The 59,911-nt window shown below is 34.4% G+C and overlaps 5 protein-coding genes across 6 annotated transcripts; 3 read left to right on the top strand and 2 right to left on the bottom strand.

Annotated features, from left to right (window-relative positions):
* The first annotated feature begins 2,266 nt into the window (after positions 1–2,266).
* On the top strand, positions 2,267–11,173 carry LOC106129413 (protein obstructor-E). Its single transcript, XM_013327970.2, has 7 exons — positions 2,267–2,388; positions 5,588–5,674; positions 7,726–7,839; positions 8,385–8,449; positions 9,808–9,946; positions 10,431–10,644; positions 11,080–11,173. The coding sequence occupies exons 1-7, from the start codon at positions 2,319–2,321 to the stop codon at positions 11,135–11,137; spliced, it is 747 nt and encodes a 248-aa protein (XP_013183424.2). The 5' UTR covers positions 2,267–2,318; the 3' UTR covers positions 11,138–11,173.
* A 2,166-nt stretch (positions 11,174–13,339) lies between these two features.
* LOC106129415 (protein obstructor-E) lies at positions 13,340–25,280 on the top strand. Its single transcript, XM_013327972.2, has 5 exons — positions 13,340–13,465; positions 22,931–22,989; positions 23,293–23,455; positions 23,966–24,160; positions 24,536–25,280. Exons 1-5 carry the CDS (start codon positions 13,423–13,425, stop codon positions 24,754–24,756), a joined length of 681 nt encoding a protein of 226 aa, XP_013183426.1. The 5' UTR covers positions 13,340–13,422; the 3' UTR covers positions 24,757–25,280.
* A 482-nt stretch (positions 25,281–25,762) lies between these two features.
* LOC106129412 (protein obstructor-E) lies at positions 25,763–32,463 on the bottom strand. Its single transcript, XM_013327969.2, has 6 exons — positions 32,322–32,463; positions 29,639–29,801; positions 29,075–29,193; positions 26,940–27,140; positions 26,276–26,471; positions 25,763–25,959 (listed from the first exon to the last, which is right to left on the bottom strand). Exons 1-6 carry the CDS (start codon positions 32,362–32,364, stop codon positions 25,800–25,802), a joined length of 882 nt encoding a protein of 293 aa, XP_013183423.2. The 5' UTR covers positions 32,365–32,463; the 3' UTR covers positions 25,763–25,799.
* Positions 32,464–38,011: 5,548 nt separating this feature from the next.
* Positions 38,012–45,208, top strand: LOC106129314 (uncharacterized). The gene is made up of 6 exons (XM_060954705.1): positions 38,012–38,108; positions 41,828–41,952; positions 42,233–42,542; positions 43,370–43,497; positions 43,944–44,211; positions 45,044–45,208. The coding sequence occupies exons 1-6, from the start codon at positions 38,012–38,014 to the stop codon at positions 45,115–45,117; spliced, it is 1,002 nt and encodes a 333-aa protein (XP_060810688.1). The 3' UTR covers positions 45,118–45,208.
* Positions 45,209–46,091: 883 nt separating this feature from the next.
* On the bottom strand, positions 46,092–59,489 carry LOC106129334 (protein obstructor-E). Of its 2 annotated transcripts, none has more exons than XM_013327865.2 (5): positions 59,372–59,464; positions 50,819–51,028; positions 49,668–49,856; positions 49,034–49,244; positions 46,092–46,703 (listed from the first exon to the last, which is right to left on the bottom strand). In XM_013327865.2, the coding sequence occupies exons 1-5, from the start codon at positions 59,415–59,417 to the stop codon at positions 46,649–46,651; spliced, it is 711 nt and encodes a 236-aa protein (XP_013183319.1). In that variant the 5' UTR covers positions 59,418–59,464; the 3' UTR covers positions 46,092–46,648. The 2 variants fall into 2 exon arrangements, with proteins under 2 accessions (XP_013183319.1, XP_013183318.1); XM_013327864.2 differs by lacking the exon at positions 46,092–46,703 and adding an exon at positions 47,186–47,903 and having other exon boundaries at positions 59,372–59,489.
* Between the last annotated feature and the right edge of the window lie 422 nt (positions 59,490–59,911).

The following is a 59,911-nucleotide window of genomic DNA, read 5'->3' as shown; positions in this document are numbered from 1 at the left end:
ATCGTTATTGAATTTTATTATATTGGCCTTCAAATGCATTCACCTTGCGAACTATAAGACCTCTTGTTGAAGCCATTTTTTTTTTGTTAATTTAAGAAAGTATAGATAATGTCTTAACTATTAGAATGTCTTATAGGTTTTTATTACAAAATGTCTTCCAAAAATAGTGCTCGCAAATTCGTCCACGAAGAGTCCAGAAAGCAGGTAACGTTCGTCCGAATTCTTCGAGTTATTATCTCTATGTTAAAACTTAATAAAATCCACTCAGGTGTTAAATAAAATATATATACCTTCTTACTATACTGAACTGAATTTTGAAAATAAAGTTTTTCAACTTAAGTTCCATCATACAAAGTTGCAACATAGGTTAGGTTGGTGAAAGGATGTCTTTAATCTTTGAAAATAAATAATTCAACCATTACTGCTCTCTGTGCAAGATGAGTACTAAATTACTATCCAAGCTAAGATGAAAATTTAAATATATATTTATTTAAAATAAGTTGTAAAGATTAAGTGAATGAAAGAAATGAAAAAATGTTTTACACTGAAGAGAAATAAAAATTGTGTCTAAGAACAACGCTAAAATGCAAATAATATGTTAAATAATAATAACCCTAAAGTTTAGCATTTTATGCTTATTATATTTTTTTGATTATACAATTCGCAAAATTTAAATCCGTGTTCCTCTACCAAAAATGTGTACTTGTATCTATTGAAACTATTTATATGCTTATATACTATATTGTAATGAATTATTTCTATTAAGATTATTAGTTGTATATTATTTATTAAAATTATGTATATATAATAAATCGAATTATTAAAATTTGTAAATATTCTGAATCAAATTCCGCCTCTAAACGTGGCATTCGATGTTTTCTTGACTGTTTTCTCTGTCTTCTCCATAAAGGATAAAATGTCATATATGTATGTACCTATGTTAAACCTCCATAGATTACGTCAATATGTCTTAAGGAGAACAATCTTGAAGTCTCCGAAAGGTCACGTTCAGCTGGCTCGCATTATGTACAGTCTAAATAATATTGTTTAGGACCTTACACAAAGACTTTACTACCTTCTCATAATACTTTGCAAATTTTTCAGATGTAGATAGTTCAGAATCGTACAAACAACACGAACTGGTAGTGTGCGACCAGTTTGGGTAGGCTTTCAGTTACACAACCTTATCTATCATGATACAGTTGCTTAATTTATACCAGTGGTCTCAAAACTTTAATTATATCATATATATATATTTAATGGGAATGTAGTCTAGCTAATTAGTGTTCTAGCAATACTCATTTAGTTCTATACTTTTGTCTGTTTGGTTATATGTAAATACTAAAACTCTGAAACTAATAAACGTCTTGAAATTTTTGTAATCTGCTATCCCTATAGTTGCGTTCTGACAATCATAAAGAAGTTTTTGTTCGCTCTGCAGGAAAATCAGGGCGTGGCATATAAAGCAAAAGAGATGATGAGTTTGACAAACGCTGCTTTAAATACATTGTAATGTTCCTAACTAGTTCCTTAGAGCTTATAGTGTCATGACACTTCTATTGTTGTAATGTCTCAATGTAATGGCGACAATGAAATACTATGATCGAACTTATGTGTCATAGTACGTAATACAATTGACTGACTATCTGACTCAACTAGAAACCGAGACAGGAAAATATTTGAAGATATTTTAACAGATATGATTTTCGTACTAAGTACCTATAAGTTTGAATATTGTACAGCGGCTTGATTCTCATGAAATAGAATTATTTATAGAATATAATCTTTATTTGCTTTTAATAAATAATAAAAAGAAATAATTAATTGTTTTAATCGTCAAAATTGGTCAATGTTTTTATTTTTATTAATTGATTAAGGAATCGACTAAAATTTTAATCTTGTAATGAAACATATTACAACTTCACTAAATAATTTATTTCTAACTTACATATATTCAAGTTTTAAGCTGTAAGTTTAGTGAATTTGTAAATAAAGAAGTAAAATAGCTATGACAGAAACTTCCAATTTGAAATGATGACGAAATCTATATGCCACAATCAAGTATTAAATGATCATTCGACAAAAACTTTTTAAAACTTCTAATTGAGTTTCCTGCGTAACAAATTACCCTTAGTTAAATTACCTAAACCTGATGAAAAAATTATAATTAAGAAATGGCCTGACCATTAGCGCACCAACTTTCTTCGCGCGTCCTTTACTAAGCTGCGGCGCAAGCGCAATGCATTGCGCGCTCTAAAGGCAATACCAAGCGACCTTTGAAAGGAGCCGCACGCGCACTCAGAATTTCCTGTAGTTTTATGTTTCATATTAAGTTTAATATCAAAATGTATAGTTTAGTATTCTTCGGATTAGCACTTTGTGCTGTGGGTGAGTACTTTCATATTATTTAGTTAATTGCACTTAAGTTGTGTTTTATCTATTATAGTTTAGTGATTTTCGATTAGCATAAAGTTTTTTGTAGACAGTTCAGGAATTTTGTGCCTCATCACATCGTTCATCGCATTGTATGCATGGTACCTCGTATATCTATGGCGTTTTTACATAAACTACTAAACTTGTTTTTTTACGTTTCTGATAATTATTAAAATATAAGAAAAAATGATGATGAACGCTTTCATTGTGTGTGCTATCTAGTTATGGTATTTCCTTAGTACCTAATTTACATTTTGATTCTCGCTCCGGAACACCATTTTTGGTGTATGGTTTGTCGGTTGTAAATGACATTTTGAATTAAAGTCTTATTTAATTTATTTTATTATCCACTCATACAACATACGGCCGGAACTGTGTAACTATTTCGCCAAGTGAAGAAGAAAATTGATAAAAAATATCTTAACCTAAAAATATTTTGTAAATATCAAAATTAAATGCAAAGAAAACTTTTCAAATTAAAGTAACTTATAAAATAGGCAATTGCGCTTATGAATTAAAATCTTCTCACAACAACTTGTAAAATCTCTTGAATGCCAAATTTTGAAGGATTTTTAAAAATAAAACATTCATCTCAGTTCGGTATAAAGGTTCTATTGGCAGATAATGTTTGTGGCATTATATCCAGCTTTTATACAGTTTACGAGCATACATTTTAAATTAATCAAATTAATAAATAAAGCAGCAGGACGTATAATAATTTTCAAGTCGAATTCCATAAAGGCGGAAGTTAGTATAAAGCGCATATAACCAGCTTAAAAGTCGTATAATGAAAGTGGACCGAAAGGTTGTTGTCACTGGGTGGCACAGACTTCGGGGTCCTGCCTACCCCGCGAGGCTAACCACTATGGTTTCACTCACGTTTGACTTTTGAATTTATTACACCAAAAAAAAAATAGTAGCAATTATGGTTAGTACAGTAAAATGAGAATGTATGGTACTTCGTAGAACCTACGCCTGACAAGGCGTGAAAAGGCATTTTTATTTAAAGAAAGTTAAAGACAACATAAGTAAAAGTATTATGTTTTAGTATAAAAAATTATTCACGGCGTTTCTATCGAAAAAAATATTATGTTGAAACAATGTTTATAGACACAATTTTAAATTTATTAAGTATGTTACTTTATTATTCTCTTTCTTTGCCGCTTTTCTATTCAAAACTCAGTGGGCTTTGAAAACTCATTGCATTGGTAACAAAAAAAGCCACTAAGAAGTCTAGTTAAATCAGCTTAATTCTAAAGGTATATTTTACATCGGCACACGAGAATTAATCTGAGACAGCGATTAGACCAAGTAATAATTAACATTAATTTGAATAATATCTACGTTCCGTATTATTGTCGCGGGGAAAGTGTGAAATTTCTACTATTGTTCAGAGACAATTTGACATTCTGAAATTGGTTCCACATTGGTTGGGTGGTGTAACAGGGGGACTGTGACACAATCTGAGGACACAATAAGCTGTGGGTGTTTAAGATGTGTCACTGGTTTTTATGAAAGAAGAATATGAATGACCTATTATGCTGAACAGCGGTCTGTCTTGCGGGCTAGACAGAGCCAACATAAGTTTAAGCTATAAATATTTCAATGACCTTAGGTATATTTAAAATATTTCATGCATAAGTATAGAACCTTTATGCCAGAACAAAACTATCATGAGATAAAAGTTCAGTCTTTACAATGAGTCGATTAGTTAATAAATGAGTGATTGATTGATAGATTTATCAGACAAACCCCGTCAAAGCTCCGTCCTCCTTTCACTCACGCGTCCCAACATTCAGTGCTCCAGTAAATTTGCCTAATACATGTGATGCAAGGGCAATTTGCTTGGTGTATTGTCACGAAAACTTATCGCTTTTTCGAAACGCTAAATCGTAAATTTACTAGAATGTTACAAATTTTGGCAATTACTGGACCAATATTAATTTACTTCATGATCTGTGGTATATCAGTTCTCACGATAATATAAACGCGAGATTTAAGTGTAATTACGCTTAAACAATAATTGCAAAAGCATTAAATTAATTGATTGTGTCACTTTAATCTGAATGAATATATTTTACTGATATCTAAAAAGTACAATAATCATGTCTCGTGAGAAAGCAAAAATAATTACTTCAAGTTTTCTACTTTACTTGATTTTATGTTGTGCCGCGTGGTAGAAAACGACGACTCCATCTCTGTCTCATGGATGTCGTAAAAGGCGACTAAGGAATAGGCTTATAAACTTAGGATTCTTCTTTAGCCGATGGGCTAGCAAACTGTAACTATGTGAATGTCAATTTTACGATTAAATTTAATCTACAGACCGTATTAAATAATATTATACTACTTCTACTATATAATATTCTACTTTGGTATTTTATTCGCTGTATGTGGTCTTATATTTCTCGGTATTGGGCTTGGTAAATGTCACTGCATACAATACTCATGTAGGTCAATGATCGTGGTTCAAGCATGATAAGTTTATGAATTGCATACAGTTCATGTGTTATCCACTTTTTTATCATGTAGAAAAGTTATTGGTAAGTTACAAAAGGCTTTCGAGTTTTATGGACAGACAACTGGTTCTGCCTACTCTATCTTATATATTATATGCAATATGATTAGAAAATCTGCCAGGCTGTTTGTTGATACCCTTTTTTTAATATCTGATCGCAATTTTTCAGAGTTCATGAAGTTTTAGATACATGGTGATACTCTTATGTCTGCCAGCTTTGAATCTTTAAAGAAACGTACTAAGGACAATTTGAGCATGAATCGTTACTCACGACAATCGTGATCATTTGAGATGACGTGTGTTAAGTCTGTGGTATAGATCTGTCCTTATTTGGAAAGCTCTTAAACCATACATCAAAAAGATTGAACATATTTTTATATGTATTTATTGTAATTTTACTAATTCTAAAGCTTCTTTGTTGGTCTAGCATGTAGCTAGCCAAAAGAAAACGTATTGTGCGCCATATTTATTTTGTAATTATTAACAGAGATACTATTCAGTACTAATGTACTACTATAATATATTTATTTAAATTTATGAAACTGGCTTTAGAATAACATTTAAAGCAAAATACACCAGATAATATCAATTTGCATTTTCGCAATTACATATTCATATGAATTTTTTTTATTACAGTTTCAGGTCAAGAATTCGACTGTCCAGAAAAGAGCGGCTTCTACCCAGACCCTTACCAGTGTGACCTCTATTACAAATGCAGTAAAGGTCAGTACAGACTGTCAGAGGTCATCCTGTAACTCGGTATCCTTGCATTACTCAACGCAGGAAATGTTACTTTTTCTACCACTGCGAAATTAGTAGACATTAATAACGCATGCTGTTTTGTAGTTAGTGAAAAAAATGTTGTTTCAAAGTTGATTAATAACAGACAAAGACATATATCCTTTCGTGTAATTAGCAATACAAGTGAACTTAGATATGATTAGGTAAGTATGTCGGTTGATGATAACTTAAAAAGAATACACTTAATTAAATTTTATATCACTTTATTTACCTAATCTTTATTTTGCTCTGAGATTGCAGTGCATGTGATATGAAACATATCATTTGTGTTCATTACATTTTTCGCTTAACTCATAGGTATGTCATACAACTTGTTACAACTTTAATAATTTTCGTGTGTAAATTCCGATGATCGTTATAATTCCTTGAAAAAATATCAGTTGCTGCGCTCAGACAGTTACTACGGCAAATAGAGTGTGAAGCTTTCCAAATCCCTGCGTTGTACTATGACTACTTTCATTAAATAGTTAGTGCTTTAATGAGGTTGATTTTTTCTGTACTACGTAAAAAATCATATGGAAACCTGCTTGTTAAGGATGGTCCCAGGTTCCTTCCCATGCAAAACGGAAACGGGATTTATAGGATATATTTGTCATTTATGACCTTTTATGCAGATTTATACGGAATATCTAACTAGATATGGGTCGCAATTATAATAACTTAGCGGTGGATGTGATAACGTTAAAATAAGTTCATAAATTGGTAAATAAATATACTCGTTATACGTTAGTTCTAATTATTGAATTGCACAACACCTCCATAATGTAACCTTCTTAATAATAATAGTGCATGAAATATTTTTTATTACCTTCATTAACATAATAAGTACTTACTTAGTTGGAATTAATTTTTATGTCGTAGGTAAATATAAAACCAAAAATGTAAATGACACGCACCGGTTTTGATTGCAGTTTTAATGATTTTAAAATAATATATTTAAATGTAGTATATTATTTTTAAATCATTAAATTATGTTAAATTTTCTACAAAAAAAAATCGTCACCCTAAGCTATAATTAAGCATGCATGAAAAAAGAATACACCATATCCCACCGCAAAAATGTCCACTCATTTTAAGTAATTCTCATTTTAGTCCAACTTGGTAACATTAATTTGCAATAAATCGCACTTTATTGCTGTTGCTGTGAGAATTTCAGAACATACTCTCTTAGTGCACCCTAAGACCTTAAAGTCGGTATATTAATTAACAGAATCTTGTAAATATGTGCACGCGATAAAGGCCACTCGTGAGAATATTATTTTCTTACTAGCCAACTTAATTCATTCTAGTGAAATGATCAATTTCTGATGACGACATTCTCGTAGCGAGCTTCATTAAGTGGCTCTTTATTGAATGCTAGTTTCAAAATACAGTCATAAACAACAAGTTTGGTTAGTGCACTTTGCACTAATGATCAAGACGAGTTACATTTTAAATGTTTCATAGTTATAAAATTGATAAACTAGAAATACTCGTATATTTTAGTTATAACCAGATAATTAATATAGTTATTTTATTACAAAACGTATCCATCGCTTAAAAATAATAAAGGGAAAAAATGTTGTTCTTATTACTTTATGGTCTTTTCTCGTCGCTGAAAAACAACAAAATATTTCCCTCATCCTGGCGTAAGCCCTGGTTACACCCTCATCTTTCTGAAGACCAGCCAGTTAGCAACCAGGAGTAAGTTAGGATTTTACACGAAGCGACTCCCATCTGATCTCCACTGTCTTTGCAGAGAAACCTTATCTATATTCAATTATAATTAAATTTACACAAGTCCCGATTGCCATTGTCATATTTCATTGACATCAATGGGCAAGAGACGAAATTGTCCATATAAACTATACTGATATTGAACTAATATTATACAGATTTCTATGGAGTAGTCCGATTCATAAGTACCGGGCATATTTCTCTTAATTCTATTAGTATGGGTTTATGGATTGAAAATAAAAAACTTTACTATACAGGTCAATCAGAAGCGAAGCTGTGTCCCGACGGGCTGGTTTTCTCCGATGAGAACCCCAACAAGGAGCGATGCGACATCCCCTCTAACGTCGACTGCGGCGATAGGAAGGAACTTCGTACGTATTTTTTTACACACACATACATGTTATGTTTTCATTTCTTAAGACCGAGCCAGTCAATACTCGAAGGCCATGTTAAGCTGTGTGGCTTAGAGATGGTTATTGATGGATATATGGTAGATGTGGTGGCTAGCCGGAATTACAACTAAAGTCAGACATAATTAGACTCTTGGTATGGCATCAACTTAGAGCTAACATTGACAATATATACTTAATTTCCGTTTTTCCAACCCTGGTGGTAGTAAAGCCTTATCTTCCGACCGGGGTGGACGTAAGTGGGACCAAAAGCCAAGAGGATGACGAGAGTTGACACACAATGTAACAGAAATAAATGGTGCTTATAGTGGAAAATGGTCCTTTTAACTCTGCCGAAAAGGGTTAACTAGAAACTATATATTGTGCAGAAAGATAATTTACTGATTGTCTCCATCGATTTTAATTTAAAACGTTTAAAATTAATACCACTTGTAAATTAAATGTTTGTTTCATCTGAAAAACGTAAATGTGTGTGCTCGCAATCACTGTTACTATAATTTTTTCAGAGGAACCTAAGCCATCAAAGGGATGTCCCCGTCAGAACGGTTACTTCAAGCACCCCGACCCGCAGGTAACATTAATTTCTTCTTTTGATCACTGTTTGATTAGTGGTATTACCTATTCAGGTATTTGTGAAAATTTGCTTACATTGCTAAATATACATACACAATAAATATATTAGATTTTTACACCTTTTTTTATGAATAATTATTAACTATACATTTAAAAATGATCCTCTTTAAAGCAATTTAAAAAATCTTTCACGTTCACACAATCTTGACTCGATTACAATTTTAATGATGATACAGTAATACCCCGACTTACGCTACCTCGACTTACGCGAATTCGGAGTTACGCGATTTAATTTTCTCGTCTATTTGTTACCGCTTCTTCTGCACTGACGCCTTGGAAGCGGCAGTAAACTTAGTTTTTAAGTAATTTATTTGACGTCAACCAAGTTGTAAACCATACGACAATTATTAAGCGATATGGAGGTATCCTATAATAATGAATAAAAATTTTTGAATTTTGAATTTTTTTTAATTTATTCGTTTTCTGTTTGAACGTCGCGTAGTCAAGGTAAAGCGTCGGCGTTTGTTTCCGACTCCTCCCGCCTGCATTATTATTCGTTCAGTTAACAACAGGCACAGACGAGTAGTGCGGAATCGGCGCGTAGGTACATAAGTTACGATTTTGTGTTTTTTTGTGCGTTGTGCGACGACCTGAGATATTTACTAAGTACTATGGCATCCAAACGAAGTAGAACCGACTCTTTTCACTTGGTAGAAAAATAAATTTAGAAGTGGATAGTGATGATGTTCAAGAGCTGTTGAATTCATACAATGAGGAGCTTACAATTGATGAGCTCATGACAATGCGTGAACAAGAGGAAGAAATTGATAAACATGATTCTTTGGATCCAGTTCAATTAGAAGATCAAATGACAGTTGGAAACTTGACAGAAGCCCTCAGTTCGATTGAAAAAGGGTTAACAATTTTGGAAAACATAGACTCCAATGAAGAGCGCATTTTTGTTACAAAACATAGAATAAAAAAATTACTAGGATGCTACGAGGAGATATTACGGGAGAAGAAAAAATCATTGACTCGTCAGACGACTTTGTTACAATTTATGAAACCTTCTACATCAAAATAACTTCGGATTGTGTTTATACACTCTATTAATATAGTTTGTCATATTATCTAAAATTAGATACTAATTATTTCCTAAATTATTGTTTTATTTAGTCTCCAGTCCCAATTAAATATACTTTGTATGTCTTTATATGCAAAATTGTACCCCGACTTACGCGAATTCGACTTACGCGGATAGCGCTCAGTCCCACCTATCGCGTAAGTCCGAGGTATTACTGTATATGAAAACCTATGAAAAAAAATGGGTTATTATATTAAAAATGTCTCCTCCAGGCTTGTGACAAGTTCTACTACTGCTCAGACGGGGTGCCCAACGAGCACCCGTGCCCGCCCGGGCTGTACTTCAACGAAGACACTTCCAACTGCGACTGGAAGGACGCCGTCAACCGCCGCTGCGACCAGATCACTAAGGGTAACTTCGATTTTTATTCCATAATCCAATGGTTAGGCAAAATTCCCTATACTCTAAATACAGTGCCCTGCGGTGCCGTGTGGTTCCCGGTACTTTTAAATAGGACTGCTCCTTCTCTTTCTCATGGATGCCGTAAATAGCGATTAAGAGATAGGCTATTGGGATTCTTCTCTTAGGCGATGGGCTAGCAACCTATCACTATGTGAATCTCAACAGAACGTGGCCTATTAGTCTTTTCAAGACTGTTACTCCGTAGATATAAAGACGTGATCACATGTATGTATGTAAATGTATGTGCTCTAAATACAGTGGGTGAGTCAGGTTTTCTATACGAAGCAACTCCCGTCTGACCTCCGCAAGCTTTGCAGGGGATCAAACTCCATATGAACTTTTCAGCTCTAAAAAACAGCCGAATCATCGCTTCCGTTACAAATTATTAAATAAAAAAAGTTATACTCTTACTCATAAACAAATTTTCTTTCAGACGTTCTAGACGACGGCTTCTCCTGCCCGGACGGTGAAGTTCAAGGTCCCAATGGCCGTGCACTGCCACACCCCACTTTCCCGCACCCAGAAGACTGCCAGAAGTTCTACATCTGCCGCAACGGAGTACAGCCTCAGAAGGGCAGCTGTCCCTCGGGCAAGGTGTACAATGAAGACACCTTCATGTGTGACGAACCTGAAAAGGTGCCCGGATGGTAAGAACACAATATGTACATACATACATATAATGACGTCTATATCCCTTGCGGGGTAGACAGGGAACACAATATGTTTTTATTTATATTATCTGTTTACCTATACGGGTAAACGTCAATCAACTAAATTATAAAACTAGCTTTTTCCCGCGACTCTGCCTCTCTATGTCTGCAAAATTTCATGTTGATCGGATCGGTGGTGTTGACGCGAAAGACGGACAAACAAACACAATTTACAATTTTAGTATGGATAAAAAAACCTACTTTCCCAGAACGGGATTTAAACAAGATTTTTATTTTTACGCGGGCAAAGTATATAGCAGGCATAATTACATTTTAAATCATCATAATCTTAAATACAAAAATAAAATCACGTTAAATTTAAACGAAAATAATAATACAAAGAAGAATAATATAACCTTTTATTTATTTCAGTGAGAATTACTACGAGGGCCAGTCATTGGACAAGAACAAGCTGCCGAAGAAAGCGTGAAGTGTCATAATTAGATAAACTGTAATTAGTATTGTACTGTCTGATAATTAAGATTAAACTTTTATAGTAAAAGTGAGTTTATTAATTTATCAACCTAAAACCGTAAATAGACTTTGACCTTGAATGACTAGTGAAAAATATTGGAATGCGGACAACGGAGTAAGAAGCTAAGCGAATGACGGTGCTATTGAGCTATTTGATAATATTATAAACGTAGGGATAAGATAATATCAATAAATATTAGAAAAACCCCTAATTTCCCTGTCTGCATGTAAATGCTAATCTTGGAAAGTAGTTTACCAAATTTGATCGTATTTGACATGTTGAAAAGAGTTTTCTGAGTAAGGTTTATATCTTTAAATGCTACCCTTGCGAAGCCGGGGCGGGTCGTTGGTTATAAGATAAGACGTGATCATACATAATCATAGTATATATCCAACATCTTGAGGATTTGTTAGAGGCTCTACAGTCTATTGATGTGTGTATAAAAAAAAATTGTTTGTCTCAATGTTTACACGAAAACTATTGCTCTCGAATTTGAATGCGGTTTTCCCAGATAATTTTAGCTTGTACGAAATTAAAAACTGGTGTATAAAATTTTTCACTTCCCACCTTGCCAAGAGGCAACACGGATGGTCAAATTTTTAAAGTGAACTAAGTCACACCGATTTCGTATTGTTGCGGACAACAGCCAGTATACTTTATAGTGAAAAAGAACAATTTCATCAGCCTCGCCACTTCAAGAAACAACCTATGCTACATATATTTATGTATTACTTTTAAAAGTTACAGTTTGAACTTTTGCTACTCAATACATACGTAGCACCTATACATATACACAATATCACCATAATATTTACTTAGCTGTCACTCATAACTTAATTTACATAAATAATATCACTTTTTGATTGAAGTCACGCCATTCTTATGTAATAAAATGCAAAATAGCTCATTTTATGTAAAAGTATAGTTCAAAAGGTTGTGAAAAATATGTCAAAATATAATTGAATTTTTTTTTTGGAACATTGTCATAACTTTAAATAGAGTTATAGAAAGGTTATTCCCATGACAGGCAACAATTTTTATTTATCATTTAAATTACAAGGGAACTCATGAACAACCAAATTCGGAGCCCAGGGTGCGCCTTGAAACATGATCCTGGATAAGTCTATTCAATGACTTCCACAATGTCGGCCATGGTTAAGTGAGAAGGCAAGTTTTGTGATAAAGTATCAAATAAGTTATTCAGATCCTACTGGGGTTCGATGTATATATTTTTTTTCTTGCTATGATGAGTTTAGAATGTTAACTAGTAGACTACCACACGGCCAGTTTTTTTTCTGATTTTCTTTGGGTGCACTAAAGAGTTTATCTATCTATCTCTCTAGTTTGTATGTTATTTGAAAATGTGTCAGCGATTCTTTTGAGTGCTAGACTTATATGTAACATATTGTGCTTACTAAACACGCCGTACTGGACTGTATGACCGTTTTCGTAATAGTCGACTTGAACTCGATCTGATACGCACTTATTCATAGTGCAGTTTTCCTACTATCCCTCAAAATATGAATTAAGTTTATACTTACAGCGTGCACCTCTCACAATCGCTACAACTGTAGGTATAGTTTGATTTCATTACTGACCTAATTTTTTGTTATCTATTTTATTTTCTTCGGAGAACATACAGTCACCAACAACAAAAAGTTAACTAATTAACTTACTTGTCGTATCGTAATTTAAAAAATAAGTCATTAACAAACCCATTATTGAGAGTTCATCAGTCAAAATTTTGACAGTAGTGATGAGATGACCTCTTACTTACATGAGAGATGTATCTGCTCTTACTACATTAAAAATTTACTTACACACATACATACATAACATCACGCCTCTTTCCCGGAGGGGTAGGCAGAGACTACCTCTTTCCACTTGCCACGATCGCTGCATATTTCCTTCGCTTCATCCACATTCATAACTCTCTTCATGCAAGCTCGGCGGTTTCGGGTACTTTTGACCTGACCCTTTATCAGGACGTCCTTAATTTGATCAAGATACGTTCGTCTAGGTCTTCCCACTCCGACCTTTCCCTCCACACTCTCCTTGTATATCTGCTTAAATTAAAAATTTACTTAATTAAAAAATAAGCAGTTTAGAATAACCTTAAGTCACTCAATCAAGTGTCGCTGTCCCACCTATAGATAGGACCGCGACGGCCGCCGGTCGGTCGCCGCGTGTCTTGCGCCAGTGTTGCCGCTCCCACCTCGCAGTTAGCACGTCGCGACAACATGAGTGCTCTATACGCGTTCCTCTTCACCTCGCTCGCTTTTGGTAAGACGAATTTTATAGTTTTCAATATTTTTGTGTTAAGGTTGTTATCTGTCAAACGTAAGAGGGATTTGGAATATCTATAAGGACACGCATACGTGAGAGAATGAGATATGTTGAGCTTGCGGTTCGGGATTTGCTTATTTTTTTTCTCACCTTCTTTTGTGTTTTATACATACATATGATCACGTCTATATCCCTTGCGGGGTAGACAGAGCCAACAGTCTTGAAAAGACTGAATGGCCACGTTCAGCTATTTGGCTTAATGATAGAACCGAGATTCAAATAGTGACAGGTTGCTAGCCCATCGCCTAAAAGAGGAATCCTAAGTTTATAAGCCTATCCCTTAGTCGCCTTTTACGACATCCATGGGAAAGAGATGGAGTGGTCCTATTCTTTTTTGTAATAGTGCCGGGAACCACACGGCACTATTACTTTATGTAGCCTGATGTTGGAATGCCTCCGAATCAAATATCTTAAATGAAAATAATTCAATATCGTTGACATAAAATTTGTCATAAGCACCAACATTTTCTATTTCATACTTCAGTATTTTGGCCAGAAATATTGTTAACCCCGCCACAAATATTACGCCAATTCGCAAACTTCAATTAAGTAGGTACAATTATACAATATCGTGTGGTTCCCAGCACCAATTCAAGTGCCGTGTGGTTCCCGGCACCATTACAAAAAAGAATAGGACCACTCCATCTCTTTCCCATGGATGTCGTAAAAGGCGACTAAGGGATAGGCTTATAAACTTAGGATTCCTCTTTTAGGCGATGGGCTAGCAACCTGTCACTATTTGAATCTCAGTTCTATCATTAAGCCAAATAGCTGAACGTGGCCATTCAGTCTTTTCAAGACTGTTGGCTCTGTCTACCCCGCAAGGGATATAGACGTGACCATATGAATGTATGTATGTATGTAATACAATACCTACATTAAATCAAATTCATCTGATTAAACTTCTTGTAAGAAAGTGAAAGTTACTTACAAAGTGTCCTTTACTATAACGTCGCAACGAATAGTATTATCGCGTATTTTGCAACCCTTACGACATTAACTGGTCCCAGCTGTATTATGTCTATATAAGTAATTATCTTTCACATAATAACGGGTTAGTCGACAACGTGCGAAAACCCGATTTCAATTTTCTTGATCCTGGAACTTGTCCGATTTTCAGATAGCGATAATCTTTTTACATAACGTCTTTTAAGTATATACTTCTCGATAATAACGAACAAGCATAGAAACAAATAAGCTTAAAAACGGACAAGTTCTAGGTCGCAAACATTTTCATACCATCTGCACACGTAACCATCTTTGAAAAGGAGATGGCCCAAAACTGCCCTAGAAACGTATACATAAATGTTATTTACCTATAATACTGAAATATTAATTTATTAATTATCACGTATTAATTTTTTTCCTAGAACTTGTCAAAATGATTTTCTATAATAAAAGATTCTTAATCTTATTTCACTTCCTTTCATGGCCTCCTTTACAACAACGAGTTAAGTGTTGCCATTCAAAAGGTTTTTATTAACTTCCCGTACGATTACTGATTTCGATTTAATCGATATTTATGAACATGTACAGTATATACGCTTAGTAGGAAGCGTTATTTTGGGACCGCTTCAATATGTTTAGGTATATTTAATAACAATCTATATATTTTACTTTAAAAATGATTTGTTTGCTTTAAAAATGATTTGGAATTGATTGTGTTACTTAAATCGATAAAAATATATATTTATTAAAAATCGATTTCGAAATAGTGATGGATTGCTTATCGCATCGCCTGTCATAAATCCACGGTGACTCATTCTCTAGACCAGCTTTTACAAATAAATGTCCAAATAAATGAATCGCACTTTGAAACAATGTTTTTTATTTGAGTACTTTTTTCTCCTGAAAATATTAGTAAATCATATTTTTTTTTGTTTTCATTTTCTTTATCATATCTTTTGCAACTAGTTATACATTTAGTTCTGCATAAATATTTAGAAAAAAATCTACTATATGTTCAGTTCAGAGCGTATTTGAATACATGCTGTTTGTGTTGATAGAATTCTCACATACATTACAAATAAATATATATTTCTTTAATATAAAGAATAACCACGCGGGCGAAGCCTCGGGGCAACAACTAGTACCACTTACATACCACAAATAAATACAAACTGAAATGGTACGTTGATTCATGTTCGCACCAGACTAGTTAAGTATGCGACAGTAAAAACTCCTGAATAAAAACTTACAGCAAAAGCATTTTATAAGAAGTTTGTTGATTAATTGAGCCAGTAAATGAGGAAGTTTATTTTTAAGATTGTATACATTTGACAAGTTCCTGAAACTTTTTTCATACAAAATATGAATATACAGTGATTCAAGATTATATAAGAATAGTTGTTATGTGTATACATTCCAGGGCAGTCGTCCATACTTCAACTGGGCCATCTCCTTTTCTTACTCAGGTATCTGAAGGCGTGAAATATGTACTTCTTAAATAAAATGCTTAAATATTTGGCCACAGCCATCAATCCAAATATTTAAAATCCCTACATTAATTTATTTACTGACATACAAATAACAGAAGCTTTGGGTGAATGAAACTAAAATTTCAAATTTGGAGTTTGTGAGTACTACGGTATATCCGAAAATTCTGCTAGAACGGGAAATAAACTAGATTCTTTAATTTAACGCGGGCCAAGTAACAGGCATAATCTAAAATAATGCAAAATACTAACTTATAAATCACTTGAAACTGAATCAGTTAGGTACCTTGTTCTGCTGTAGGTTACCTTATACCTTTCTTTTGTGATAATTTTGTGACACGCAAAAGGTGACGAAAACTATTATAAACTTAAATATAATCTGTATTATTTTATGTTTAATATGTTTAATATGCAATCAGTCATCTTATCAAACATTTATTTATTTCCTTACAATAAAAGCCTTTTCTTTTACTACCTAAAACCGTACATGCAACGTCACCAAAATGTAGGTAACTTAGTCTATGATTATGAATTAATCGATATTAAAATCCAAAAATTGAGGTAATACTCGTAGACGGCCTTTGGTCTATAATTGTTATCGTTTCCGCTGATTGGTTGATTACTCAACGTTTGGAAAGGAGCCGGAATGCGTTGGTTTGTGTTCGAAACTCAAGGCCCACACCTGCGCTTGCGCTGAACCGCGGCATTAAAAATATCATTTGGAACATTTATGGATCTAATTAATGTCTTTCGAAAATTATGAAGAGGTCATAAAGCAATAATGTGACATCCACAAAATGAATTGATATACCTCTAAAATTATTCTTCTACATTAGACCTTTGGAACAATTACGATTTTTACAAAATTGTAAAAGTCTTAAAAACTATTGAACCGATTTTTAAGCTCCAGGTATTTTTAATTTTATCAAAATCTGACTAACGGTTCAAAAGATAGCGCGTATGTCTGTTGTAACGCAATAACTTTAAGATTTGAATTTTCCCCATTACGTTTCCCCAATGGCATTTTATCGAACAGAAGTATCGTTTTCCAAACTTGTACTCCGAAGTATAATGTCGGCTTAAAATATTATAGAAGCGAAAATTATATAATACAAATCTCTTAAAAATAAAAATAGCATTGGGACATGAATCGCGAGTTTTTTACAATCTGTTGACTTATGTTATATAATTTATTGTCAGTCGTCAATATTAAATCAGTACCTACGAGAAAAGTAACTTTTCACACTTCATTGACTATCATACAATGTATTATGTGAGTAAAAAATCTGACCTAAATCTTTATAAAATACTAGATTACGCCTGCGGCCCACGTATTACAGTGTATCCAGTGGATTTTCAGAAATTCTCTCTTATTAGCCCTAGACCAATTATGAATCATAGATGACAAATTTAAATGTATAGCTTTTTTACCATATCATTTCATTGTGTATAGTCTTTTATCGCAAATCATCATCATCGGTCCCCGGCGAATCCCCGGTCTGCAACAGAGTTTCTTTAAACCACTACCTTAACGAGATGATTTAATGGGATTACAGACTGTTGTCCGACAATCTCTAGGCTACACCACAACCAAGCCTAGGATTGGCTTATTTGACTTTTTTTTGGCCTATATTTTTAAGATGCATCCTAATCTTCTGATATCGGCTTCCATATACGTACTAAATTGTATATATGTAGGATATTAAAACTGAGAGGCACTATGAGCGACCGATTGTCACAGAATTTGCACTTGACATGAATTTTAATGATGTATCATATCATATAAATGTACTGACTCACCTTCCGCCTTATTAATTAAAGGCCAAACTTTTGTTATTTCAATGAAATCATTAAATTAAATTATCACGGGAATTATTTTAACCGGATAGAAAACGTATCTATTTTTTTGTATCTGTAACTTAATTAATTTATTGAGCTTTTAATTAAGAAGAATCACATGCAGCTAAATTTGTTGAAGTTTTTATCATTAAATTTGCATTTTTGCTTGAAAAACATTTTATCTTTAAAGTATTAATTATATCAACAACAACGCTGTTCCAGCTACTTAATTAACAATTAATTAACATACTTATGAAAAATAAAAATCACACATCAAAATTAATTATTTTTTATCAATGAGTTTTTGTGTTTCTTGTCATAGATCTTGTAATATTAAAAATTCTTCAGTCGATACAAATCAATACAATTAGTGATGATTTATACCTACTTGTACTGTGAGAAAATGTTAGCTGATAACCTGCTTCTACTGTAATTAAGAATTAGATTTTGTTGACTTTGTCTTGTTATTTCCTTTCATTAGAACTATTTCTAATCTTTCGCAATTCCTACTTATGATCTATCAAAGATTTTGATTTGTTTGTTTAATTACATATCAGCAGGGACTATGAAAAAAATAGCAGTTAACGTTCGGTCCAAATTGATTTATGCTTAGTAATAAAGTGCATAGTAAATTCACCGTAATTTATATTCACAAGTGAAAAGGGAAGTTAAGTCGTCACGCTAAAAGAACATTATGAATAGAGATGTGTCTAAATTGTAGTACAAATATGCCTTTGCTTACACTTGGTGTCATCGTTACGCAACGATCGCCGGCACGTCGAATATCGTGCGTTACGTTCACCCCATCTCATTGTTGATATGATACGTCAATTTTTGGAGACTTTATTGCCAGTAAGGTACGTATATCGGTAGATGATAAATATGTACATATTCTTTAAATATATATATTTTTTTAAAATCTACACTTGTCAATGTACGTACATTTGTCTATGGTATAGATTAAGTAAGAATTGGGAATTGACGTCAATTCTTCCGTCGCTTTTTCTACTCTTTAATAGCGGTAATAACTATAAAATGTTTTCATGAAGTTTAAGTGATACCATGACTTCATTTCCAATATAAAAGATTACGCCATTAACTATATATCTTTCCACTTGCCATGATCTCTACATCCGCAATCCCTACATTTAGGATTGCCGGTCCTGGGTACTTTTGACCAGGCCTTCAACTATTGGACCCTGATTTGATCAAGGGGCATTCATTTTGGCCTCCCCCTTTCCCATTCAAATAGATTTTTACAAAAAAATATTTTGCAACAATCAATAATATAAACTAACGCAAAGTAGGCTCATTTAATTGTTTTTTATCTTCATCACAGTGCAATTAGAACATTTAACATGCGATATTATTATCTACGAAGAATCATAATTTGATGATGGTGCATTAATTGTATCCTATCGGAAATGCTACATTAAGATATTGTTTGCGATTTAATTACATAGTAATCAACTGGGAAGTGGAACTGAAACGCAAGGCTATCTGTGAGCGTAAAAGTATCTTATTTTATTTTCAGTTACATTTTATTTGATACTAGATTATGCCCGCGGTTCCGCTTCGTTTCGTTTTATTATTCGTTTATAGAAAACGCAAATCTCACGTAAACAGTACTACGTTCTGGGATACACGGTGCGCAGTGTTCTGTGAAAAAAGAAAAATATCTGGTGAAATTTTTTATTTATTAAAATTTAATTTCTACAAAATTATTATTTGTATCACATTATCTAGGTTAGGTTAATCATCTTACAATTATCGTTTCACAGACTTAATAAATAAATTCATGGTCTCAATTTGAAATATAACAAGTCTCCTTTCTTCTGCAAACTCATATTGTACACAGATATCAGTAAACATTAGCATCTGCTAAGTAATTCCTATTACATTGACCACAAAAGTACACGTTATTATGTAAAGCGAAATTGTCATTGTTTATTTACCGATTTGCTCAATAGCGGAGTGCCTTGTGACGTAAACTTCACTCGAATGAGAGATTTTACTCACTGGTGTAGATTTGGCCGTGAATCGGATCAGTTGTTGTGCGTTTTATTAACCAGTCGTCATCAATCAATCAATCAATAGATATATAAAATGCTTTTGCGTTTCCAAATGATTGATAGCAACGTTCATCTAAAACGACTGGGTATAGAAAGCTGGAGTTTTGCGTACGTTCGATGATGCTACGACAAGATATCCCGAAATTCCCACAAAACGGAAATAAATAAGATTGATTTATTATCCATATTACGGAGTTGCTGGTATAATCAATTTATAAAGACAAATATTTTAATTTGCTTAACATGTGTATTAAAAATGTGTTATCACTATTATATTGGGTCCTTCAACAAGCGATAGGTGTGCAAATATAAATGGATGAGGCTCAAAAAAGTATTTAAAACTAAACGATAAAAATATGATAATCAGTCCTTTACCTGCAGATGCTTCACGCTAAGAGATTTCCTGTTTATTCGATAATGCAATTGCAAAACGGCGGAAGGCGATCTTGCCATCTATTATGTAACGCTGTCTCAATCGAGGAAATCTTCGGAAACTGTTTGTTGATCGAATACAAACCAATAAGGAAAAATTATATGCAACTTTGTCTTATATAGGCAGTTTTAAGTAAATTCAAAATACCTAGTTAGACGGCAACATATTTTTAATCTAAAATGGATGGTCAAAATCTGGGCCACATTCATTTGCCTTATATTTTTAAATGCGTTTCTTTTGCTAGTTGTTTTCGTCAACAGGAGATATAACACAAGAGTGTTAGATCTCCTTTTTTACCTGAATTCAATGATCAAAATTAATAAAATATAGCTAAAGGTTTCAAAGTGAAAGTAGAGATTATGATATGATCCGGAAGGTGACGCAAGGGTGGAAAAGGTTGAACGGCAGGTAAAGGGAATGCGCAACCAGATGTAGTGGAATAAACCTGTTATTAGTAAAAGTAAATTATTAAAATACCTATATAACATACTGCAAAATGGATAAAGGCTGTGTATATAATACATACATGTGATCGCATCTCGGCGGAGGACTACATCTTTCCACTTCCCATGATCCCCAAATACCTTCGACTACCACCGTTTTAGGGTACTCTTGACACTAGACCGTTATTGTCTAAATCATTTTCAGAAATCCCGTAATTCATTAAATATACACATTAACATATCTCTGACATTTCACACAAATCTCGGATCACGAATCTTGTCATTAATAAACTCCAAAACAGCTAAACTGAAACTTAAAGATTGATTCCAGTTTACTAGAGTTCATCTCTGTCTTCCAAGCTACGGCAAAACGTGTCTCAGTGCGTAGTCAGATAGCTTTGTTGTAAAGTTCAATAAAAAAACTGCAAGTACAATAATCAGTCAATTTTTAGAAGTCGTCACGATACCGGAGTTCTTTCACACGTCAACAATAACACGACATATCTCCATCAAAATCTGAATCTAAGCCGAGCCCCTGACAATGTAAGACCGTATCGCTGGTAATTAACTATGAATTAACTTGCTATGTGACCGTATCATGCACAAGGCTGACCACTATTACTTTCGCCCGAAGTTAGCTGCTGTATACCTAAGGCAAAAATGGTACAGATACAGAACAATAATTCGTAGGTAGACAAGACATACATTCATACATACATATGGTCACGTCTATGTTCCATGCAGGGTAGACAGAGCCAACAGTCTTGAAACGACTGAATGGGCCCGTTCAGCTATTTGGCTTAGTGATAGTATTGAGATTCAAATAGTGACAGGTTGCTAGCGCATCGCCTAAAAAGAATGCCAAGCTTGTAAGCCTATCCCTTAGTCGCCTTTTACGACATCCATGCGAAAGAGATGTAGTGCTCATGTCATCCTATTCTTTTTTGTATTGTTGACGGGAACCACACGGCATTTAACATTCACGTAGTTTGGCACAACTAAAACAGCCCGTAATTACCCGAAACTGATCTGCTCAACACCTTGCATTAGAGTTGTTCGAACCGCCTATTGTGAAGCAAAAGTAAAAGTGGTCGGGGTTGTTACACGGCGTGATTGTACGTATGTATATATGTATGTATGTTGTTGCTCCAGCGAGATAACGGCTGGTCGTGACGTACGGGTTACTTCACTCACGGCGGAAAATCGCAAGTCTGATACAGCTATGTTAAGATTTGATTGTATCTATTGTTTGGTGTCTTCCAATTTTACGTTGTCCCTCTTACTTTTGCGTATCGTCAGTTATACCGCCACAGTGCATCAGGGTCTGGGGTCGGCTTTCCTACATTTATCTTACCATTTTGACCATATATTTATATGTATATATATTTTAAGCTTCTGAAATAAATAAATATGTTAGTTACTGGGTATATAAATCCTTCTTCACTTGAACGCTCTAGGCTTGACTTGAACACGTTTAACTAAACGGCTGTCCCAATTTATCGGAGGTAGAAAGAGGGAATATACATAAAGTCGGAGTGCGCACTTATACACCTTTCATATAAGCATACAGAAGAGACATCTGTTTATTCTTTATGCTTTTGGTCGCGTCGTATGTCTTTTTATCAAATCAATCGAATATCGCCTTCAATAACTTAACTCTAAAGATAGACAGAAGGAATTTACGTTTACGCAAATGAAATGTTTGAAACCAATGAAATCGCTAATTGGGCGACCTCGCAAGGGTTGCTTAACGTCACGCCGCACGCTCACACGAGGGCTATTACTATGAAAGTGTTCGATTAGGTTGCGCTTTGACAGGTAGACCTATTATAGAGTCAACTGAAGCCCTTGAGTTATTCTGGCAATGTATGGCCCGCAGTGTGCCACGTTTCAGGAGTGGATAAGTCTAGTAATTAAGTACATATCTTGTTAATAGGAGGAGGAGGGATATCTTTACCCAGATTTGATAATAATAAAACAAATTTAGTTTGAACAGGAATCGTTACGATAGTTTCTCTCTGAATTCTCCCTAATCATTGTAAAGGATAAATGAAAATCCGTGCCACAATCTCGTTTAAAGAAGTGTTCTAATATCAACTTTGTACTACTATCTTCATGCTTAATCATCATTTTATTGGTAATAATTAACTAATAATATTCCTTTATTTTGTGTATTTCAGCGAATGCAGGCATCTTGTTAGAGCATGCGCCTGCGTGTCCAGAACAGTATGGAGTCCAGGTAAACAAGATTTTTCTAAACGTCTAATCTTCTCGTATTAGTACAATCTCATTATAATACTGGTTTGAGATATTTTTTCCTCCATATTATTCTATTTGAGAGATTACATGAAGAGTACCAAAGACTATCTCAATAAGTAAATATTGGTCTTATTTAACTTTGTCACAAGTCTGCTTTCACTGAATATTAAGCATTTAGTTTCTCGTTCATTCGTTAGACAAGTTTTAAAGCACGGCATAAACATAAAGCTATGTTTGCTGTAGTAAAAGCCTGTAAAAATTTATAGAAATAAATGAATTGCAGGCGTACGCCCATCCCGAGCTCTGCGACCAGTTCTTCTTATGCACCAATGGAACCCTGACTGTGGAGACCTGTGAGAACGGCCTTCTGTTTGACGGAAAAGGCGCGGTGCACAACCACTGCAACTACAACTGGGCAGTCGACTGCGGAGACAGGAAAGCTGACTGTGAGTATCTGCCTTAAAAAAAGCATAGATGTTTTTTCTTTTTAAAATTGGCGTTAGTCCTGGTGATATCGTCACCTCCATAGAGAGCAGCTCACGGTTGTTGTTTGACGATGAACTTGTTCAGGTTTTTACACGAACGACTCACATGTTACCTTGCAGTAGAACTTTACTTATGTGACATAAAGTTACATAACCAGCTGTTTGAATGTGTAGGTTTCCTTACAATGTTCCCTAGTCCGTTATATGTAATGCTACGAAAGCGGGCACATACTGAGCGACTTTTCAATAACTCTTATAAAGCCTCTCCTTTCTTGATATATTTTTAATTAACCTTTAAGATAGAAAGAGAGGGAAGATGAGACTACTAGCCTTGTTAACTTTAAAGAATAGCCGCGCTGGTCGGCAAGATGACAGTCATAGTCGATACGAGACTCGTATACAATTGTACAGAACTGAGTAATTATCCTTTCCTACACTGATTGACCTAAATTTTTTGTAATTTTAATCCAGTGACACCACTATCCACCCCTGGCTGCGAGTACCAGTTCGGGATCTACCCAGACAGCAACGAATGTTCCACCAGCTACGTCAAGTGTGCCTTCGGGATCCCCAACCAGGAGCCTTGCACCCCAGGGCTGGTGTACGATGACCGCACGCATGGCTGCAACTGGCCTGATCTGCTGCAGCCCTTCTGCAACCCTGAAGGTTAGCTTATCTTTTTATGCATCCCCTCACCTTAGTTCCCCGACAGTTACAACTTAAGAATTTTTAAGGCACGAGTGATGCGCAATATTTGAGCTTGCATCTATCTTAGCGCGTATTTTGCCAACGGTCAGGCAGATTTAGGTTAAATGCTGAGTGCATTTGACCTCAATTTGATCATTTAATCTTCCAATATTAAAGATTATCACGTTAAGGTGCTGAAACCAATACTTTTTTTAAATAATTATGTAGACATTTCACTCACATTTTTTACCATTAATCGGTGTTACTACTATTACGTCTCGGACAAAAGTAAAAGTTTCATAGACGTCGTTATCTAGAGCATCGTGATGATAAACTCATTAATTCCGTCCGCAGCGGTCGTTGGCTTCAAGTGCCCCACGAAAGTGCCGTCCAACTCTCCCGCGGCCAAATTCTGGCCATTCCCAAGGTTTCCAGTACCAGGGGACTGCCACAGGCTCATCACGTGTGTGGAGGGACAACCCCGACTCATTACCTGCGAGGAAGGCAAGGTCTTTGATGACCAGAATCTCACTTGTGAGGATCCTGAGCTAGTTCCGCATTGCGGGCACGCGTAATTAACTTACAATTTTTAACTATTGTATTGCAAAATGAAAACGAAACTGTACAGAGTTAAAAGCTGATTCTAAAATTTAAAGTATAATTTTGTAGTGTTCTCAATGAACTCCAATTTTCGCAATATTTCAAAAAATACTCTTTTTCGTGTTAATAATTGTTTTCATACCGCGATATCCTACTATTTATAGTTAAGTTTTTGCTGCAAGAGGTGATGTTTCAAAACCGTTTTCATTTTGCGATACTGTTTATATGTATTTAAATTTTTGTAAATTTCTGGATTTATATTCCACCGAAAACTGTTAATTTAGTTTCGTGAGCAAATCACCGATCTAACCACAAACCTTTGTTGCCAAATACAGAATATTCGTGCGTGATATTAGTTACCGTAGAATTATATATATATATCATGTTTTGACCACGTGAAAGTCATGTTATTATTAATAGGTATATATTTTTTTATATCTGTAAATATTACTGAAAAGAGAAAATGTAAATAGATAATATTGTAATATGTTGAAAAATTAAAAAAATAATAATATATTTTCGTGTCATTTCATTTATCTTCCCAACAGGCAAGCAACAGGCAGAGAAGGCAGGTTATTTTCTAATTACGCGGTATTATTAACCCGTGAAAAAGAATGGGTATGGCGATTTTTTTATTGGCTGTTAACCTTTTTCCTTTCTTTTGGTAAAGCCAAATAAAAAAAAACAGTAAAATCCAAACTTTTTCTATTGTTTTGTGTTGGCATTAAAATTAAATAAATTGTGAAAGGCCAAGGTTTTTTATTCTGATCGCAAGGAGTGTGAAATGATTGTTATAACATTGTAATGACTTGCGCAGGAGCTGCCTTACTGCTAGTTTTGTTTCTTTCTAACTTCAGAGCTTCAGTAGTCACTGTAGGTACAAGTTGTAGTACAAAATATTATAAGATACTTTATGACGGCACTGAAGTGGTAAACATCTGAATGCCTCAGCCAAAATTTAAATAAATAAAACTCAGTAAATGACTTAAAACAATTTTATTACACTAACTACATAAATCTACTCTTCGTCGACCACAGGAGCTGACTTCCCTTTCCCTGGGCGCTGTGGCTTTCTGCGCGAAGGCTGTGAGCTGCTGGATACCTTGGGTTTTAGAGTCGGGGGGTTCTCCAGAGCGTCCAGCTCAGCGTCTGTCAGCTGGCCCTTGTACCAATCAGCGCTGAAAGTGGATGGAGGTTAGCAGATTTTTGGTTGTGCATTTTTATCGTGATAATTTTCCAGAGAGAGATATTTTCTCCTTATTCCGGTTTTGTATAGGTGACGATAAACCCGAATCGTATCACAGCATAATTATATGCTTCTATCATAAGTGCACCTCAAGCTTAAAAAACCGAAACAACAACAAACCGATCAACAGATTACAGACACGACTATTAGAATAGATTTAAATATTCATTACAAGAGAAAATATTGATTCGGGTGTTAAAATAGTACATTCAAAACCTACAAGAAGAAACTAACTAAATATAACATACCACTCAGGCACCTTCCTCGCCCACTCGCACCGCTTGTTGACGTCATCGAACGCTTGTCCGAGCTTGCATCCCGAGCGGCGAGGAGTGTTCCCATTGATGCACACGTAGAAGAACTGGCAGTCTTCGGGATCGGCGTAGCGGGGGTGGGTGAGACCAAACGTCTCGTTCACGGCGGGGCAGTCGAATTTGAACACGTCTGGGAAAGAATTTGGGTTTTGAAAAGTGGGTACACGCTGTATCACCCATGACTCTTCTAATTAACATGGGAGGGTTCTTAGAACAACGCGGGCCGGTTCCGGAAAGCCGAGGGAGGAGTGGCTAGCCGCTCTCACTAACAGCAGTAACAGTGCACACTTTCTTGGCTCTTCAGAGTAAATTTTATATAATATTTATGTTCAGTTGATAGACATAGATATGGACGGTGTAAAATATTGTGGTATCTGACAATGTGTTGATTTCGGTAACGTGGATATCTACCCCTTTTTTGAAGCTTTTCACAGACTGTTAATTCGCTCTCATATACCTTTTTTTCTCTAAGCTTGAAGTTAAGGTAGTAAAACATCCTCGAATTTTTTTTTTGCTCTTAAATCTCACCAGCCAATCACAGCGCTTACTCGTTTAAAATCAGTTTGCAATTTCATCAGTTATTGTGACTACTACTTACCAGAAGCAGCACATCCCTTCTTCTTGGCCTCGTCGGGCCACGTGCAGATGCCGGTCTTCTCGTTGTAGACCAGGCCGTCGGGGCAGGTGATCATGTTGAACTTGCCGTCCACGCAGTAGTAGAACTTGCCGCACTCGGACGGGTCCTCGTGGGAGAAGTAGCCGTTCAGACGGGGGCAGTGAAGAGTTGGAATTGGAGTCTCTGTAATGACGATATTTTTTTTATAGAAGAATAAATTTAAGAATGAGAAAACGACAGGCTGTTTCTAAGACACATTTTTGTCAATTCATTAAATTTTAACTAACTTTTCAGTTTTCGACGCTGTGGTATGGCGATACAAAGTCGCTAAGTCAAATCCTGGGTGAATTACATCAGCGAGTTACAAAGAAATTAAAATAGTTTTTTTTTAAATTGTTTATTTTTTATATTACACAAACTTCGCCTTTTTTAAATTTATTTGCATGGAAAGTCCTATTTTAAAACTTCTCTACCTCTGAGAAGAATGTACCTTGTCTTAGATACCCATATTATTATGTAAATCATCAGTCAATGTATAGACCGTCTTTTTGCATATGCAAAAAAAATATTAACATAAGATTAAAGACTATATAAGATGACTAACACAGTAATAATATTACTTGTTGCTTGTCTTGTATCAATAAATTTTATTTATATATTTGATTTCCAGTTACTTATACTGAGAAATCGAACCCAAAACTGGTTTTTGTTAAAATTATATTCGCATAAACATACAATCATTTAAGTTATGCAAAATACGAGTAATAACAATTACACAGAAATTAATTCAGATCTATGCCTGTCTGCTAAATAATTATTTTAGTAGGAAAAATACGACATGAACACATTGCATTTATAATTAAGTAGATACTGTAGCATGAACTTATTACACATATTTTTGAATTGTGACAGATTGACATGCCAAGACATAAAATATGTTTAGAAACAAAAGAAAAGTAAGTAGACATAATCCGCCTTCCGCCTACATGTCAGAGTATCTAGTTAATTATACATGTCAAATAATTCATATTACTCTAATCTAATTTGCATAAAGATTTCATATTAGTTATTCTTGTTGTTTAGTAACCCGATGCCCAGCCCAGATATAAAATAATTGAATGAGGAATAGGTGGGTCTCAGAGCAAAATATAAATGTGATACCAAGCGTCAAATTCGAGAGCAAATAAGCATTATTTAACAATACTAAATCTTTTGAACATCTAACGAAGTGATAATGACACCTTCAGCAAGCGCATTTTAAATATACACTCAAGTAGACGACAGCGTAGACAGTTTTAACAGTGTAAAATTTTCAGTATGGAACTATAGCGCAACTCCCTCTCACAGGTCTTAACGGCACAAACGCAGTGTTTCACGCTACAAGGCCACACTTCCCTTGAGAATGGAAAGTTGTCTCGATATTCTATAATCTGTTGTCAACACGTGTTCCGGCACACGACCTTTAGATGATAAACAGGTTTAAAAATAACCTGATGTATCTTCTACCAAGTTGAATTGGAAAAATATGTTTTGTCCATGCAAACTATTTGCAAGTTTATTTGCGATATATTTACGACATTAAGATAAAACAATACATGATCCGACCAAACAACAATCACGAATTGAATGAGACTATATTTTCCGAGATAAAAATCGTTCATTGTTTCTTAAAACATACGAAATATATTTGCATAATCAGCTTTGTTGTATCTTTTGAGAGGAAACTAGTTTATGATATGTTGTTGGTAATGCTGTACACAACTACTGTTGTTTAAAGGCGGCCAACAAAAACATTTTTTAATTTATTTATTTATATATTTATTTATTTATTATATACATCTTAATAAATATATTGCATCATAAAAATGCATCTCATCAGATCATCAAAGTCATCACTTACTCATGATATTGCGCCAAGTCAATTGGAATAATATGTTCTGATGTGACACAGTGATACTTCATAAAAAACACAAAAACATGCTGTAGTTCGGGTTATATGCATAAGTCAGGATCATCTCACCTTTAGTAGGATTACCGTTCCTTTATTTAGTCGTCGTTAGACTACCTGATGAGTGATTTTCCTACGTTGCCATAAATAATGCAATTAAAAAACTTACGATATTTGGGCCTTTGAGAGCAGTCAATATTGAAGGGCAAGTCACATTTCTCCTCCATCGGGCTGTAGTCGTTGAAAACCATGCCGTCTGGACACAGCTTCTCGATGATCTCGCCGTCTCTGGAAAAGTATGGATAAAAACTTAGATTTTTTTCATAAAGCATTTATTTGAGACACAACAATTAGAAAAAAAAATTGTATCTTAATTACTAATAAAAAACATAATTTTGGTTCAATACATTATTTCCATTCAAAGACTTCATAACCTTACGTCGTATAAAATAAGTCATTTTGATTCGACTTTCTAAAATAAATTAGTAATCGCAAAGTCTAACTAATAACTTCAAACGACAAGACTTCCAAAAACGCGGCAATATAAAATTTTTAACAAAAGTTTTTAAGTAAAATCAATTTCATTTCAGTTTTATAAACAGTCCAAGTCTTTAAGTCTTAACCGTGAAACTTCTAAATGATAAAATAAAGGAGTCGTTTATGAGAACAATTTATTACATTGTTATTGTGATTACGTATTAATTGCAGTGTTAAGTAAATTTTTATATCTCACCTGCATTCATAGTACTTGTCGCACTGCTCGGCGTCTGCGAAGAAGCCATCATCAGGACAGGAGTTGGTGATCTCGGCGTCGCGTTCAGCATCCTGGGCCACCCGAGCGGGGGGGTTGGCCGGCTTCTTCCGCGAGTTCTTTGGTACTGCTGATGATGCTAATACTGAAACAATTAGATACATATGTACATACATATAATAATGTCTATATTCCTTGCGGGGTAGACAGAGCCAACAATCTTGAAAATATTAAACGATCACTTTCAGCTGTTTGGCTTAGTGATAGAATTGAGATTCAAATAGTGACTCAAATAGTGGTTGCTAGTCTATCGCCTTAATGAAGAATCCAAAGTTTATAAACCGATCACCTAGTCGCCTTTTACGTTATCCATTAGAAAGAGATAGAATGGTCGTATAATTTTTCTACTGGTGCCAGGAACCACCAGGCATCGATGATAATTAATAAACTTTTAATACGTTCTAGCAAAAGGTCAGGTCAAGAGTACCCGAAACCGACAAGCTTGCATAGTTGCAACTTAAAGGTTAAATTCGTTATTAGTTTATGATTAAGGAAAGTAAACAGAAAATCGTTTCTATAAAGAACAACCGTTGCTTTGTAAGGTTTTTGGTCGTGCAAAGACTATTAATGTATTGTTATTACAATTTGAGACGTTATATTTCTTCAGTTCAGCTGTTTAGCTTAATAATAGAATTAAGATTTAAATAGTGACAAGTTGCTAGGCAATCTCCTGCAAAAGAATTCCAAGTTTATAAGTATATCCCTTACATATTTAACCTTTAGGCGCTATTCACGAATTGTGATAAGACACATACCCTTATTCTCACTGTCTCTTATATTACCTGCCTTTTCGGTTCATATCGTCCATGTCCCATTATCGATTAATTAGATAATGTCTTATCAAAATTCGTCTAAGGATCTATAAACTGAGTCGTGATAAATATCAGCTTCGATCTCTTCCCCAGGGTGGATGATACCTAGATAAACAGCATATCAGTGATGATAATATATTTTTACTTTTATTTAAAGTGAACATAAAACAAAGCCGAGTTGGCAAGCGTACTGATTTCTCCGTTACCTAACACGCGTGGGGTCGCGCTGAGCGGAACGAAATGCACGGTGACACAATATTGCCAATATTTGGCCAACGTTCGATGACCTTCGTTTTGTTACTCATTTGAGGAAAATTAAGTTCATTAAATAAGTTCTTTTTTTAAATTATTTGTTACCTTAAGATGCTTAAGAGCTTTTATATTTTATTACTCATGTATAGATACAATGTAAAGTAGAAAGGAAGAGAATTGTTATTAATTAATTTTATTAATAGAAAATCGGTCTACAGCACGATGATTCCGTAGGAATATATTGGGCAAATATTTTAATAAAAATTGACAGACGCGTTGATGTCTTTTCCTCGCGCGGTGTACTGTCAATGTTACTTTTAAATTCATTGGCATTTTCATTATTTTTCATAACAAGTTCTTGGTTCAAAGCTTTAAAAACTCAATTAAGTACTTACAAGTATCGCCTGAATCCCTTACGGGAGTGCTAAAGTCAGCATAATTCGCGAAGGTCATATTTAGCTTAATATCTTAATTATGAAGATTCAGAGAGATCACAGAGACAAGTTGCATCGCCCAATATAAAGAAAGAATCCCAATTTAATAAAGTTTTCCCTTGATTATCGTTTAGGAACTGAGCGGCCAGGGAAGCAGCTGGCGGGATATTTCCTTCATTACCAGACCACTAGGATTTTCGATAAAAGCCAAGGTGTATGTAGTAGCCTTCCTGTTAAGTAGATATTCTGATAAAATAAATAATATACTCGTATTATACACGGTTATACGAGAATACTACAACTCAAAAAAAACTTGGAAAATTACCTCTTTTCAAATAATTGCTGTTACAAGCAGTACAATAATTAGGTAATATTATGAGTAATTAAATGTTTATAATCAAGGATGTTGAAATACAAAACGGCATGTAGGTTTGTAATCAAATTGACCTACAAATTGTTTGACCTTTTTAATATTCAAAACATGTAAATCCGCAGGTTTCTTTGGCATTCAAACTAATTGATCTTTTATATTCATTGTACTTGAAAGAAATTATTGCAATTAATAAATTATTTATAATTTCAAAAATAATTATTTTGGTCTTTTTGTACAAATAAAAAATAATTTTAGTGCCAAATCGACAATCAGACGAGCGGAATTGCGGGCATAAGCTATTAACTGTATAATTTACACTTACTGCATAACTTTACTGTTTTTATAAAAACTGTATTTTATTTTACTTACAATCTTTCTTTTCTATTTCCCTTCTACCATTGTGTTAGTAATTGTAAAACTTTTGTACTTTTCATATTATTTTGTATATTCTCATAATTGAACTTTAGCTGAATTTTGTGAGAAAATTAATGATTGAAAATCTGGTAACATATAAATAACATACAATTTATATGTACAAAAATTTATTCGTGACTCTTTCTCGGAGGGGTAGGCAGAGACTACATCTTTCCACTTTGCCACAATCAGTGCATACTCCGTTCGCTTCATCCACATTCATCACTTTCTTCATGCAAGATCATCGGTTAATATAATATATATATATATATAAATTAAACATACTTATTAAAAAAATATCGGTTTAAACCAAAACTTACCTACTAAACATAAAAGTACTACACCCACGCATCTGAACGCCATCTTGAATATGGAACACTATATGTCACTTAACTCTAACTTAAATGTCACTATTATGTGACTTTTTAAAGTTGGTATATAAACTTGAACGCCGCTCCGCTATCAACGGCGCACTGAGTACAACACTTTTTGTCGACCTCACTTACCTCCTCGGCGAAAGGTAGGTTCGATACTCCCCTCTCCTTCCCACTTATGTTAACTCACATGCAGTCGTCCTCTTCCCTCACGAGCGAGCCATTAGATCCAGTTATTGTTGAACGTGCACTGCAAGAATATTAGCTGTCAAACCTGAATTAGATGCAGTATGCAATTTATAATTAGAAATAACTAATAATCGAAGCTATCAAAAACTTGATAGGCACTTGGAAAGGAAAGTTCTTGGAATTGTTTAAATTAAAATCATTGAATAGTAATTAAAAATATTGCGTATTGTTATTTACATTTAATAGTGTAGGTATTGTGTCTCACAAAGTAATATGTTACAAGACGCCCGCGCCTCTGCCCGCGTATATAGAAAAATCCCAGCGGTTTGGTCTTTGCGTTGTCTGTCAGTCAGTCAGTCAGTTATAAATATATTATGATCATATGAGATGGCACAGTGATATTGAACGGGAATTTCTTTACGCAAGCAAAGCCGCATGCTTCCCCTAGTTTAATCATAAAAATCTTAGAACACAACAATAAAAACAATAATGTCATTTGAAGTCGCGTGCGCATCTCTATTTCGCTTTCTTGCATAGAGAAAGTGGCCATTACATAGAAAAACGTACGAGTAACGTCGCATCGCATCTTTATCCCTTACGGGGCAGATATAGCCAATAGATACTAGACTCTCTTTAAATTTTAACTCTTTTCTCTCAATCTTTGCGTTTTTTCAGTTGCACTCTCCGATACTTTAGACGCTTATTATTTGTTAAATTTTAACGTTATTCTGTGTGAATAAATATAAAAACGGTACTATAGTCAAGAATATTCTGCTATTCTAGATATATTATAACTACGACAGTTTGTAAGGATGTGTGGATATGTGTGTATTTGTTACTCTTTCACATAAAAACTATTGAACGTATTATCATGAAACTTTGCATTAATATATGTACGTTAGACATTAATAAGTTAAAATTTGTATAAAATGAAGTACTTTCAACTTACTAGTCTTATTATTTTTATTACAGGGGAATCTAATTCAACTTGTCGTGCTTCTTACAGTAAATTCTTACGAGAAAAAGAGTAGTTCTGTTCTTAAGACTTATTCTTGACGGCCGCTGTGGCGTGTGGCCTGTGACACCGGAGGTTCGAATCCCGACATGATGAGGACCGAACTTTGTCTGATTGTCCTTGGTCTTGGATGTTTATCTATATAAGTATTTATTATAAAATATAGTATGGTTGAGTTAGTATTTCGTTATACGAGTCTCGAACTTACTTCGAGGTTAACTTAATCTGTGTAATCTGTCTCGTATATATTTATATTTATTTAAGAGTCGGGAACCACACAGCGAAGCAATGTTCTAACATTAAACATTAAAAAATACCAATTTCTTCTACATCAGCGCCGCAGATTTCTGCATTCTTAAGCGATTTCATCAGGAGCGGCGAGAAATATGGTTATTCCAGTACAAGCGTGGGCTTGTTTTAGCCGCCATTACAAAGCGAATACAGAGACAAAGCTTAAATTAATCAAACTAATAATGTTCTCACATATTACTATATTTTTTTAAATCGTCAGATGGCTGATTTATTTCACAGGAAATATTTTGATTTTCCTAGCAAAAGAGATAATATTCAGTCAGCGAATTGAATTGCATTGGCACTTTTGTTATTTTTATTTTCGTTCTATCTTTCGTTGTCTGAAATTCTGCTTTTCTATAATATGTAATCACGTCTATATTCTCTAACAGAAAGGCCACGCTCACCTTCATGGCTTCGTATTTATTTTCACTTCTTTCTGTTTGCCGATTGAATGGAAGAGCACTTCGTTCGTTGTTTTTTTTTGTAGATGGTGTTAAATTGTCGATTTTATAGATGGCGCTAAAGTCAAGCAGGCGAAGTTACGGGTCAAAGCTAGTAAAGGTAAAACAACGACGAGTTTATTTCTATCGCTTTTATATTTTGTAACATCTCCGCCAATAGCAAGTCGTATCAAATTCGCACGCGCTATATTGTCCGTAGTTTCATTTCGGTCGGCTTAAAGGCGCCTTTTATGGAGATAGACGCATTATGGACAGGATAAGGGAAATGAACATAAATTTTATACCCTCAAGTGGGACACGTTTCTAGTTGTTTTAAGAGAAATTGTATATGGGATATTATAGAGTGATTTAATGAAAAGAAATATAAAATGAGACTATAAAGTTTGAGTACTAATTTAACAAGAACCTTACCCATGTAATATGGCTTAGTGGTTTAGGTTTCCTGGTCAGTTAACTGAATGTATAGGTATAGGTTATCACCTATACGTCAATTGTTTTTGTCTTTTATTTATCAATAAACGTATTTACTTACCTCGTGCTAACGAAATTATTGTATGTTGATATGATATATTACGATAACGTATAATTCTCAAAAGTCCTACGTAAAGAAAACTCTGTAAAAACGCGTATAAGTGTAAACTTACTTATTTAAAAAATCCGAAACCATGAATCATCGTTAAATCATTCACTTTATTCTCACTATGAAAGTCATGTAACTACAGTCAACTACATAAACAAATACTATGACAAAAACATTGTTAGGAAACCTGCACATTCAGGCAACTGGATATGTAAGCATGGCCCAATATAGGTTTTGTTCGTCTGCAAAAATTGCGGAGGTCAAACGGGAGTTACTTCCTGTAAAAACCTGACCTACCCAATACGGGATTACGATCAAAGGCGCACCGCAGGCACCTCTCCAGATAGTAAGGAGGACATACACATAGTGTCTATATGTATATACAGGTAGACAGAGCCAACAGTCTCCAGCCAACGTAAGGAGGAAACCGGGACTATCGAAATTAAAGCCAATAAAATATATAAAAATAACACAAATAAAATATAATAATGAAATAGAAGAAAATAATAGCTAATGTTAATATCCGAAAATAAAGTAAATTTTTTTTATAAATATTTTTTTCTAATCTATCTTCCTAATCATAAGATCGTAGTTTCTATACTAAATTATGTTTTCGACTGTACACACATTATCATATCGTAGCATCTTAATAAAAAAGGTAGTAAGTTATAAGTACTACCATGATGCGGGTTTTAGAAGGTGTTCGTGACATATCAATTAATGTCGATTTGATAAGATGCAGGTGAAAGGTATTCTTACAACCATTACATTGCAAGAATTGGTGTAGTTCTCTTAATTTCATTGGTCGTGTATTAATTTTTTGTGCAATGCGTGTAACCACACGGCTCTAATGAAAACTGGCACCAATAGAAACAGAACAGGATCACTCCATCTCATTCCTGTGGATGTCGTTAACGTGACTAAGGGATAGGCTTATATAAACTTGGGTTTCTTCTTTTAGGCGATGTCCTAGCAACCTGACACTATTTGAATCTTAATTTTTTCATGAAACCAAACAGCTGAACGTGGCCTGTCAATCTTTTCAAGACGCAAGGGAAGCCGTGATGTGTGTATGATTTTTTAATAATCTTACATTGCTATTGCTAAAACAACTCATATGAAAATAAAAATTACATAATTCTATAGAAACAAATATGATATTTAACTTAAAAAAGAGGATGCCTTAGGCTTAAATAATATTCTCTGTAATTAATTATTTTATTGATAGTCCTTCTCAGGAATTAAATGTATCATTTAAAAGGACCTCTTCATAAGGATATTTAAATTTATGTACAGACTAAGTAATATATCTTCCTTTTCCAAGAAAGACACCCTGGACCCAAATTAATTGAACAGAACCTAGCGAAAGGCGTTGGCGGCCTCGTAATTAAGAAAGATGTGTAAAATAAGTCCTAAACGAGGCGCACGCGCACTCCTGGGGCGATAGAGCGATTCCAATATCTATATACAGGGAGAAATGTAAAAATTCCTGCCGTTGCTCAAATATTATGTTCAAATATGATATATTATATGAGAAATTGTGATGCGGATAAAAATAGGAACAACATAATAACTTATTGTGACCGTTATTAAATTGAAGTTACAATCTTAAAAATCCTTCTTGCGTTACGCGACTTGTAAACAATATTTTGGAAGAGTTTTTAATCATGTTAAAATCATGTATCTGTATCATCCGGCGTAGCTTCGGGGAAAAGCTGGATTTTTTTTTATTCATGCGTTTTATCACGAATACTTACGTTTGCCTATCAGCTAAGTGCAGATTCAAATAATGCACTCACCCACAGTTTATCTTACCACAGCCTTAATTCGAATCACACTTTTTAAAAATGCATTTCTGTGTTAAAAGCATTTAAGTGTTTCATAGTTACTTCGATTTTGTGTACATGTATGTGCAGATCTCTAGATTGTTTGTTGGTTCGTTAAAATATTTCTTTATTAGTTCTTCATATATTTTACTTGTTGTATTTAGTTCAAGTTTTCCATGCAGTATAAATTTGTTACAGTTTTTTAATAGTTGCCAGCTTGCCGGTATGTCATTATCAGTCTTGGGATTTAGGCCAAGCATGAAAAGGTGGTTCGCAAAATTACCCTGCATACAAAATGTAATAAATAAAATCTTACCTTTCTTATGTTTCATGCTTAATTGCAAAAATAATTTAACCAACTTTTATCAAATGAAACCTTTATCAAGTGAGCAAAGGTTTTAATCAAGATGTAAAGTCACTTTATGAGTGCTGCGCTCGGTGCAAGGAATACAATCCATCATGATACCATCGAGGGCTGAGATGTGCACGTCTGTAAATGATACCCATTCAGTGTCATGTCAAAATGGCAGACAAAGATTTATAGAAATATATTCACAAAAATTAATCTTACCATTGCTCATTGTGAGCAAATATTTTGTATTTGGGTTGAATATATAAGATTTCTTGACTTTTTTCTAGAATGTTTTAAAATAACAACAGGATTCAATCGTGTGAATGGTAAAATATAGAAATAAATAATAAACGGAAAATAATATGCAAACCCTAAGTCCTGCAAAAACAAAGGTAGATATGCCATGTACAACAAACACATACATAAATAGACATTCCCAGTCTTGACCTGACTCCAGATCGACACCGAGTCCTAGTGACTCAGAATTAACATTTTCTTTAATTTAAAAAATTTACAAAAATATTTAAGAATTAATCAGTCTTAAAAAATGTAGACAATAACATTTCATGAACTGCAAACTACAAATGGGGTTACATTCTTACAATTCTGTTCAGTTCAAACTATGTATTATTAAACTTACTCCTCCATAAATAATATCTCGTTTGTTCAATTGTCACAAAACCAGAAACATAAGCGTGAATAAAATTTTATTACTTTATTCCAACATTACAGCAATTACAATACATAAAACTGTCGTAAAAATTTCTCATACTGTAGCGTATCCTTTTAGGCCTTGCCATCCAGGCCAAAACTAGAACCCACGTATGTATACTCGTTCGCGTCGTGCGAACCTATATAAGCTAGGCTTTGCGACTATCCCTGACATTGCCCTGTAGAACCGTTCACTGGCAAGGATACGATGATTAAGTTCATCTTACTTGGGTTGGTCTTTACGGCTGCCGCGCGCGCTGATGACACAACGGAATTAAAGAATAATAGGCAGAAGAAATTTTTATGTGAGTATCTTTACAGTAGTATCTTTTTATAGTATCTCTATATTGATTTTTTACTGTATATAAAATATATAACTATGATAGTCCATTTAAGTAGTAGAATCAATTAAATAGATAATTCTGTGGGTCTAGTCCTGATGATCTTGCTTTATCTGTACTGGATTTAATTTGTTATATTGACTTGAGTACATACAAAACGTTTCTATTCATTATATGCATATGATATTATTGGTCCTGATCAATATAATGTTCCTCAACATTATTTAATTCGCTGTGTGGTTCCCGGCACCAATACAAAAAAGAGTAGAACCGCAACATTACTTTCCCATGAATGTCGTAAGAGGCGACTAAAGAATAGGCTTTTAAACTAAGGATTCTTTTTTTGGGCGATGGGCTAGGAACATGTCACTATTTAATCTCTATCAATATGCCAAACAGCTGAATGTGGCCTATCAGTCTTTTCAAGACTATTGGCTCTGTCTACCCCGCAAGAGATATAGGCGTGACTATATGTAAGTGTATGCATTATTTAATTTCTTTAAAGTTTTCTCTCTCTCCCACAAAGTATTCCTAAAGAAGTTTGGTACTTCATAATAATTAAGAAAAATAATTTTTAATCAAAATCTATTTAATTTTTTTACAATATTACTATTTTTTATATAAAAATATAAAAAAAACTGTAATTTAATAAATTTAAATAAATAAGTGTTTAAGCACAATAATTTTAAATCTTACGTGAAACTGCAAATATGGAACTTCAAACTGACTTCCCCAACCCACTTCTACCAAACCCTCTAACTGCTATAGTTGAAGTAAAAGTAAAACTTTAAGCACTGCTTGGGGAAGTAATATATGACGTTCGGTAGATACTAAAAATATACAGAAAAAGGGTTATCAAAAATAATGCTAAGAATGTTTTGAGTCATAAAAAGTCCTATATAGCGCAGCGGTTATAAATGTAATCAGATTAAGTCTAGATCTTGATTATAATATTAGAACTTTGTACTCTTATATTTGTCATAATTAAATAATGAAATACATACATATATGATTGATACTATTCCCGTAATTGAATTCCCGTGAATTCATGATTACCAATTTAATTTATTCGTTCATTGTTATTACTCATATAAGAAAACTTTAAAAAATAATGCGTACCATATAAATCTCGATTACACGAATACAATTATTTATTGCCTATTACAAACGTTATGACAAAACAAACCCATGCAACCCTAACAAATCTACATTTATCTACATACATCGCACTAATTTATATCACAAGGATAATTGAGATAAATCTAGGCTCACGTCACAACTGCGAGTATTTTGACCGCGAGGTCCTTACTCTTACCACCGTGCAACATTATTATATACAGATGTCAGTGCAAAACAAGTTCTATAGGGCAGAGCTATCTCATAAGCTCTACAGGACGTAATTACGAAACGGTACTCAAATAAAAATGGTAATTTAACTCTTCGCATTGCATCAGATGTGGAAATTAATCTGTCAATAGTAGAAGGGTAATCATAAAGCGGCTTAGAGGAGGTTTTATGAAAGCAATAAGGGCTTTATATTTTCACACATACTAATCACGTCTTTATTCCTTGCGGGGTAGACGGATTCAAAAGTCTTGAAAAGACTGGAAGGACATATTGAAATTCAAATAGTAACAGATGGCCTATAGTCTGCAAGATAAATCCTAAGTTCCATTAGACATCCATGAAAAAGATATGGAGTGGTCCTATTATTATACTGCAATTGAAATTTGTAATTAACTTAAGTGTTACTTATTCTTCTTATTACCATTACATGTAATATGTACAATGTACATACACATTTTCACAATCTACTTTCAATTGCCTCACCTCTGACATTATGTGATGAAATTGTCTTTGTTTTTATTCAAGGAAACAATTAAAAGATCTGATTCCACAAACATCCATAAATAAACCTCAATCTTAAAACTGCAGGAAGTTATCAAAAATAAAGATTTAAATGTTACACAGTGCCGAAGGTGCTATAAATTGTGAGGCAATGTTTAAGAAGATATCTATCTCAAGTACAAGTACCCAGAGGGTTAACCACAGACTTATCATGAGATAAACCTATAGAATAGACATAATGTATCTATTATGTATTCTCTATTTTGGATCTATTGGCTCTATTATCTTAGCGATGTCAACCCTTGATTTTTTTAATTCCCTTTGCGGTAAGGTGATTCTAGAAATTTGTTCCCCTAATAGACTGCAGATTCCTTTAGTACGGTGAATTGTTTTTCATTTTATCTGCTATATAACATATTGTAATCCCACGAAAGTCGGAGTTTCTTACGCGGTTACTCCTCGAATCCCACACTTACATTTGTTTGTCCATAACATACAACTTTTGCTTTAATCGCTATTTTAAACGTAAAAAAGATATAATTTCCTCGCACAAAAATCTTATAAGTGTAAAATCTTATTAGTAAGTGATTTGAAGTAGGCAAAGATTTTATTAACATAAATAAAATATACAAAGTTACATCAACATATATTAAGTGTGAATAATATACCTATCTACGAAAATCATAATATACTAAGTTCAGTACACATAAACAGATTAAAACCAATATCAATCCTACATTTTGTATTTCTACTTTATTTTCACAATATTGATTTACCACATTATCATTTGGAAGCGAAGGATCGCCGGTCATTGAACTGATGTTCCGAGAGATTTATATCGTCCTATACTTACAACTCACGGCTCGTCTTTTTGTCCGTTGAAGCCAACACTGCCGGCACGAGGGCAAGATGATCGTATTCACCTGTCAAGTAATGGCTGTTGACAGGGATGAGTTATTGTACTTGTAAAGCTAAGTTATAGGAGACTAAGTTATGGAAGATTAGTTACAGTTGTAGCTTTGTAAACTTATTTCAAATGAAGGACTTGTTCTACTACGCTGTTAATGGAACATAACTTTTTTTATTACTTATTTAGTCATAAACAATGCCATCTTAAGTATGATGTATAAATAAGTATATAAGTAAGTATAATAAGTAGGGGAGAAGATCGTCAGATGGTCTACACAAGAGATTTTCGATATTAAAAAAATGGAACAAAATAAACTTCTAACTCACGGCTTGTCTTGTTATCAGTTGAAGCCTACACTTCCGGCATGAAGGCATGATAATCCTATTCACCTGTCAAGTAGTGACTATGGATAGCGATGAGTTATAGTGCTTGTAAGGCTAAGTTATAAAATACATTGCTAGTTGTAGCTTTGTGGACTAAGTACAATCAACTGTTAATGTAACATGAACATACATACATACATATGATCACGTCTATATCCTAATGTAACGTGATTAAAATATTAGATACTACATAGTGACCTCTGTACCTAAACTTCCTATAACTAGTATTTCCCATCTATAGACTTAATCCTTCTTACTTACCGTCAGACATTTCAAACCAACCTCAATTTGTTACATTAACCTAAACAGATAAAACTGTAGCCTGAAAAACTTAGAACAAGCGCGGACTGCAGTTATTAGAAAAAAAAATCACATGTTTTAATGCATGCATAAAAATATTATCTATTTGGATTACCAAACAGCGTTATTATGAAGATAAAGACGAGGAGAGGTTAGGTTTTTATTTATTTTACGTGATATCTAAAAAAAATATTTTATATGTTACAACTTATGTTTACTTATATTTTTATAATTTTTTACAGTTTACGATGAAGGTGGCCGTATGGTAAATATCTTCAGCAACCCGTATCTCCAGAACTTCTTTCTCAATGCTGGAAACTTGCCACTGTTTTGGAATTTCCTAAATCCATTCTTCAATTATCTTCGGGTAAGCACCGAATTTAGTATCTAATATTCTATAACTTTTAAAGAACGCAAATATCCTTCCGTTCCTGTAAGAGATTCTGGTTATTATCTCTTAAAGATTTCCGTTTTTGCCAAGCGTATTTCAGCTATTCAGTCAGATCTGAAAAGCTATTTATCAATAGATGACATTTTTAATTCTACGAGTACTTTATAATGTGCCAAAAGAAATAAGAACTGGTCCGAACTTTCAACATTCACGAAAAAAAATTCTACGGTAATTATAATTTGTGTTACAATTTCAGCCGATATCAATCAGCGGGACCTCGGCGTGTTTCATGATCCCCGTCTCGGAGCAGGTGATCCAGGACATCTCCAACGACCCAGTCTACGAGAACAACCTCATTCTCCCTCAGAAGCAGCCGGTCATTGAACCCAATGCCTTATGCTCCGGGAAACGAGGGTCCTTCGCATCTCCTAAATCTTGCAGCAGTTTTCTCAACTGTTGGGATGGGTGGGCCTTCGAGCAGCAGTGCCCAGAAGGCTTGATGTTCTCTGGAGCTGGGTTCTGCGACTACTCTGATAATGTCGATTGCAAAAACAGGTTGAAGCCTGGTAAGTGTTAATCATCTTGTTAGGCTCGTTTGCAACTTTAATGGGCTGCTTAAATGATGGCAATAGAATTTGCGTTCTTAAAGTATGATTTTATTTTCACTTAATTTACTGCGGTTATTGATACGAGTAACTAATACACAAAACATTTTATTTTGTATTGTATTGTTCGATATACCCAAAGTCTTGTACTAAAAGTTTTAAGTACCGTATTTTTGGCCTTGATACACATTTAAATAAACACAACAGATGCAACAATAAGATTTTCAAATTATTTAACACCGTTGCTTTGTTACTAAAATATTTATCGCTTTCCACGATCTGATCTACGCCTATTGGATGCTAATTTAGTTATGTAAAATTTACCATACAAATAGATGAAAATGTCAAGTGGATATTATGCAAAATATTGTAAAATTCCGTAACATCATCATGTTGCACAACTAACATTGTGGGCTTACTTATTTATTCATTAGCACAGATAACAACCAAATTGACATAACACAATCATAAAGCTATAGAAGATACTAACTTGAATTACAATCCAAATATTGAATTCGTAGAATGTTATTTGACCTACGTTGCAGCTGAAAATTTAATAAATTTATTCATGGGTAAACATGCAAATTAATTATTTTTTTAGATAAAACGTAAACCACAGACATTTAAATTGAATGAGATATTGTTAAAATAAAAAACCTAATATTATCTTGATGGGCAGCTGATTTAATGTTATCAAGAATATGTCAATGAGATGACATGATGTGAAAAGTCACACATTTCTATAGGAACCTATTACAATTTAAGTTCACAAAACTTTATTTTTCAAGTGCCGACGAATCTCTGCCGCCAAGACTTCCAGACGTTCAGAAACAAGGCAAACTGTAATGAGTTCTTCGTGTGCGTCGGCAAGCAGCCGGTGAAGTTCCAATGTCCTGCCGACCTCGCCTATAACGAGGTACTTCACAATGCACAGAAGACCGAGCCAGGATGAAGCGGCATTCCTTGCTTTGTTGTCTTGCATTTTGTTTGTTTTGTTTTGCTGATACATTCGAAAGATAACCTCCGTAATGTTATTTGTTGTCGCTCCAGTCCGTTGCGTTTAAGGTCTTGGGCACGCCTACTGACGTCTTCGCAAATGAAATAAATAACGTGAAATATTACGTGCAAATATATCGTAACAAATATACACACATCCACACATACCTTCTTACAAACTTTTGCATTTTCAAATGAGGGCATTGATTTAGGCATTTATACGCCCGCAGCTCGACTAGTTTAAATAGTCCCCGTTTAAGGCTGCCGTGTTAGTGCTTTCATTTCCCAAGGAACATGCCTAGAAATTTTGGTAATACTTTGTTTATCACTAATAAAGTTTTACATCATTGGTTATTGATTTTTCAGACACTCGGAGTATGCGATTACCGTAATCAAGTTAACTGCGCGCCGACGCTGCCAGACGCGCCATCCTTGCCCAATGTTGAGACTGCACCAGCGCCAGCCCCACCAGCTTCGTCGACCAACACCCCTGCCCAACGCCCTACCTTCTACCCCACGGCACCCCCGTCAAATCCACCCCCCGCCTCTCCAGAAATCCCATTACTTAAACCAGCACCTAAACCTTATTTTGGAAGTGACTTCATCTTCTCCAATTCCATTTTTAAGCAAGAAAGTAAGTATATTTTTTACCAAGTGAGGTCAAAGTAGGTTGAGCTAAGGTAGGTCAGATGGGAGTCGCCTCTTGTAAAAACCTAGGTTTTTGTCAAAAGGATTTTGTAGTTAACTACGTAGTTCTTTATTTATAGTTTTAATATTACTTAAAAATACTTATAACTATCGCAAATTTTCAGTAGTAGGTGTCTATACTTCTTTCATACATACATACATATAATCACGTCTTTATCCCTTGCGGGGTAGATGGAGCCAACAGTCTTGAAAAGAGTGATAGGCCACGTTCAGCTGTTTGGCTTAATGATAGAATTGAGATTCAAAAAGTGTCAGGTTGCTAGCCCATCGCCTAAAATAAGAATCCCAAGTTTATAAGCCGTTCCCTCAGTACACTTATACGACATCCATAGGAGCCACGAGATGGAGTGGTCCTATTCTTTTTTTATTGGTGCCGGGAACCACGCTGGACTTCTTACTACTCCTAATTCATTTTACAGTAAATATGGATGCAATTTCAGTTTCAGACTATTTGCCTTTAAAAAACAGCTAAGAATAAGACCGTACTTATTTAAGAGAAAAACGAAGAGTCTTAAGTAAAACCATAAATTTAAAAGGGTTAACAAACATTTAGAATTTTAAATTTTTTACAATTAGGTATGATTTATCACTGATCATTTCAAAGATAAAACAAAACATGAGATATGTGTATTAGCTGGATGACCAAAGTTAATAAGTCTTTGATTGATTTTATAACTAATTCTTACCAGACCAGTATTGAAGCTTGAAAAACTATTGGTTAACAGTTCTATTTTACCTAACAAAATGTATCTTTCCAGGCTTGCTAGCCAGTCACAAGGCGACGTCGCGCGAAGATGCTATCAACCAACTACTATCCACAATTAATAAATAATAGGTATATTTTCGGAAAGAAATTAGGTGTTCGCTTCGTATTAAGATGCTGGTAAAATGCTCCATTAGTTTAAGTTCAAAGTACACTCCGAAATGCGCGCTCGTGGACACATGAAATATTATATTAGTGTGGAATAAACATCAAGCGCTTATTTCAGACTGAAGTTATAATTTACAAAGCCATTAATTTTATTTCATCTCATTTTTACGTATTCCCAGTGCATCGTCAGTGGCATTGCATAATCTATTCATTTTATGAATTTATCACAAATTTCAATTAATAAAAAATCTTATCTCTCTTAATGCCAATGTTTTATGCTTTATCTAATATGTATACTTACCATATCCAGAAAGAGGTGGTATAGTCTTTTCTTGACTTAGACCTGTCAATTGAAGGTCTCTGTAATCGGTAAATGAACCTAATCCCACACATACTTACGATAGTGACATTCTTATTTAAGTAAGTCGGAATATGTAACATTTGATCCTATTTCATCAGCTGATGGTGTAATAAAAGAACTGTCGTGAGTGGTAACGAGGTCTTACTTTTATAATTAATTCACTGAATTAAAATTGTGTTTGAGCAAAGAGTAAATAAACCTGACTAGAGAAATTACAGTGACAGTATAAAGAGAAAAGAGAATTTATTTATGATTATCTACAGGTTTAGTTTCTCAGACTTTCTACAAGTTAGTCCATTACTTGTAACCCACTCTCTTTTATGGATATTTAATTAATTATTAAATCATTTGTTCTTAGAAAGTGACAACGACAAGTGACACTTATTTATTTTACTATGTGAATGTTATTGTATTCTTTTTTTTAGAAAATACATACATGATAATAAATATCGATATATCAATTGTCTTTTATTTTACACCTCAGCTTTCTTTGGAACATTTTTGAATGTGTTACCAAAATATTAGTCTATTATGGATTACAAGGATAACAATAAAAAACATCCATGTTGTAGAATATAAGTACTTTATTTACATAAACTCGTATTAACATGCTATCTTAAAACTTAAATTTTTAATTTATGACTAAACAACATTATTCGACACGGAACCAACGCTCAGTTGGTGCCATGTCAAGGTCGTCACTGGAAGCTCATATTGGCAACACTCAGAAACGAAATTTCGAAAGATTCACGTTTTCTCGGAAACTGTCAAAGTAAATTTTTAATACCCGAAAGTGTAACACATTGCATAACGCAATTAGGTATTCAGTTTTGTATAAAAAAATCAATTTGAAATTGCGTTAGCACTTACTTTTATTGATTGTATCGACTAGGCAATCGATATTTCAATAGAAAATATATCGATTGGAATATAAGCGAACAGCATTTTTAAATAAAGGCACTAGCTTCGAGAATAGTCCATAGAGTTCACACAGAGAGCGCCTCTCAGACATACCGAAAATTACACATCACTTTCGCACACACTTATCCCGTGGCTTAAGAAGAGAATAATGAATCAAATCAAGTCGAAAAGATTGAATTTCAGTCTGCCCTTGGAGCCGCTTCTCGTCATTCAATATCCCAACTTCCTCAAGGCTTTCAGGTCCACGTCACCGTAGTAGTCTTCGCTGTAAATTTTAAAAATAAAATATAACAAATACTTCTTAGGTATGTTTGATTAGAAAACAAAAAATTTATTACTCAAAATGTGTATTAGAATAACAACCATAAATATTTAGTACCTATTTCGTCAACGAGGTCAAACTTTAGAACACTTTTTTAAACAAAATCCTAAAGGTTAAACTTTTTTGCTGCATTTATAAACAATTAAAACAATTATTTGCTGATTGTTATTCTAAGTTTTTTCTTATATTTATGTCATATATTATTAATCCAAGTGTTAATGATATTGAGTCGACATACCTGTAGGGCCCCAGGAAGGTCAGTTTGAAGTCACAATAACCGACTGTTATTATTAACAATAGTATTAGACAGAAAAAGAACGAAGAAGTTATTAAAATGTTATTAGAGAGTGAATGCATCAAAGGAAACAGTGGTCGTGAAAGTTAGGGAAAATGTGCAACAGTGCAATTACATACAAGAAACACAATTTAATGTTTTATCTTTTATTTATTTTATCACTAATAATAAAACTTAAGTATTACAGTTTCTATCAAACAACAACACTCAGTCGCAGCGAAATAATGCAGTACTAAAATATTTACAAAGTCATGGGTGTTACCTACATTCAGGATGTGCGATTTCTAAGTTTTACACAGAACTACTTCGTTTAAATGCAAACCTGCTCTTATTGTTATTAGGTACAAAAATTTCTATACAAATACAGTTACGAGACGAACTTAACACCGGTTCTGTTACGTTATGAGATACTATCAAAGCTAAATACAATATAAAATAAATATATCTATCGCTGTATGATTCAACTAATATCCTAACCGGCCTCATGAAACTGTACTAAGGCTAAAACGATAAAGTATTTGGCAACTAGAAACGAATACAAATACCTCACTAAATTCGAAATTTTAAATTTGAACCTGAAGTAAAGCTTCGCGCATCACGAGTAACTTTTATTTTAAATTTACATTCGGCCAGGATTTGTTACTCGTGATGTGTGAAGAAGTTTGGTTGCTTTAAATTATGTGAGTATTTTAAAGGTTAAGGTGGGGATAGGTGTTTAGTTCTCCTTCTGGGGGCGGGGTTTGAGCTGCTTGGGCTGTGTGGGTCTGGAGCTGCCGTCTTGCTGCAGACCAGCTAGCAGCTCGCTCTTGCGGATCGTCTTCAAATCCAAATCCCCGTAGTAGTCCTCGCTGAAAATGTACGCGAACTTACTACCTGCCGCTTCTACTCAATACTTAACTCTATTTTCTACGTCGCGTACTTCTAAAGCTATATCAATTTCCAACTACTTTTACTATGTTAAATGATATATAGATTCTGATTGAGAATTGTGTAATGAAAACTTGTCCACAGCTAGCTGCAGAGTAAACTGCCTTGAAACTAGAATAGTGTCCGTTCGCTTTTCTTAGTAGTATTATCTAACATGTTTTTCAACTCATAATAATGGGGCTCGGAGTTTACACAAAAAACCGAACATTAAATTATTCGGAAAAAAGTAACTTCGTGATTTTTATTCGAAAAGATTATATTCAAATTCATCGAAGCCAAGGTAGTAAATTATCATATATGTTAAGTAACGGACCAAGCGAAGTCCTTACTGCATCGAATCGTAGCGTTATAAATTACATTAACAGTTCAATGCCTCAGTACAGTTAGCCATACAATATGTCCGGCTGTGAATATTTGTATGAAAATATTCATTACCATACAGCCCGTTAGGCGCAGACTGACCACGACCTCACGTGTGACGCCATACATTGAAATTTGACTTAAGTCATGTTAATTTTACGGCCTAAATATGTTGTGCAAGCCTCCGAACCGCATATCTGCTAGTTATCTAAGTGGGCGAGTCTGTAATGTACCTATAGGTAACTGGAATGCCTAATGCCTTAAAGATGTGTGAGTGCAACAGCTCAGCTGCGGGGTTCAGGTGCGGAAGAAAGTTAGTCACAAGGTCGACATTGCTCCAGTGGAAGTGTTATAGGAATCTTTCTGTAATTTACATGATGTACTTTATCGTGCTGTGATACCAAAAAAATGTATAATTTTTACAACAAAACAACAACAAAAAACAATAATTTTAATTTTACCTCTTATTTGCATATAGGAAGTATGACAGCAACAACAAAGTACAAGAATGTTAATTGTATCGAAAGGGCTGATATACCACATAGCCAGTGATATCAAACCAGTAGGTTAAGTAGTGCCAGTTCAAACTCACTTCAGTCGTCTGATCGAATTGAAGATAGATTACAAATGTGAATATGAACTTTACAGCGCTCGTGCTTAGATATCAGATGAAAATAAATATAAAACTTACCATCCGGGAACATCTTCGGGATCTTCGCAGTTGCCAGTGCCGTCAGAGTCTCCGATCTTGAAGACTGTACCAATGGGGCATCCGTACTCCCGGGCTACTCCCTCCATACAGATGTAGTATTTACGGCAGTCTTCAGGGTGGGCGTGACGGCTGAAGGAACCGGCGTTGGACACTTCACCAGGCGCGGGGCAAGAGAAACCGTTCGCTACTTCTGGGAAACACCAAGAAAGGTTACGTGAGTGAAAGAGTTGAAGAAGAAAATATAAAAGGCGAGCGACGGCTGTGCTGAGTTGGAGGAAATTCGCTGAAAGAGACAGGTGCACACAGATAATGTGATCAGATTAGTTTTAAGTAAGAATTTTGTGCTTCAGAAGTTCAGAATAATCATTATTATTTCAAAACGTAAGACAAGAACAACATAGTTTATTTTTTTAAATATTAAAAAATATGGAATGTATTGTTACAGCTCAATATTTGACAAATATATATTTTTTTTTTGTTGCTTTTTCCACCATCACCGTCTGGTAACCAAAAACTAATTTAGCTTAAAATTTCTCAAAAAATTAATTCTCTCATCTATTTTTCAAAGTTACAATTGAAAATTCAACAGTTAAGAATATCTTCTGAAACGTACCCTCGTTCTTGCACTCCGGGACCTGGTCGGCCCACATGCAGACGCGGGACTCCCTGTCGTAGGCGAGCCCAGGGCTGCACTGGTAACGGGAGGCCTCTCCGTTCCAGCAGTTCCAGAACACGTCGCATTTGTTCTCATCGGGGAAGATACCGTACAGCCTCTGGCAGTGAGGTGTTGAGATTGGAGGCTCTGTTGATAATAGATGTATTTAATCAATATGTTTATGTAAATATTTTTAGAAATTACGTAATGTTCCCATGGAGATTCCGAAAAAATGGGATTATCTTTTTTATCCCAATAGCTGAAAGAATCAGGATCCAATGCCAAAAAGCTGAGGGAATCAGGACCAATCCAATCGCATTATTACATGGGATCCGCTAAGTCATCATAATATTTGTTTACCCACACTTCCAAACCAAAAACGAAACCCATTTTTAAATGTCAAGGTCGCGCGAATCTAACATCTCAGAATAAATCATCCTTAAATAGTTCTTAGAAAAACATGACCATAAAAACTCTGTTGTTCGTCTACTTAAAAAATGGAGGTCTGCTATTTCAAGGCCTTTCAATAACAACGTAACGATATGTCACAGATGCTAAATCCGTTGTTGTGTGATTGATACTGTCGCCAACCGCAATGGCCGAATGACCTTCTGGCCACATCCTGGTTGATCTCAGTAGCAACAAAAAGAATAATATTATCAAATTCTTGATCGTAGATACTCTGATTAGTTAATCTTCAATCTACATACTTGCATTGTCTACGATTTGGAATGTACCATTAAGGATAAAAAGTTGCGATTAATCTGGTATTTTATGAACTGTTTAAAGACTTTAGACATAAATATGTCAACACTTGAGCAACTATTTTTGATGTCACCATTTTTGTTGTAAATTTTTGCATAACCACTAACAAAATGTTAATTATGAATCTGCTAGACAGTTTTTTTTTAAACATCATCAACATTAAAAAAACAAAAATTAGGACCAGACTCGTAAGAAATGTATCTAGCTGCGTTATCTCGTCACACACACACGCCACAGATCTTCAGCTACACGACCCAACTGTCAGACTACCAGTACTTTGCGCAACATGACCTGACTTACAATAAAGACTAGATGCTACTCTTTTAAAAGTAAAAAGGTCTTACCTAATTGCGTTCTCTCGCCACACTCTACATTGTGGAGGTAGTCGCAGTTCTCGGTGAGGTACTTGCTGTCTGTGGCGTCGAAGGCCAGGCCGTTGCCGCAGGTCTTCAGCTCGGCGACTCCGTTGTCACACTTCCAGTATTTGTCGCACGACACGTGGTGTGGGTAGAAGCCGAAGTCGTCTGGGCATTTAAAACTTTCTTGGGCGGCCGCTGTAAAGAGAGACAGAATTTATATGAATATACAGACATTTGTATGAATATATAAGCATTTCTCACGCAGACACAGAGGGGTAATAAAAGGTAGGCTTATAACTTAAATGCATGAAATATTTCATCAGAAAATTATGAATATAAGAAAAAAACTTGTCTTGAATTTATATAAGATTGGCTAGACTATGTATGTTATAAAAATAATTAAATTAAAATTTACAAGTGGGATTCTCAGGTATGTTTTGATCACTTCATGTTCTGTATTCTTCGTTTAAAAAAAACTAAAACGATGTAATAAAACGATTAGGATATTATGATACATTTAATATATATCTCATCATCCTTAACTAATATAACGAAACAATCCAGTATAAGTCAATCTCCGGAATGATTTCTACCTAAACTTTGCGAAACCGAATATTTGAAAAGCTACCAATATTGTAATTGTGTTGAAATGTCGCATCAAAATGAATCCTCTTGAATTTTAATTGGAATTTCAAAATAAACCACCAAGGGTTTGCCAAGCGCGCGCGCAACTTATTTTGCAACGCACCGGTCTCGGGCAGGGCCGCTCTTTCTCCGAGGAATGTGCCACAACACGACACGCCACGACGTGTCGTAATGGCACAATTGACACTAACGTTGGCACATTTGTTGTGGCTTTGTCTAATGTCTGGCACGTGCGATGCCAGGTTTTGTCTCTCAGCCAGGTTACACGGTAATCGTGATGTCTCGATTTGCTGTTACTTAACTGTTAATATTTGTTTAGGCAAAGATGTTTATTTTTTTTTGCTTAGTTTACTGATGTACTAATAATGGTAAACAGGCATTTTAAATTTTCATCAGAATTACCATAACAGTAAGAATGTTTGATATCCCAATTTTATTAATATAAACAAGCAGTTCTTTAACTTGTAATAAAATGCGGAAACTTAGGCCGCTAGCATTAAATGAAACATAATGATAAATTTAAGAATTAATTATTTTTAATGTTCTAGATAGCCAATCTGCATATTGATTAGGAACGAGACAAGATTTTACCAGAATATGTATTGGACGTAACTTTACTTAGAAAATACATGAATAGGTTTTTGGATAACATCAATGCCGATTGAAGTTCCAAAAAGCGGTCATAGTTCTATTCGATATTGAGTTATATACACATAATAATCCAAATATACCGTACTTTTCGCGTTCTTCTTAGCGTCAAGGCTAAAGTGAGTGAAAAGAGGATATCGTTAAATTAAACAATGAACATTGCATTCTTTGAGTGTTAGTATTATAATGTAAATGTACATAATTATGTACATATTATATGCATGTTACATCACAGAGTTGCCACCGGTCGGTGACATTTGCAAGAGCGAAGAAGGAGCTCATCCGTGGAGTGTCGCAACCTCAGCTTCTCTTACTATCTTGTGTAAAACTAACAGTTCCACTTGATTTTGTAACATACTAAACGACGTACGAATTGTGGGTTGAATGAGAAAAGAGCGTAAGGGCAGTAAGCCAGAGACAGAATTATGAATTATAGTATATTTTTAAAAATTGACGAAGTTTACTAGACTAATTTTTTGCAATTTAACGCGTAATATCAACTCAATTTAAATTAATTGAATAAATTTTAAATTAAAGAAATTTTTATATAAGTTATTTGTTTTTTTTTAGTCATAAACTCACTGCGAGGCAATTGCATAATTTCATTTACTTTCTAAATTTCATATCATCCACACGTAATAAGTAAAAGATTCATTAAGCATTTTAAAATTGTTCTCAAATTCATGTCTCATTATCTAACAACTTCATAAGCTAATGAATAGCTGAACGTTACAAGTGAATCTGTAACACTGCTTCCTATGATCACCAAGCGTAGTGATCCGAAACAGTGATCATTACAAAACGGCCGATGTATGGCGAAAACACCGCTAATTATTTTATGTAATCATTGGACATACACATGTTTCAGTTAATTTGCACTTTTTAGGTCAATTTTTCTTGCAAAACATTTTTTTTAACTGCAATTTATCGATTAATCTGAATGATACGATTGTTCTAGAACCAATTAGGTAATCAATTGCGTCCAATACAATGGTCTTTTTTTGTATTTGTTAGGTATTTTTGATTTATCATAGACCGAAGTAAACTCTTAAACTCGTTCGAAGATCATGAAAAAGATAAGTGTATACAATTCACGGCATGTTAAATTTATTAGGCATGGTTAATCATATAATTGACATTATACTTGTTTATTTCTAGTGATATTTACTCAATAGAATTTAACATATTTTAACCTTAACATCTTAGTCATCAACTTGTACACATCAATTGAAAAAGTAAGTGGAAAATAAAGCGAAACATATGTATTTCAATGATTGTAACCGACGTAAATTGCCTCTATGAAGTCAAGTGATCGTTTGCGGTTTAGCCTTTCTTATTTAATCGGATTACCGAGGTGAACTAGTCACCGAATGCCTAAGATTCCACGAATTTATTAAGAGGTTTGTTTAGCTCGATACTGGCAACTTGGTACGAATTCTTTTTCTTTATTTAATTTTTACCTTAAATTTGCCATTGTTAGTCACCAAATTACTTAGTTACTCAAGTGTTTAGTCAAGCATTTTAATAAGAATAAATACTTAAATCTCATTGTCAATAATATAATATCCACAAAAACCCAAATAAACAGCTATTATACCCACATGCTTAGTGATAAAACTGTCATTTTTTTTAATCCAATCAAGTACAGATATTAAAACTGCAAAAAGTTTTATTCGAATCGGTGTCATCGGCTCGAGAGGACTTGCGCAAGCGTCACCGAGCCCTGCCCGGTCGCATGCGTACGCGCACTTATATGACATAATTATCGGCTCGTAAGTTGTCATTTATTATGTAATAGCTGCTTTGTAACCGTGCCGTGTGTACTTGTTAGAACCTTGTTGCATTTGTTTGCAATTCTGAATCGTTAATTTCTTAGAAGATTGTGTCAAATGTTTTGTAAAAAAATATCATGAAATAAATTAAATAACTTTTACATTTGTACCAAGTACCTACTCTTTGTCATATTTGAAACAACTGATGAACAAAGGTGCAAAAATAATTATAAAAAGCATAGAGCATATTATTTAGCTAACCCTTCTGACTCTGGTAGCACTAACAATGTGAAGATTGTATTTTTAGAGGAAAGTAAAGCCTCAATATATTTTTATTCCCTCAACTTATTCAAGGTCTAGAAAAATGATCGAAGAAGGTAATTTACACCCACACGTCGATCGCCACAGGGCAAACATTACGCGGTTATTAAATAACAAATGCTGTTATCGATGAAGTAACCAAGAAAGCCTAAATATCTGACCTACCAAGCCTCTCGCGTGGGCTTCTACTTTCGATTTCTGTCTCGATGCGCCCGCGCCGCAACCTCATTGGGCAACGTGACCTTTATCTGTTAGCTTCAATCAGATCTTGCATTTGCATAGAATAACCATTTTAAAAGGTTGTCAGTGTTTTGAGGATGATTGGAAACTCTTTTGTTGCTGTTTGCGTTGCCTATGTATAATAAACTAGCTATTATCCGCAGCTTCGCCCGCATGAATTTATCGTCATCTACTTAAAGCGAGCTACCTATTTCAACGACAAAAATTTCACCTCCTATATAAAGCAAAGAATTAAACGCGACGAATTTTAATAATTACAAAAAACGAAGAATTTTCCTACACCTGAATACTAGTTTTCCGCTAATCCCACGGGAATATAGTTTTTAGCGGGATGAAAGGTACCCTATGTCCTCCTCCAGACTCTTAAATATATATACTTGATCAGGAAAATTAAATCATTATAACTCGTGAAGTGATAAAAAATGAATAAACTTACTTTCGCAGTTATATTTATAATATTAGTTGAATATTGCGTTACTTTTGTCTTAAAATTAAGAATTAAACCAGCGATAAATATCTAATAAATAAAATAAGTGTCTCTGCTACCCGATACATACAACTTATGTATTTTCATTCCAAAAGTTAAAGAAAGGTATTATCTGAGCTTTCATGCACCACCTTACACCTCATCTGTTTACTATCGATTGAGGTCAGATACAAGGTATTAAAAAAAAGTAAATACAGTTTACCAAAGTTAACGGTCACATCGAGCTTAATCATGTAGTATCTCGTATCGTATAAACCATAACAAAATAAGAATTGATATCAGCCAAAGAGGTTTAAACATCACTTTATAATCTCGAGTGCTTAATCTATTCACCATAACGAACTCATTACAAATATTAAAATGTATGTCTATCAAGATATTGAAGACAGGTGTCTTGATGATCCTCTTTCATTTACCTTCGACGACTATAACACAATTTCTTTGATTGTGATGTATGACGGACATGAGTGGTGATGGCCCAGACTGACGTAACTTGACAGTATTAGATAACTATTGTCAGATGCACGTGGTGAAAGTTCTAGAGATCTCGTTTTTTTATGAGCCAGACGCGTTTGACGGATAATGGTTCGTCTACACGTTGATTAGAGCCAAGTGCGAGTGGCTTTTGGTGTATAGTAAAATAAGTTTGGAATGAGACAATAAAATGCTAAACAGGAATTGTATGAACGTATTTTATACTACACATACATACAAACATATAATCACGTTTATATCCTTTAGGGGTAGACAGAGCCAACAGTCTTGAAAAGTCTGAAAGTACAATATATATACTATACATTAACACTAAATAAGCCACTCGTACTAATGTACCATCATAAACTACAACAAAGAGAGATAGAGAGAGAGTGAGAAGATGAGACATATCCCTATCAATTAGCTTAACAACAGGTCGTCGAAATCTTGAGCAAGGCAATAGGCAAGAATTAAAATGGCATGCACTTAGTCGCATTAATTCTCAGGAATACAGAGCTGAAAATCCTAAACACAAAAAAACCACTCGCACTAAGCACTAGTCGAAGTGTAAAAGAGCCATAAATGACGCGGTATTCCGAGATATCGATCGAATATTTAAATTGAAATAAAATGCAGTTTATACTTGTTATACAACTTATAATATTGACTATCACCAATTGAGTATAACAAATTAATTCTTTATAAATAATTGTACACGCGTAACAATTATATAATCACGTTTTTTTGTATAAACTTTCATGGCTCATTTGCTAATACTATGTACATATATTTATTATATTTGAAATATCGAGTGCAATTTATCAAGCGATCATTTCCGTTAATAATTATTACTCAAGAAATAAAAATAAAAATAAACATACTACCGTTTACTTTAGTCTATAGTATTCAACTTTTACAATTAAAACTCATCAAATATGATCATTTGTCTAATCTAATCGGTTTTTCACTCTATTCCATTTCAATCTACAGCTAGGTAGGGTTCTCAATCATTTTTGTTCTCTTTCGCTTTCATTGTATGATCAATTTAAGATTGTTATTACTTTTATTAATTGACACTAGATTCGGGAAGAAGAAAGAAAAAAAACCTTAAAGAGAAAATATTGGATTTATCCAAAGATGTTCAAACTGCTTAAGACTTAAGAAACATTACGTTCAAAACATGAGGTAGGCCTCATGATGTTATTTATATACAAGGCTCGAAGGACAGACAATCGCTGGCTGCTGAGCCTGTGAGATCAATAGAGAAATAATACGTTGTCGGAGGAGTTTCATGACCTGTGCTGAGAGCCGCTTTCTACTTAATAGCCATTAAGTACGGACAATGACGTTGGTTTTTATAGCCTAGCTATATTGAAACTGCTTACTCTTAAATACATATTACAGTTTTCTCATCTCTACTTATATTATATTGTTAGATAATTGGATCTCAGAGTGTTCTTTGTTTCACTATAAAACTACACAAAACTTGCATAAACCTATAAATTTACGTGATGATCTAGATTACTCACACGACACGACAGTAGATATCATTCTGTATCTATTGAAGATATTTTCCAAGTAGAAAATTAAGTTATATACTTCTATCAAGTTATATGGACTATTTGACTTCCAAGCAGCTGACAAATTAAAAAATAGTGAAAAAGAAATGAAAAGTGTGCAATTGGCAGAAAACTAGGCATAGACAATTAGAAGTCTGTTAAAATCTACACTCAAAAATAAAACATATACTGTGGTCTTATTAGAATGAAACACTATTAGTTAAAACTTGTTCACTAATATATGACTGATATTAGGTATCGCTAAAGCAAATATTTTAACAATGTGGCGAGACATGTATTCGTACATACAAATTATCTAGGACCAGAATAGCGCAAGGATCACTGCATTGTGTGGCCTCAGCGACACCGTGAGATACCGACTGGCATTGTTAGAAAGAAGGAATTTCAGCATTTTGTTTCCTTTACATTGTTCGTATTCTGTTAATTACATACGTTTCCGGCGGCGGCTGACCTCTTACATAATTAAAGACCTTATTTTTTTTATTAATGGCCTCTCGATGGAAAGTCGATTCATTCCATATAAGGTAAACTGACGAAAATATGAATGAAATTATGTCAATAATAATATTGGTTATTGGATAATAATTGGACAGGGTTCGTTCTTGTGTGAATTGATAAGTTAAGCTATCGAAAGTCAGGTAAATCTGGTTATTTAATAATAAGGTAAAAATATGGACCTGTTCAATAGTTTCAAGAACCGGACGTCTTAACAGGGTCATCCAAAATCTGTTCCTTTTCAGACTTTATTTGCCACTTCTCAATTTAACACCTTTTTAATGACCATATGCCATGTCGATAATTGTCTGTAGAATGTTCTGAAAACGTAACAGTTACAACAAAAAGTAAAAACTACAATAATCTAGAAAAGTTTCATGTTGCATTCCTGGGCTGAATATGATGATACCGTCGAGTCTATGCTCAGCCAAGCTGAATCATTTTCACCTTGTTTTCTTTCATCTCGTGAAATTAGTGCACGCACCGCGGGGCTACATAATTGAATGCCTTCACGCTCTTACACTGATACTATGAATATAAAATTGAGCCATAAACGGCATTTAAGGATATCATTCAACTTATTTCTTGAACAATTATGAGATACGCAAATCTATTCTCACTACTTTGTTGAGTCTCAATCCTAGTCTACGTTATAAAAGTAGTTTTGAATGCATGAATTTACTTTAGACAATAATTCAAATCATTGAAGTGGGTAAAGACATAAGTTACGTAAAACAAACGCCTTGTGAGAACTGGGTACGTGGTAACAATTCTAAACAATAGTCCCCAACCACAGAGTGCGGACACACAGAAGTACGAACAGACACGCTTTTTTATTTAATTCGTGTCCATGTTACGTTGGCAGTTCCGATGCAACGGCGCGGGTCAACGCTCGCGAAACTTGCATTTTCGTAAATACGATCTTACATCCGACAGATTTCTAAGAGATAAACGGTGATAGTTATATGTAAATATCAAATGGCAATTTCTTTCCGTTCAAGCATGACTGTAAAACACGGCAACCTTGGATACACGTTAAGTTCCAAGAAATTAGTCACGATAATACTATTATTTAACTGCACAATTGGCTTGTTAAGATTGGAGATTTCTCAATAAGGCTTTTTGCTCTCGTTGACACTAGTATCACAATGGGAGCCGATTAAATGTTACAACAGATGTGTGTTACTCGGAACAGGCTTGGAGCTATGTTAATGCTTGTTACGAAAATCTATGGTAACGATTTACCTATTAGGAAACAGTGTCACCTGGCAAATCAGTTGCATTAATTACTCTGATCAAATGTGATTTGTCCCTCCTCATTTGAAAGAACTTTGAAAAGAAATTTAATTTGTTATTTTGAAATATGATACGAATATTTTATTTATTTATTTATACTTTTTGCACCTTAAATAACGTACAACGTACCAGTCGAACTTTTAGACCAAACTGAGACTGTAATATGATTTTTTTTTAATTTTAATCATATTAATTGGGACCAGATTTTTATTATTCCGTTCTTATTATTCTATCCCTCAGTAAATGCTACAACGTTTAATTTTAATGTTCTGACGGAACCTTCATAATATTAAAATTTTTAAACAGATTATTTTTATTTGCATATATATGTCGAAAAGTCTGTTGATTTCCATAAGAAGTATATTATTTTCAATATATAAATATCCCATGCACACCCCAAAGAAATCACACACAACAATCATGCTCACATGAGCATTGTCGAGACAAGAATAGCCATCATGATCACAGGACTATGTGTGAGAGCTGTTACACCACATTGGCTGCAATTTTTCCATTCATGCGCTCACAGAAACCGTAGCATCACTGAGGTTTCTCACTTAATATTTGAATAATTACGTACCCACGGCGAGGGCGGCTGCTAGCACTACTAAACACCGTGAATTCATGTTTGTAAGTCCTTGCACAGGAGAAGTGGACACTTTAACGTTCGAGCACAGACTGCGGGCGGGTGAATGGGTGACGAAGGCTTTTATATCGGGTGGGCGGCGCGGCGGTGGAAAGCGACGCCCGGGCGCCCGCGCACCCTGCCGGGGTTGCGCCCGCGCCGCTCCCGTGACGAAACATACTAATCAGGCTCTGAGTAATTCAGGCCACGTGAAACACGCGTGTCTTTTATATAGCTCGGTTTTAGGTGTGTTTGATTTGACTAAGCTTAATTCATCTCTTTTCAAATTAAGTAAAAAACAAGATATTGTATTAGATATTATTTATCACGCCGCTTTATTGGTCGAAGTAAATGGGTTGTCATGGTAGGACCCGACGATGTTCAAATATAAAAAGTTTACATATTTTTGAAGTAGTGTTGAAAATTTAAAAATGTAAATGTTTACATTACAAACAATAACAGCGAACAAAAGACATCAACGAGCCCACTGCTAAA

Source organism: Amyelois transitella, chromosome 4 (genome assembly GCF_032362555.1).
Source record: "Amyelois transitella isolate CPQ chromosome 4, ilAmyTran1.1, whole genome shotgun sequence".
NCBI lineage: Eukaryota > Metazoa > Arthropoda > Insecta > Lepidoptera > Pyralidae > Amyelois > Amyelois transitella.
Note: the sequence above shows the minus strand (reverse complement) of the source record. Positions and strands in the feature narration are given on the sequence as shown.

Coding starts and splice junctions, on each gene's coding strand:
- LOC106129334 (XM_013327864.2), bottom strand. CDS start 59,417: ATGAATTCACGGTGTTTAGTAGTGCTAGCAGCCGCCCTCGCCGTGG. Junction 51,029..59,371: donor AGCAGCCGCCCTCGCCGTGG/GTACGTAATTAT, acceptor CTCTCTTTACAG/CGGCCGCCCAAGAAAGTTTT. Junction 47,904..49,033: donor CCCGAAGATGTTCCCGGATG/GTAAGTTTTATA, acceptor GTACATTTTCAG/CGAGGACTACTACGGGGATT.
- LOC106129415 (XM_013327972.2), top strand. CDS start 13,423: ATGAGTGCTCTATACGCGTTCCTCTTCACCTCGCTCGCTTTTG. Junction 22,990..23,292: donor CAGAACAGTATGGAGTCCAG/GTAAACAAGATT, acceptor AATGAATTGCAG/GCGTACGCCCATCCCGAGCT. Junction 24,161..24,535: donor GCCCTTCTGCAACCCTGAAG/GTTAGCTTATCT, acceptor TTCCGTCCGCAG/CGGTCGTTGGCTTCAAGTGC.
- LOC106129413 (XM_013327970.2), top strand. CDS start 2,319: ATGTTTCATATTAAGTTTAATATCAAAATGTATAGTTTAGTATTCTTC. Junction 5,675..7,725: donor CTATTACAAATGCAGTAAAG/GTCAGTACAGAC, acceptor TTTACTATACAG/GTCAATCAGAAGCGAAGCTG. Junction 10,645..11,079: donor CCTGAAAAGGTGCCCGGATG/GTAAGAACACAA, acceptor TATTTATTTCAG/TGAGAATTACTACGAGGGCC.
- LOC106129314 (XM_060954705.1), top strand. CDS start 38,012: ATGATTAAGTTCATCTTACTTGGGTTGGTCTTTACGGCTGCCGCGCGC. Junction 41,953..42,232: donor CATTCTTCAATTATCTTCGG/GTAAGCACCGAA, acceptor TTACAATTTCAG/CCGATATCAATCAGCGGGAC. Junction 44,212..45,043: donor TTCCATTTTTAAGCAAGAAA/GTAAGTATATTT, acceptor GTATCTTTCCAG/GCTTGCTAGCCAGTCACAAG.
- LOC106129412 (XM_013327969.2), bottom strand. CDS start 32,364: ATGGCGTTCAGATGCGTGGGTGTAGTACTTTTATGTTTAGTAG. Junction 27,141..29,074: donor CTCTCAAAGGCCCAAATATC/GTAAGTTTTTTA, acceptor TCGTCATTACAG/AGACTCCAATTCCAACTCTT. Junction 26,472..26,939: donor GAAGGGATGTGCTGCTTCTG/GTAAGTAGTAGT, acceptor ATTCTTTCCCAG/ACGTGTTCAAATTCGACTGC.